The sequence below is a fragment of the Onychostoma macrolepis genome, chromosome 11 (assembly GCF_012432095.1).
Source record: "Onychostoma macrolepis isolate SWU-2019 chromosome 11, ASM1243209v1, whole genome shotgun sequence".
In the NCBI taxonomy this organism is placed as follows: domain Eukaryota; kingdom Metazoa; phylum Chordata; class Actinopteri; order Cypriniformes; family Cyprinidae; genus Onychostoma; species Onychostoma macrolepis.
Window position 1 is genome coordinate 23782376 of NC_081165.1, and position 72089 is coordinate 23854464.

Consider the following 72089-nt stretch of genomic DNA (forward strand, 5'->3'; position numbering starts at 1 on the left):
CACCCTATCTGCCCTAAATAGTATTGAAAATTACTAATATCACATAGACTTTAGGATGGATAGTGTGCACATTGGGACGCAGGCTAAGTCATCCCACACTATCAACAGGCGCGTCATGTAGGCACTTGTACTTCGTTTGGGCACCAAGGATGTCACTGTGGCCTCAAAGCTTACCCCTCGCCTACTCTGGCTCGATTGATATTCCTGAAGTAAAACACGCCCTCTTTATTACCCTACGGACAAAGAAATGTATAAATAAATAAATATGAAAATAAATAATTGTACAAATAAATAAATAAATAAATAAATAAATACGTAAATAAATACATAAATGTGAAAATAAATAAAAGTGGAAATAAATAAATGTATAAATAAATAAAATAAAAAAATAAATGTGGGGGAAAAAAAATACATAAGGAAATAAAATGATAAATAATTATTTGTTTTTGCTTTTTTACTTTTCTTTGCATATTTATTTATATATTTATTCATTTATATGATCTTTTTTACATTTCTTTGTACATTTATGTATTTATTTATTTATTTATAATTATGTCAGGGGTGGCATTCCATAAGTTTGAACGTCTCCTGCCGTGAGGATAATATACGAAGTACTTATGATGAGTAGAGATATTGAATATGTGATTACCAACAGATTTACCAAGCTATCATTCAAACAGTAATGGCAACTGGCAGCTCTCTTTTAACACAGACTTTTAAGAAGGGATGGATGTTTGCTTCAAGGGATAGGCCAGGTATGTGAAATTATATTATCTTGCTGTATGTGTGTCATTTTCTTTACATTTTCTAACTAAAAACAACCAAAAGCCATTTAAAAAGTGGTTAAGCAAATAATAATAATAATCGGCAGGGATCCCCGGACCAATACAATTAGTGCGCCTCATCTATTTTAAAACCCAGGAGCTGCCACTGATATATATATATATATATATATATATATATATATATATATATATATATATTGCTCGCATTATGTCTGCTACACCAGAGCCTGCTCACACCATGCCTGCCAAGCCAAAGCCTGCTCACGCCATGTCTGCCAAGCCAAAGCCTGCTCGCATCTCGTCTGCTACGCCAAAGCCTGCTAACGTCACGCCTACTGCTCCAGGGCCTGCTAGTCTCGCGTAGCCAGACCTTCAGACTGTCGGCTGAAGGTCTGGAATCTATGGTAGCTTTCATTGGCCAAGGCCCGTCCATGAGGCCGTTTGACTGACATATCAAACAAACAATCAAAGTTCGTTTCGTTCAGCATCACGTTTCGGGGCGTGGAAATGTTGCCACAATAACAGTGTGTAAAACTCTTGGCTTTCTTCTTTCATGAGGGGGTTTGGCGTCACGGCATCTTTGTTTCCAGGCGCCAGAATCTGCGGGGTCTGCCCACGTCATGGCTGTCGTTCTAGAGTCTCATCACATCTCAGCTGATCGAACAGAGTCTCGTCACGTCTCAGCTGATCGTCCAGAATCTCATCACGTCTCAGCTGATCGTCCAGAGTCTTGTCACATCTCAGCTGATTGTCCAGAGCCTCGTCCCGCCATGCCTGATTCCCCTGCCAAGATGGCCACCACGCCACGACTGCCAAGCAAGTTTCCCCTAAGGCTTCGGAACTCTTTGCCTGCCCTGTCATGGCCATAGAGGCCGTCCATGATCTCTCTGCCTGTCCTGTTACGGCCGCTGTTAACCTATCTGTGTTCTCTGTTTCAGTCCCGACTTATCTGCCTTGGTGGATACCTTCTCTGCTGTGGTGGTCATCTGTTCCACCATGGGGATCTTTGCTTCTGCATGCTCTGCTGACCTGGTGGTCCTCTGCCCCGCCATGGCTCCCTGCTCTGTCAGCTCCGCCATGGCCCTATGCTCCTATGGATCTGATCTGGTGGTCTCCTGCTCCATTGTCCCACTGTCTGCCACTGCCCGGCCCAAATCCTCCTGTATTTCACTGTCTGACATTACCCCACGGCCCAGGTTCTCCAATGATTCACGGTCTGTCACTATTGCCCCATGATCCAGGCCCACCTCTGCTCAATGGTTTAGACCTGCCCTTGCCAAGGTCCACCACTGTTCTATGATCCATGCCATGACTCATGTTCTTGCCTGGTGTTCCACACTCCATGCCATGACCCAGGTCCTGTTCCTCGTCACGTGTCTTTTTTTTGGGTCGTCTGGAGCCGCCCTTGGGGGGTTATGTAAAGTGGGGTTTTGTTTTATGTTCATGTTCTCATGTCTTTTATTTTGGAGTTTAGTCATGGTCCCTATTTGTGTCATGCTTCCCTTGCCCTCACATATTCATGCTATTGGTTCCTTTGTTCATTGTGTCATGTTCTGATTGGTTGTTTTAGTCATGTGTCTTGTTTCTCATTGGTTGGTTCTTGTCATGTGACCTGTATTGTTTGCTTTAAGTAGTCGTCATGTTGCCATTGTCTCCTGTCGTGTGTTGATGTTGTAACCCGCTGTCAGTGAGTCTAGTCTGTTCGTGCCATGTCAAGTCTGTTTCAAGTCACGTGTATTTCAAGTCAAGTCTTCGTTTGTTTGGATTTTGGATTATACTTTTGTAAATAAAACTGCACTTGGGTTCTTAAACTCGCCTCCAGTGGACTGCTGTTACACACACACACACACACGATCTATTATGTTTGATGATAAACTATGTAGCAAGGGTTAGGCTATATTAAAAAAATTAAATGGTAATGACCTTAACTATGAACTATCAAAATCATATGTTTTTCTTTTCTTTTCTTTTAATTTCTTTCGAAAATTGTGCATAACAATAATAATAATTCACGACATCTTTTATTTTAATTATTATCATAATATTTTGTGAATAGGTATATTCCTTCCGTATAGTTTGTCATTGCAGCTATTTGTTTGTCCCGATATGACTCCTTGGAATGTGTTTAATAAAAGAGTTGAAAACAATTTTAGATACTCTACTGAAAACTATTACTGTAATCAAGTATTTCTCTTGGAATATTTTTTTTTACTTTTATGTATATAACATATGTATATAGTATTATATAATAAATTATATAATTTATTAGGCTATAAATGTTGGGGTAGGTCAGTTGTTACTGATCTGTATTTCAATTGTTCCTTTGGATAGTATAACAATGTAATCAATAACTTTATGAAAATTTGTCAATTTTATGTAATTGTAATTTTATACTTATATAAAATTAAGCTATTTTATTCTATAAATTTTATAATATAAAATATACAATTTTTAATGACCAAAACTTGTGACACTCAGAAGGAACATCAGCTATAGCATGTCAGGAAACAAGTAAATAATGTACATTGTTGTTGTTTTATCTTTTTTTTTTTTACACTGGCTTATAGATTCAGTGTCTTTACTTGTATGCTGCCAATTAGAGAAATAATATTAAAAACATTCTAGTCAATACATAGCCTTTCTTAGTTGCCTTATTAAAGCAGAAAACCAACAGAAAAGTTCGCTTGCGCCTTCAAAAATTCATCCATGTGTACTATAGCAAAAATTGTCACGGTCAGCATATGAGCTACCAAAAAGCATATAAACTCACTTCAAAAAGTAGAAAGCATCTGATAGCACAATTTATTAATCCTGGAAACATGGAAACTCCTGCTCAAACATAAATAGCATCTTCACCGGCTTGCAATTGAACACAGAATTCTGTGATTTAGGTTAACTGCAAAATAGTAATATTATTCATACATAACCATAATGTTCCAGTGTAATTAGGCTACTGTTTATGTCAGCAGTATGTACAAAGCATTCTTGTTTGGCAAAGATCGAAATAAAGTAGAATGACAGAAGCAACTATATTATATACCGAAACATTTCGCAATGCTGTTACATGTTCATAGAGGCAGATAAATTTAGCCTACATAAAGTTCACAAAAAACAGCCCTTCGACATTCAACATTGAAAAATATTCTTCCATGCCTTCTATCCTAAGAGTAGATCTCTACAGAATTTTCTATTTGAGAAGTTGGAAGCCCCTGTACAGTAGAAGAGGTAGACAGTGTGGCTGAAGCGTACTAGCTGTATTAATTCCACCTCATAGAGAAGATTTCTTATAGTACAGTGGCAGTTTAGGTGCGATTTTCAGTAAAACCTTGCCAGGTCTTGAAGAGAGAAGAAGGGCATGGTAACCCTGAATGACATCAATTCGATTTGATGGGCGATAAACCTCCAAAGATGAGCTGGGAAAAACATAATCCGTGACTGTGGCATTACGTCATATCCTTCCATTAGTCTTTTAGAGCTTTTACAAACCATCGAAGCATTTTTTTTTGTAATGTGCTAATACAAAAAGTTTGAATTAAAACAGGGGAAAGACATATAAAGATACATTATATATATATATATATATATATATATATATATATATATATATATATATATATATATATATATATATATATTTATTTATGAATATTGTATGCAATACAAATTTTAGGGTCTTTTAGCAATCATACCTAAACAAATATATACTATCACAACATCACAGATACATGATCCTCACTACCTTTAGAGAGAGAATAGGATTGTGTTAACGGTTGCATATGATAGCAAAAGAAGAAAGAGCAAAATTAATTTCAGTTCAGATGAGAGACAATCTTATTCACGATGCTTGTGCAAAGAGAAAAACGACGATGTTCGCTGTGCTGCTAACCTAAAGTTGCCATGAAAGCCACATGCCTCCATATGAAGAGCTCATCATACGTCAGTCCAGTATCAAAATATCCCATGGTAAATATGGAAGAGGAGAAGAGGAATTTCTCAGTGTGTTGTCAAAGCATCATTTTTGTCCTCCTTTGTGTTTCGCGTGAATCCAAATCTATATATCATCCAGGCTACTGACATTCTGCCGTGCTGCCGCCAGCCTCCATGCTCATGGTGAAACCATTACTGAGGTTCTTGGGACTGGGTGGGGTGGTGCTCGCCGGCAAAGGCTCGTGTTTGCCCCCGGGATCCACTGAGCAGCTCTTCTTGGGCACCCTGGGCCGAACCACTGGAGCCTTCGGAAGGACGGAGGTCTGCCTGTGTCCCTCTGCTATCAGGGGTGGGCGAGTGGGCATGGGCCCGGAGAGCACAGAAGGTTTAGATTTATGGGTAGGTTGGAAGCGGGGACTCGAGGGACTCGGAGTCCCGTCTTCAACCTGCTCGGATCCCTCTTTAATGGGAATGGGCTCTCTTTGAGAATCCAGCGTGTTGTCCTTCTGTATGCTGCTCTGGCGTGAGGTCTTGTCGGCATTGGGCATCTCGCAGCTGTCCGTCCGCCGTCGTGAGCCCTCGTGCATCCGACTTGTGGCGACCACAGCTTTCATAGCAGCCTGTGGACGGAAGAACTCATGATTACAGTGCGCTGGTTCTGTAGAATACTCACGATTCTGCTCGTAAAAAGCACAGAAATCGCAGCATAATATGCTACACTGAACAACGTTTGATGCCAAATTGAAAATTCTGTCATCATTTACTCATTCTCAAGTTGTTCCAAACCTGTACGAGTTACTTTCTTCCGATGAACTCATAAGAAGACATCTGAAGAACGCGTGCAACCAAATAGTTTACAGTAGCCATTGACTTCCATAGTATTTTTCCCCCCATATATTGAAAGTCAATGGTTGCCAACATTCTTCAAAATATCCAATTTTATGTTCCACAGCCAGTTTGGAACAAACCGAGGGTGAGTAAATGATGACAGAATTTTCATTTTTGGGTGAAATACCCCTTTAAATATCGGTAGCATCACCATTTTTTGCCCTATGTATTAATTTATTCCAAAATACATAAAAATGCAATTCGTGTTCATAATGGCTTGAACAAAAAAATTAGCTTTGCACAACTGTCTTGATATCATAATGATGAATAAGCCTCATTAAAAGAATGAGAGAAGGAATACCTCATTCATCCAAAAATGAAAATGTCTCATATCTCATGTATGATTACTTTATATGATGATCAGATTTAATTTAGGCTCAGTTCATTTGGATTTCTGACCTTTTTGGATCTTCTAAGCTATGGTTACCTGGACTTTCAATGGAGGGATGGAAACCTCCCAGGTTTATCTTAATTTGTTTTTCAAAGATTATTTATTTAATTATTTAATAATTATACTTTTGTCCACCAAATCAAAGTCATTTGCTAACATAAAAAAACAACAACATAAAATGTCGCTTATTATACATATTCATGAATTAATAATTCGCAATACTTTTTACCTTGATAAATATATTTAAAGATTAAGATATACACTTATAAAAGTAAAAAAAAAAAAAAAAAAAAAGTTGAATTATAACTTTTATTAAAATTTAAAGTATATGCAAACATCTTGAATACAAAGAGGACATTTCTAAAATCTTGACAGGTTTTAAAAGGTTGTCTTTTTCTTTATTGTGGACATTTCTATTTATCATAGCTATTGGTGGCTGACCTTTAATTTGCGCCGAGCATTAAATTCCTGTAGTTTCCTTTGAGTTGTGTCCATGTGGGAGAATCGTGCTGCTTTTCCAAGCACCCATGGGTGTTCCAGAGCCTGTTTCACTGTGAGCCGTTTATTAGGGTCCAGCACAATGAGCTTACTAACCTACAGACAACATCAAACAAACATAACCAACAGCTAATGGTGAATAAACAAAGAGCAGGAAAGCTCAGATGATTGAATAATCAAATGAGCATCTGAGTGAGCTGTTGATATTTTGATGGAGATACTGTTCTCGCTCATCACATCTGAAATCAGTGTACAGTGCATGAACATCATCAGCATTACAAACAGGACAATAATGATATGTGAGCACACAGTACTCACCAGATCCTTTGCATTGAGAGACACTTCATCCCACCAGGGGGAGACAAACTCGTAATCGCAGTTCAGAATGCGACTGTACATGTACTGATCCCCCCTTGGATCGAAAAATGGTTCAAACCCACACAGCCTGAGGGTGGAGAAAGAACAATGAAGGGGAAACAACAAAAAGTGGGGAAAAAAACAAAGGAGGAGGAGGAGGAAAAAAACTGTAAAACAATTTAAAATAACTTTTCTATTTTAATATATTTTAAATATATTTAAGAAAATATTTCTGTGATGGCAAAGCTGGATTTTCAGCATCACTACTTCAGTCTTGATCCTTCAGAAATCATATGCTGATCAAGAAACATTTCTTATTAATTATCAATGTCGAAAACAGTTGTGCTGGTTAATGTTTTTGTGGAAACCTTGAAACATTTTTTCAGGATTCACAGATCAATAGAATGTTCAGTTTAGTTCAATCTTTTGTAACAATATAAATGTCATTACTTTCACTGATCAAATTAATGCATGCTTGCTGAATAGAAGTGCTAAATTCTTTTAAAAAATCATGTATTTTCTTCCTTTTTTCTCACTAGTTTTACAAACCTCTGCCCTTGCCTTATATTATTCTGGTATACTTGAAAAAACTGTATTGTGAAAGTTCTAATAACATTAGCACCTTAAGATTAATCAACTCAACATATATGCATATGTTGAGTTGATATGAGAATACAGGCAAATGATTGCAGATGAATTGGCTGATGAAACTTTATTAGTCATACGCCGGCATTTGCTTACATGTGGACATCTAAATGAATTTCATCTTAGATGGTACATGTAACAATAAGGAAATCCCACTATAATAACCCTAATTCAAGATACACATTTATATCAGTTCATGCATTCCCTGGGAATTGAACCCATGACCTTGGTATTGCGAGCACCACACTCTATTATTTGAGCTGCAGGAACGTTCTTTGAACTGATTCATCAAATTATGTCAATTTTCAGTCTGTTTCTCACATATTTCTGAGAAATATGGGAATACAGTCCATTTGCAAGTCAGATAAAAGCAACCACTAAATGAATAAACATGAATGCATTACTCACAAAATATAAAGGATGACTCCCACCGACCACATGTCAACCTCAGGACCATAAGCGTTTCCTCTGAGGATCTCAGGAGCTGGATGTGAGAATAGAGGCAAATGATTGCAAATGAATTGCCTGATGAAACTTTATTAGTCATTTACTGGAATTTGCTTACTTGTAGACAACTAAATGACTTTTATCTTAGTGGTACGTGTAAAAAATAAGTAAATCGGTAATAGGGTGATTAAAACAGCACAAACAATGTCTTATCTTAAATTTCGACTCACCGCAATAGCCAGGGGTTCCACATACTGTCTTCATCGTGACTTGCTCATCGATTATTTTAGAAAGACCAAAGTCCGCTGTGGACATTACAGAAAAGATTGAATGAATAAAACCCATTCATTAATGAAAGAGTTCACTGGTCAGTCTGAATTTTCCTGCAACAAAGCTGTAACTGATTCATTGTATGAGTATACAGTTTGTTACCTATCTTAAGAGGGGCATCTATTGACAAGTCAGCATAGAGAAGATTTTCTGGTTTGAGGTCTCTGTGAACAACTCCATTCTCATGTAAGTACTGCAAAATAAACAGAACAGAGGTATCAAAAGCAGGGTTATTATAGTTAACGAAAACTAAATCAAACAAAAAATGTTACTTGAAATAAGTTTTAACTTCAAAAAAAAAAAAAAAAAAAAAAATATATATATATATATATATATATATATATAGTAATAACAAACAATCAGTTCCCAAGTAAATATTTATCCTTTTCATTTAGTTTAGATGAAATAAAAATAATAATAAAAACTATATAGACTAAAAAATAAAAACAAAAATGTAAATTAAAACAGGGAATATACAAATTAAAAACTAATGCAAACTGTTAATAAAAATTACAATAATATAAAGTTACTTTTTATGGAAAGTAATGCATTACATTACTTTTGAGTTACTTTTTAAATCTGGGTAGGGCTTGCTTGTTTGTTTTTAATATAAAAAAGTTCTTCTTTTACAAATGTAAAAGCCCTTTCACAACAAAAGTGAAATGAATACGCCTCAGGCTAAAGGAAATATAAATTCATATCTGTACAGTAGAGGGCGCAGCTCAAACAAATTGCATGAAGAGTATGATGCAAGAGAAGAAAGTTCAACACTAGTCAGCAGCAATAACAAAAATGAAACACAAATGTGTCATTTTTGCTTAGTATGGTTGAATTGGATCATCGAAGGTCAGTAGCAAAAGACATTGGTAAAATAGGATTAAATATATAAATGATATTTGTCTTATTTAACATATTTAATTATTGCAAGTTTGTATAATATTCTGAGACTGCATTTAACTGTCTTTATTCATTTTGAGGAATATTGAATCTGTTTTTGTGCAGGTGAGATGAGTAAATACATGTTCATATTTAGTCTAGAACTGCAGTAAGCATCATGTTCACACAGCATGCACAAAACCTTTGCACTTAAGGTCATTGCACACCGAGTCCGAAATTCTCAACTGAAATTTTTGCACATTAAAAAATACATATGACCTCACATTGGGTCAGTCACGTTTACACACTGCCTCCAAAACTTTATAAAATATTCCTCATAAAAAATTTGGACCAGGTTCGATTTTCTGCATTTTGGCATCCGTAGCAAGCATTTTGATAGGAAAGAATGACGAATACGGAAAAAATGAAAATTTCGGACTCAGTGTGTGCAAGGACCTTTACTTTCCATTTCTCTCAACATGGCAACGCGAGAGCTGTCAGTCAAGACATGGGAATCAAAGTAACTGGTGTTACTTATTTGAAAAAGTAACTCAGATATTTCCTTATAAATTAAAAAGTAATGCGTTACTTTACTAGTTACTTAAAAAAAGTAATCTGATTACGTAACTGACCCCAACACTGATGGGGTCCAAAATAACATTTGACTCCATTGCCTTTCATTATGTGGACAAATGCAATCTTAACATTCTTCAAAATATATTTTGTGTTCCACGGAAAAAAAAGTAAGTCCTACAGGTTTATAATGACATAAGGGAGAGTAAACGATGAATTTTCAATTTTATATGAACTATCCCTTTAAGACAATGTTTCCTTGGTGAATTTCAGTGGAATCTGCAGGATTTCACTAAATCATGAAAGGAGCATCATGGATTAACTGGATCAACAGTGAAAACCTGCCAAATGTGACTGCAGCAACATTGAAAAATTTAGAGTTTTTGTTCATCTCACAGAGTAATCAGCGTTTCTGCAAAGCCCCCACCGCCCCTCATTTAGTAGAGCTGCTCTAATAGGTCATTTGTTACGTTTATTGAATTCATTAGGACTTATTATACAGCTCTAGGAACATGTTTGTGTGTCTGATTGTGTGTGAATGTAGATGACATCCTCGGTTTTCTGAAGTCCTGATGGAGTGTAGGTGGGGAAGATGAGTTCAGTGAGGCAGTCTGGAGCAGTTCTCTGTTAAAACAGCTGTCATGAAGGCAGAGACAGACTCTGTATTCAGCGTCTCCTTACTTCACAGGAATAGCTCTCTGAAAGATGAAAAATCTGTCCTCATTTATTCACCCCCATGTCATTCCAAACCTGTATGATTTTCTTTTTTCTGTGGAACATAAAAGGAACTATTTTAAGAATGTCCTTGTTGCACTTTTCCATACTTTCACAATAAATGGTGACTGAGGCTTTCAAGTTAAAAAAGAAAAAATGAAATAGCACCAGTAGTCTTTTGAAGTAGTGACAGATATTTTCTTCCATATTGCGAGGTACATCCGAGTGAAACAGATTTTGGGCGGGAACTTGGTTCTATCCAGTGGTTGTTGATTGGATGGAGACAGATCTGAATGTGAGCTTTCAGTCAATTGTAAGAAAGGGACTAGTTTCACCAGAGTTATGACATTATGAAATATCTTAAAGATGAAAAATTACGAGGTCAAAAACATGAAGCATATGCATATATATCATTCACTTCAATACTAAACAGACAAGGCAAAATTTCATTTTATGTTGGCTGGATAATCAGTGAGTTGAACTCAACAAATGGATCAGTCTGTTTTCTGAACTAATCTTTCAGACCATTTTTACATTTCTACAGTACATTTCATAATGTTTTCATCTACAATGATGTACATTGCATTCAAGACGGTGCTATTAGTATCAATGAGATACTACTGTAATTTTATTAATAATTTGAAATCATTCTTAATTTTATATTTTCTGTTTTTATTTAATTTTTTTGTTAAAGGTTTAGTAATTTGTTGTGTGTGGTTTTTTTTTTATGTTTTAATTATTTTTGTTTTATTTCTATTATTTTTTTTAAAAATATTTTATAAAGAAATAAAATAAGTTTAAGCTTGTTTATGGGTTATTTTATTTCAGGTATTTTCAGGTTTTGATTTTAGTTTTAATAAACTATAATAACCCCGTTTCAAGATATACATTTGTATCAGTTTATGCTTCATTAAAAAGATCAAGACTGACTTTAAGGGAATAACCATGTCAATTTGCAGTCTGCTCCACACAATTTTCAAAAGATCTATGGACCACTTTTATGGGGCTTTAGGTCCTTTTTTAAGCTCTAGTCCTGTAAAAGACAGAGTAGACCAGTACATTCCTCAGTAATTCTCCACTTGTTTTTCAAATACCAATTTGAAAAGACTTGACAAAATAATGACAGAATTGTCATTTTTGGCTGAACTACTTCTTTAACAAATTATCTCTGGGCTCCAGACGCTGCAGATTGCAGACTGTCTCTGGGATGAGAGATGCCTGAACCTTTCAAGCCTCCTGACTTCCCTGAAGTGGTTTTTCTAGCACTCTGTTGAGATCATGGGGTCGTTCTCCATTATCGAGGCATGGGCGTCTGTGATCTGCAGTCTGATAAGTGCGGGGATGACTCATACTGTGTCAGCCCGTGTTAATTAATTTTGTGTTCGTAGGCACAAGACAGATGTTGTTCCTTTAACACAATTCCAAAAATATAATAGTGCATCATGGTGGGCGAGGAGACAATGATTTCCTGGTAAATGTGAGCCTAGCAGAACCCTACAGAGGTACAGAAAGTGTTTGGCAGATGACGGAGTGTAAATTGAAGGCAGCAGGACATTCTTGTGTTTTAGCACATGACTAGTCTGAAAACCGGAGGTGAGTCAGTTCTACTACACACTCTGTGCTCTGTTGAAATAAGCTTCTGGAGTTTTATTACGCTGTAAACATTTAATGAAATACTCTGTAAGAAGGTTCGAACAGGGTTGGGATGGTGGTGTTTTTATTTGATGTTTAAATATCAGGCCAAATAATTTGGAAAATTATAAACAATGTTAGATTTTAACATTTGTGACTCAACTCACCACTGTAACACTAAAGTGTTTGCCAGGGTGCTGCTTTGTGGTTGCCAAGGTGTTCTGACTGGATTTATCAGGCTGCTATGCAGCTGATTCTGTGGTTGCTAGTTGGTTTGCCAAGTCAAAATAGTATTTTTCTATAGCTGAGCTAGGGCTTGATGATAAACAATATCACATCGAGATTGTAATCAAATATGTCAATAACAATGATAAGCTTTGGAATTTTTACTCGATATGGATTAATCTAACAGCCTCACAGCAGAAATAAACGTGACAGTCAGTCAGCGCATGTTCTGTGTGTCTCTGTGTAAATGAGTTACATAGTTTCATCAACACAAACTCAAACACACGTGACTGTGTTTCATAAATACTTCATCTCCAGAGCTGCTCTGAGAGTCACTTCACCTCTCATTTGAGAAAAACCACCATCAAATATAGTGAAACTCAATAATAATAACTCAAATAATTAATTATTGTATTTTTATTAAATTAAATTGTAAATGTTGCAATAATTCATTACATCCATTTTTGATGATTAATTTGTGCTAAAGAGGTCATGAATCGAGAAATCAAATCACATATAAGAGGTCATTGTACTATAAAAACATCCTCTAAGTTTCAGACCTCAACACTTTCTCATTAGTCTAAAAACAGCTTATATTGAAGCCAGTCTGCCAAAACGACAGCTTGTGGGATGTAACACTTTATGATGTAATAGTGTGGATAAAGACCTCCTCCACTGAAGAAGATCAACACCTGCTTCTACAGTACTGCCTGTTTAGCCCCGCCCACCGATTCACGCATGTAGTGAAAACGAGAGGCGAGTCTATGCAGAAATCAAGCAATAAAGATGGTGCCGAAGACAAGAAGACGCTGTGCAGTGCCAAGATGTGGAAAAACAGTCTTTGCATTACCTTCCTTCTGATCCCAACATTAGGAAAGAGTGGATGAACTTTATTTTAAATGAAGTTCCAGACCATGTCAGTAAGAACTCGGTCCTTTGTTCACTTAATTTTACCGCAGATTAGTTTACAAACAAGGCACAATTCCAAGTGGGATTTTCAGAAAGACTGAAACTAAAAGATGATGTTGTGCTGACTATATTGGATCTGACAGTAATGTCGCAACACACAAGTGTGAGTAACTGTGTTTATTACTTGGTCACTATAGTTTTGTCTGTTAAAGAGATTGTTTAATGTACTGAGTATGTATGTGTTTTTAACCTAAATCACAGCAGCGTCCATCTGGGTGTAGACTGTCAAACATAAACAACTGTCAGCCAATCATAGCAGTGGGCGTTTACTTCCGAGTCTACAATCCACCACGACTATTCGAACAGAGCGTTCTGATGAGGAGGTTAAAAACAGGACAGAAAATAGCCTATTACTTTTAAATTATGATGTTTTTTTTATGTTAAAATTTGGTAACTTTATAAGTGGACCTCAGAGAACAGTATAAAATAATACAAAAGGCAGTTCATGACCCCTTTAAATCATAAAACACAGAATCCAGAAAAAAAATAAATGTAAAACATTTAGGGAATTTAGAATTTAGGGAAAAATAAATTAAAAGTATACTACTCCGTGGAGGTTAAATGTGAACAAACTAATTTATTTTACATTCATTCTCAAAGTCTAACAAACATGTGGAAAGTAATAATGGTAAATTAATATTGCGATAAATAAATAAAAAATATTGGGAAAGTACTTTTGGACGTCCAGTTGAGCTCCTGAGGTCCTGATGAACATAGGTTAGAGACAAATACAAGGACTGCCCAAAATTGTCATATATGCACAATGCACATACATAAATCTTATGTCGCAATCAAGCCCTACAGATTATATCATAGACAACATGGATTAAGCAGATCCGATCGGCACACACTAACATTCAACATAAATGTGGCCTCTGCATTGTAGCTTCATTGTCAGATTGCTGAGCTGTTATGTAACGCCAGCCCACATTCCTCCTGCTCAGGAAGATTAAAAGCCGGGGGGAAAAAATTGCAATGTTTTTTTTTTTTTTCCCTGAGAAGATTATTTTTCACTAGCAGCTCTGCACACACATCCGCTTACTCTACCGTTCACTTTTGAGTGACGACAAGACTGACCCACATCTCCAAACCCCTCCACTGTCAGCCCATCGCTGGACATGTGTTCAGCCACGCCAACACATACAGTAATCCTCCGGCTGAGAATGCATTAAAATAACTGCTGTCCCTCATGACACGTATCATCATGTCATGCTAGTTGGTTTGATTATTTATCAATTTCACATTCATTCAATTAAATTTTTAAAGTAATCGTGTTTGAAAGCAGAATTTGTGGTGAGAAACTACATTACCCATGATGCTGCACAGAAAATTCCACCAATCAGAGAGTTGCAGCAAGCAAAGTGCATCAAAAGAGACACTCCGCCCACTTCCATTAAGCATTGCGAATTACATAATTTGAATATATATGCATATTCTGCAATGAACTTAAAGTGCTCCTTTTATGCCATTTTTAAGGTTTCTAATAATGTTTTGGGAATCTTCTACAACAGCTTTACATGCATGCAACAATGTGAGGTCGCATTTGTTTTTTAACATGCAAAAGTTTCATCTGAGAATTTCAGACTCAGTAGGCAAAGACCTTTACTGACAACTCGTTTAGGCTGTTCAGAGTCGATTCTTTCTTTTGGGAGACAAGAACTTTATTTTTCACGTACTTTCGGCTTTAAAACTTTGCAGATTGTTTACATTCACATACAGATACATGACAGCTGTTAAGTACACAGTCTTGAGACTTTGCCTTTTTGTCTCATCTTCATAAACTTTTTTGCTTCAAATCAAAGTTTGTAATGTTGTGAATTACCTCATAGCTGGTTGGTTTGGTTCATGGCTTATAATGCTTTAACAAAGCCTTTTTAAATCCCTATGGGAAAATGAATGGGAAAATACTTCCGGAACAGTGCCGCAGAAAAAGTGGACGGGCACTAATGCACAGTTGACAGCATGATAGCATATGTGGCATAATAATTTTGATACATGCCTTGTTATCTTTAAAGGGGTCATCAGATGCCCAATTTGATATGATTCTTTAGAAAAGTCTTTGGTTTGTCTTTTTAACATACTTTGGTTAAAATTTCTTAATGGTAGTGTAAAACAACACCCTTTTTACCCTGTCAAAATCGTCTCTGTTCACAGCAAGCCATTTCAGTACATGTCCCTTTAAGTGCTAATGAGCTCTGCTCACCCCGCCCCTCTCTTCCGTGGAGTGATGAGCCGTTCTCATGAGACTGTAAACTTTAGCCGCATTTGTAGCGGAACTTGCTAACTAGCATATTATAAGGAAAGGTGATTTGCAAAGATTCATTAAAAAACCTTACACTCACTTCTTCTGTAGGGGAAGCTGGATCACGAATGATTCGCGCAAACATAGACGCATTTAGGTAGATTGGGGGGCGCATTCCCTTCACGAGCAAATGTCAGGGGTAAATGACGACTGCTATGTTCATTATTACATCCAACAACAAAACACCTCGATTAGCCTTTTTCACACTTCCGCGTTTCTGACTTCCGGATTGGTGCTTGCAGGCTAAAAGTTTTTCCGGTGACAACAGTGAAAAGACTGAACAAGAATGAATTCGAGAATCAAATGCCGGTACTGTACTCTACAAAGCGCAAACATTTCACAATTAACTGTTTGGTCAGCTCGGGTCATCACAAATACAAGTTTGTTTAATTCTAAATGGTGGCAGTTCAGTTAGCTTTGCCATTCTGTCCGTTTGGTGCTGGCTGTGCATTATGACTCTCCACGTGATTTTTATTCGCTATTATTATCATTATTATTATTATTATTAAAGTAATGTTGTATTTTCTACTTGCTCCTTTGCATTAATGTGATGGAGTAAATGTACGTTGTATAATGTGCCCTGGCAAATACATGTTAAACAAGAGATGACTCAGATTCATGGATTTGTTCCTATTTTATTGGGATTATTTATTGTTGTGTTGAGTTTAATATGCTTCAACCGGACTGAGAATTGTTTAATGTATTCTTGGAAAAAACATAAATGTTGTCATTTTGAAGTAATTTATCATGATGTGGTGATTCGAGGGGAAATGACTGAGTAAATTGAGATAATACGCTCAAATGTACCGGAGATCAAAGACTATTTAAAAAAGGGACTTTGCCGGAGATGGAGAATATAAACCATCCAGCGCTATGTTAAGCGCATTATCTCACGAGTCAGCGGTCTGAGTGTCCATATAAGTTACAAACAAGTAAAATGTTATTTCTTTATAGATTATATAACAACAACTTGGAAAACAGACAAAACAGAAAAGGTAAGAAGCATTATTTGAGAAAAGGGCACACTGATATAATAGGCGCAGACCTGTAACGGAACTAACTTTACCCTGCGCTGACGTAATTTCCGATTCTTGTGAAAAAGGCTAATCGCTTAGGAGACATTCCTGTCTACACCAGCTTCAGCATCGAAACAATGGCAGAATGTTGACCGCTCACTCAGGCGGGTCTACGTTAAAACAGCTATGTCAGTCAATAGTCGTGGGAGGGGCCTGTGCAGAACTACGTCATTCTGCCAAGAATCTCAGAACAGCCTGATCTGAGAAAGTGATCATTATTATTGGGGATTTAAAAAAAGCACTGGGTGGATTTTTATCATTATAGGGTGGTTGTGTACACACACTGCCAACACACATTTATGTTCAAACAACATGTAAAAGTGAATTTTGCATCTGATGACCACTTTAAAGAAAAGCACTTGTCAAGCTTACACAAGGCACTTACAATGGAAGTGAATGGTGACAATTCTTTTCAAGAATGTAAAGGCAGAAATGTAAAGCTTATAGTTTCACAAAAGCACTATATTAGCTTTTCTGTAAAAACCTGTGTATTTGAGCTATAAAGTGGTTCTTGTCATCTGTTGTCATACCAACGAAGTTGTAAAGCTGCATATCATTTTAAAGTGATAAGGTGTCTCTCACTAAAATCATGTTAACATGCATCTTTTTTTAAAATCCTGTGGCTATAGTATTGAAACACTGAGTATTTTGAAACTTGAACCATTCACTTCCATTGTAAGTACCCGAGATTTTATTTTTTATAAAACATTTTTTAAAGAAGTTAAGCGGAAACTCATTTTTGTAGGAATCAACATTATGGGACAAATACTGTTGATTAAGTATTGCAAACAGAATATTCCTTTAATACTTCTCTATGTAAATGGTCTTTGTTATGATCATCAAATTTACACGCATAATTTACACTGTCATTCTTTAGTGCAGTCCAGGTTAACAAATATTACCTAGACACTGACTTGTAAACATGCGCATGTTAATGAGATATAGCATCAAAACCATGGCAGTTTCTGAAAGCGGTATTTTTGCACTTTTGTATTGTGAATATTAGAGTATGTCTACCCAGTACATCAGGCTCCTTTACTTCAAAGAGCCATTTTGTGTTCCTCTTTAAAGGCTAAACAATCACATTACCATTATTGCCTTTCAAACATGAATAGCAAATCTCTGTGTGGGTGAAAAGCAAATTTTTTATATCCCATGATTCATTTGGTCTTACCGCCACAGCCTCCAGGATCTGTTTGATAACGTGAGCTGCATCTCTCTCGCTGTAGTAGCCCCTCTCCACAATCCTGAAACAACACACGACAAATTCAGCATAAAAACATCACAGCACGTATATAGACTATCATATGTTTTCAGACATGAACAGCTGATGTTTAGGTGTCTGTGTGTGGATCTGGCAGCATTTAGTGCTCTGTTTAGCAGTGTGTGGATGTGTGTGGGCAAACACATCCTGCTCCTGCTCTGCACCAAACCCACTTAAACTAATTATCGGGAACTTGTTTTATTCAATTACATCTCACTGCTGGGTAGAAGAACAGACAGAAAGCCCACTGAGCTGTAAGACCTTGAGCTGGGAGGTGTTGACGATAAAGAATAAATCAGATTCCTGTGCTGGGGACCACCATAAAGATCTAAGGAGAAACATTTGGCCCTCATCGTATCATTGCATGGTGGCGGATCATCTCTTGATAATCTCCAAGCAGTAAATTGCATTGCTTAATGATGCCATCATTTACTGACCCTCATGTTGCTCCAAATCTGGATTTTCTTTTTTTCTTCTGTGCAGTGCTGTTATTGTTAACTGAAACTAAAACAATAAAAAATAATTTTGGTAAAACTTTACTTAAAACCTTTAAGTATAATGCATAGTAAAAGGTTATTAAAGGGTATAATGCATTTTAATTATAATGTATAATGTTATACATATAATGTATTAACTGTGGTTATAATTATTTATGAGATTGTACAGTGCATTATAAGGTGCAGTGCAAGGTGTACTAAAACGAACTTTATAATGCATTACACATAAAGACTTAGGGCCAGTTTTACTAACAGCTTGCACCAGCACAAACCATCTTTTGGCATAAAAATTGTACTGTCAGGTTTTACTAAATGCGCGCAGTGAAGAATTAGCGCTGAAAAAGCGTGGACACAGTTATTTTTGCACCTGACCTTATTGAATATGAATTTGTAGGAGTTTCCCTTTCAGACGCAAAAGTTATAGGAGGAGAGTATTAAAATGAATCACCCAACGCATTTTACCAACATCAGTGCTCGTCAAATTACTGGTATTTGCGCCATTATTTAACACCCAAAATAAGCATGTCTTAAACTATTTTGCGCTTTAAATGGCTGCAATTATTGTTGCTAGGAGGAGGCACCACAGAGAACAGAGAGAGCTTGGTAGAAGGGAGAGGATTTTTTCCACACATATTAATTTTATTTGGAATGCCAGAACAACACATTCGAACATATCGCTTGCCAAGCCAGGTTATTTTTTAATTTGCTTCAGGAAATAACCCTAACCTTACACTGTAAAAAAAAAAAAGTTAAGCCAACTTAGACTTTTAAGGTAACCAGCTTCTGCAGATTTTTGAGTTTTCTCAACTTTTTAAGTTTAAGTTTATAAAAGTCGTTTTAAGTTTATACAACAAAAATCAGAGAATCTCCCACAAAAATAAGTTGAGCAAACTCAAAAATCTGCTGAAGCTGGTAAAAAAAAAGTTTTTAAGTTCGCTCAACTTTTTTTTTTTTTTACAGTGTACCCTAAGACGACTTGGAACCCTCACCTAGGAGACACGCAATACCAGCTCTATCAAAACTTCTAGAAAGCCTTCATTTTTTTGGCCTCCGGTTCTTTTCAACGTACTGTGGCTTCTTTATTTCTTAATTCTTTATTTGCGACTATGCTAATTTGCGCTGTGCTTGGTATATTGCGTTGGTTGATATGTAAATGAGATGTTGCATGTGTGTTCTTTAATTTGCGTGGTTGTTAGTAAATCACCCGCAGAAATTTCCCCTCCCATCGGCGCTGTTTGGAATTACGCTCTCGCGCTAATTTGCCCTGTTAAGTAAAACTGGCCCAAAGTGTTACCATAATTTTTTTTTGCCAATTGAAATAAAGCAAAAAATTTAATTTAAATAAAAAGTAATTTTTAATAATTGTATTCTGTTAAATATTTATCCTATTTCAACTTTATGTTTAATTCCAAAAAAATGAAACATTAGATGGAAAACAAAAAGGCAAACTTAAACAATACATTAATAAATAATATGGAAATAAATATGTTGGAGTAGCCTACTAAAATTACTTAGCTGACATTAAAATAGAGCTTAAAAAGCTCAGTTAATACTCAAACAGAAAAATATAAATATTAAACATTAGAAATATTAACAAATTAATATTAAATAATAAAATATACCCTAACCCTAACACTGACAATTTTTTACAGTGAAAGTTGTTTTTTCAGTGTTGTTTTGGACCCTATTGACTTTCATTGCATGGACAAACAAAACATTCTTTAAAATATCTTCTTTCTGCAAAAGAAAGAAAGCCATACAGTTTTGGAGCAATATGAGGGTGAGTAAATGATGACAGATATCTCATTTTTCAGAGTGAACTATTTTAAGGCGATGATGAATGTCAGAAATCCTGTTTCACATTTGAACAGCCTTTCATTTATGGAGCACATCATACCTGTCAAAGAGCTCTCCACCTGTGACCAGCTCTAGGACGAGAAAGATCTCCGTCACGGTTTCAAAAATTTCCTTCAAACGAATCTGAAAGAAAACAAAGTGAGAACAGTCACGTCAGAACGAGCTCATCCATATTCCCACAGAATACAATGAATGTGAAATATTTCATAACAATGTGAACAATGTGATGGAACATAAATATCTTACAATATTTGGATGAGAGAGACGCAGCAAGACTCCGATCTCTGTCCTCACAATTTTCTTGTCAATCTGAGTTGATGACACAATGAACATAACTTCAAACAGTCATTCTGGGATAAAATGAAAATATATTTTTTAATCGCAACTCAACTTACGGTTTTCTTCAAGACCTTCACAGCATAAGGTTTCTCAGTTTGCTTCTCTTCACAGCGAAACACAACAGATGTGGCACCCCTGGTGGTTAACACAAAGCAATCTTTATATAGTAGTAATTAAATAAAGATCTTAAATTCGATAAATGTGCATTATAGCAATTACCATATGCAAACACACTGCATAAAGTGACAGATTGGAAGATGCTAATAAAACCAAGACGTCTGAAGATAGAAAAGTGTTGGCATTTCATGACTTTGACCTTCACCGCTCAACTAATCATGGAGGTTCTTACCTACATTCTTCCTCCCCCATCACCACTATTATGTCCATGGCAACTGAGTCAAAACAATCAGTGTCCTTGAGAACAGAAAATCTTCAAGAAGGGAATGCACATTTACAGGGTGTCTGTGTTTTTTTTTTAAACATTTAATTCGCCCTTGACCAAATTAAGGCCTAAAATCAGAGCAGAAAGTCTTAAATTCATAAAGTTATGACACTGGATGTTGCATGCACTGCAAAAGAAAAAAAAAAAAAAACCTTAAGTGAGTTCATGATTAAAACAACAAATATCTGTCAAAGGGGTATGAAACCTTTTTTTCTCTTTAAATTAGGTTCATTTTCTGAGCCCATTAGCAGATGTTTGTTCTGGATTTAATCAAAAACCCATTTGTAAGCATGGTTCAACCAAAAATTAACATTCTGTCATCATTTCCTCAAGTTATTCCAAACCTGTATGAGTTTAATACATGCTTGGAACATAAAATAAGATATTTTGAAGAATGTGGGTAATCAAACAGTTGCTGGTAGCCAAAAGGGAGAAAATACTATAGAAGTCAATGGCTACCAGCAACTGTTTGGTTACCCAAATTCTTCTTTTTTTATTGTCAACAGAAGGAATAAATTCATACAAGTTTGGAACAACATGAGGGTGAGTAAATGATGGCAGAATTTTCATTTTTGGGTGAACAATCCCTTTTTCTGGTGAACTTTAAGAAGATTGAAGATTCTTCAGCAATTTGCACTGCAAAACGACAGAAACACTCATAAAGAACATTACCTTTTGTGCAGTGTGATCAGAAGGTACAGAAAAGGTTATTTCTGTATTGGTTGGGAACAGAGTTATTCAAACCTTTTTTCTTGTAAAATGGTTTAAAAAATGGAGATCTATTGAACATTACATTTTCAAACTTTGACGCATTGCTAATACGGGACATTTACATTTAGAGACTTTATAGACATTATGTGTTAAATTACTTACATTTTCTTTACTTGGTCTTTAAAGCTCTTACATTTACACTTCATAAGACCTGCAGAAGGAAATTAAACTGGAAGTCCTAACTTACAGCAATTAAGACCAGAAAGACTGAAAATTTCTTTCACTGGTGCATTATGTTATACACTATTGAGTATTTGTGTGCCTTCGTGTTGTCTCTCAGAGCTTATCTTTGCTTTTCATGGTCAGTGAATGACTCAATCAGACAGACACTCAAAGAGCAGGCCATCATTTCTCCATCTGCTGCCTTGTTATCCAACACTTCAACACATCAGTGTCTGACAAACAGTCCTCAGCATAATCAGCAATAGACATCAAAGTACTTGCAGTCATACAATGCAATGAGATACATTAAAACATTTCGTTTTGTGCAAACAAGGTCCATAGAAGTCCTGAATAATATCACACCAGGCCACACGGCCACGATGCCAGACTAAAATCAGGTGACAGCATCAACTGCTCAACATTTTGCATCCCACATCCTGGGAGGTAATGATGACATTTTAGAACACTTGGTGACATTTGCAAAGATTGGGTGCTTCCTTAATGTGCTCAATTAAGTGTATTATAATTAGTTTACTAAGGGGAGATTCAATTTGAGCTGAATTAGTTTAGAAACCACCCATCCTTAACTGTGACAGTAACATACAACGACTCATTCGCAGTTCAAAATAACCTTGATTACTGCACAAAACCTGAACACTTGCTCACATATAGATATAGGCAGCACAAATGTTAATACTTGACATTAGAGCATCCATGTTACATGTAAATATAATCAACTGCAATAGTAATAATTCTAGTTGCAGCACTTTATAGCAGCTAAATATTTAGTATAGCAATAGACCAATAATTTGTGCAAACAATATTTTTTTCTCAATATTCACTGTGTTTTGGATCTCTAATGTATATATCTCAATGCCACTTCAACAGGAAACAGCTTACCCGAAAATAACTTGTAAGTTTAATTTATTCTTTATTTAATTGTTTCTTTATATAAACACATTATATATATATTATATAATTCATTTTCAGATTTTTAAAGTTATTTTATTCCTTCCACAACAATAATGACAACAAGTTCTACTTAAACATAAGAAACATAATATATCCATTTAGAATATTTTAGTAATAATACATTTTTGGCTTATTATCGGTTATCGACAGCCTCCAACAATGATGGGCTACAATTATATTTGTATTTTTTGCAGTCTGAAGATTATTTGTGCCAAAAAGCACAAATAAAATTAGACAATTAAATATTGGTTCTACATATCACTTTTTTCTTCTTCCGTTTATATGAACCAGTATTGTCATAAAAAAACAAAAAAAACAATATAGGTCGGCATGTAATTAAAAATAAAATCATAGGTAAATAGTGTGCATGTATGTATTTACACAATATCATCAAAACGAATGTAAATTGGATGCAGTAATGCACTTACCTGCCTAATTCTGGGCCCATGTTATAGAAATCCTCCACTGTCGCATCTCGGCGCGAGCCATCGACCCAGTATTCCACCGAGCACGCGCCGGACCGAGAGGTGGGCATGATGGACCCTCCGAAGACTGTTCTGCTCTTATAATGAATACAAGTAATCCCTTAAACCAGGGGAGCCCAGAAAACGCGATCGCTTTCACATCTGGGTGTCAGCTTGACCTGTGATATGGTTGCAAGTCTATGTTTATGATTCGGTTCCAAGTGATCAATGATTTAAAATGTCCAGGTTTCCATTTCCGTCTGAGTGCGCATATTAAAAGTCAGTCCAGACACTGGAGCATCACTGCGGGCTGGAGTTGATGTCCAAATTCAGTGTATTTTCAATTGATCTATCGATACTCTACGCTCACGAGAAGATATATCTTAAATATTATGGTTTTTACTCGGTTTGCTGGAATTATCTCGATCAAAACAATAAAAAAGGCTGTTTTCAAAGTGGGTCTTCAGCTTCAAACGGGCATCACAGATCCCATCCCAAACCTCCCACGACACACAACATTCAAGAAAACATCATAATCCTGCGATTCCAGATGTCACAAGCGAAATGAACGATGAACGATTCCTTGCTTTGGTCCTCGCCAGAATGAAAACCAACAGATCAGCGTCTTATTTCTCAGATGCTTTCCTAAAATCTGAATATTGTGAATTAGCAGGGTGAAGATGGAGTAAATGTCGTTTGAAATGTAAATATCACACTGCTGTTTGTGCTGGTAAGGGGTGGAGAAAGGGAGGGGGTCTGTCACACGCTAACCACACACGCACACACACACACACACACACACACGCCCTCTGTTTCTCTCTCTCCCAATCCCTGGCTTTTACTGCGGACTGCAATTGGGAAGCGCAATATTCAATCAAAATAACGACCGTGCTTCTACTATCACTAGGGTTGGGAATTGAGAATTGGTTCTTATTCAGAAATAGGCTAGCCTAATGCTTGACGAACGTGCAATTTACAGTCTGTTACCGGTGTCGACTGACGAACGATTGGCTCTAACGAACCGGTTCTTTAAAATGAATTAGTGTGACTAGTGAAGTCCCATTTTAGAACGAAGAACTCCAATGATTCGGTTCTTTTTTAGTAAATCAAAACACTCAGCTCGAACTAATAGCTTCATAAGAGCCGATTCATTTCAGTGAATACGAACATAATGGGCAGCTAAAGTAGTCTGATTCCCGTGCGAATGAGTCTTATGAGCCGATTCTTTCAAATGAATAGAAAACACCAATCGAACCAATCTGAGCGTTTACTGGATTAATTTAATTTACTTTGTTAAGGTTTTGTTTTAATCAGTGGTATTTTATAATAACAGTGTAATAATTGCATTTATTCCAAATATTCCTCGTTAAGGAATCCCCCACTAATTTCTTAAAAATCTTGTCCCTACAGGTATCACTTTTGAATCATCTTAAATATCACAGTTAAAATAGTTTCCCGTTATCAAATAAAATCCCATTTGCTCGCATTCACTTGTGCGTGGTTCATTTCAGCACCGCGGACAGCTCCATTTTTCAGTTTAGTCCTAGACGGCTTGCTAGTGTTATAAACCAAATCGGCGGGACGAATTATTGATTTCAACGCAGATGAAAACGAGGCTGTGAGGTATAGACAATGGCAAGCACTCTATAAAGGTCCCATATCACGTAATTTTTATCTCACATCTTTTACAACTGTTTTATGGAGTTTTTATCTTTTGAAAGTACAGAAAGTAGCGCCACACTAAGGACTATACCTGATTGTCCTAAATATGTCCCAATGCTTTACCCAAGCATACCAAATTACATTTTCAAGTGTAATTCCGCTATTTTAAGATCATACAACGCTGGGCAAACTGAGTTGCAAGAGAAAATGAGGTAACTTACATTGATTTAACCTATAATATTCTCAATATGCATTTTAATTATTTTAATATCCTGGCAGTATTAACAGTGTCACTAATCATGGAATTTGAACCTGCAATAATTTGATTCACATGCCAATTCTTTGACCTCTATATGACCCCAGCATTGATCATTCCATAAATCATGCTCACTTGTTTCCATGATCTTGATGTTTTCTCTTTAATAAACTTTTTAGAATCGGACAGCGGTTCCGAAAATCCATAGCAACATACAATAACCATCAATAACCAGCACACTTAATGCTGATTAAAAAAAAAAAAAATTAAGGTCCAAGTTTAAATTTGTTTTTGTTGCCTGTTGTATATTTACAGTTGCCAAGTATGGTTCACAGGTGCAGTCACCCTTAGGATTAAACTGAGCTAAATCCAGAGAAGCCATAGAATGGACAGCATGCACACCGCAGAAGGTGTGTCAAGAGACACTGCTGTTATGAGAGACAGAGCGCACACTTACTAGCACATCAACATATTTAGATTTACATTTATTCATTTAGCAGACACTTTTATCCAAAGCGACTTATAAATGAGGAATTCAACAAGCGATTCATCCTAAGCCTTACCCTAACCCTAAACACAAAAATGCTTGTAATACAAAGTTTCAGAAATTGTTTAGGTTGAGATTTGGCATTTCGGATGGGGAGATCATTCTACCAGAAAAGAGCAGTGAATGAAAATGGTTTGGAAAATGGTTTTGTGCATCTCTGTGATGGTAACACGGCATCACTCACTTACTAATCTTAAGTGGGCATGTAGATTCGTAAGAGTGAGTGGAGGTAGGAGGGTGCTGCTGAGCCTGTGACTAATCTATAAGCAAGCATCAACGTCTTGAAGTTGATGTGACCAACAAGCGGTAGCCAGAATAGGGTGATAAAGAGAAGTGTGACATGGACCCTTTTGGGCTTGTTGAAGACCAGTCATGCTGCTGCATTCTGAATCATATGTTGAGGTTTCATTGTGCATGATGGAAGTCCAGCCAGAAGAGCATTGCAATAGTCCAGCCAAAAAATTACAAGGGCCTGGACACGAAGTTGGGCAGCATGCTCCGTTAGGAAGGGTCTGATCTTTCTGATATTGTGCAGTGCAAACCTGCATGATCGAGCTGTCTTTGTAATGTGGTCTTTGAAGGTCAGTTGGTCATCAAATATTAGGATGGTGATATAGTGAACAGCTGGATGGTGATATAGTGATATAATGTATATGGAGAAGAGGAGAGGTCCAAGAACTGATCCCTGAGGAACCCCGTTACCATATTGATGTGCTTTGGATATTTCCCATATGCAGTGAAAGCAGGCCAAGGAAAAGGAGCAATTGATTAAATGAGTCAAATTTCACAGCTTTGGAAAGCTTTGGTTGTCATATTAAGATGACTGTGCTTCAGATCCAAACTTGAACAGTGCAGCTCTCACTGCTGCCCTCTAATGTTCATTTAGTGCTCTATCACAGGGATTCCCCGACTGGTTTGTCAACCTAAGCCTTTGACCTAAAGCAGGGGTCACCAGACACAGTCCTGGAGGGCCGGTGTCCTGCAGAGTTTAGCTCCAACCCTAATAAAACACACCTGAAGCAGCTAATCAATGTCTTACTAGGTATACTTGAAACTTCCAGGGAGGTGTGTTGAGGCAAGTTGGAGCTAAACTCTGCAGGACACAGGCCCTCCAGGATCAAGTTTGGTGACCCCTGACCTAAAGTATTTAAGTACCTTCTTGGATTTGAAGTGATTTTAAGTTTAATATATCAATACTGTAACAGTACATGAATATATTCATGGTTCTCTTAGTTAATGGTCTATCTATCTATCTATCTATCTATCTATCTATCTATCTATCTATCTATCTATCTATCTATCTATCTATCTATCTATCTATCTATCTATCTATCTATCTATCTATCTATCTATCTATCTATCTATCTATCTATCTATCTATCTATCTATCTATCTATCTATCTATCTATCTATCTATCTATCTATCTATCTATCTATCAAGAGTCTAAATAATCAATCGATCGATAAAGAGTCTAAATAACTCCCCAACACACTCGATCCGCTCCAGTTTGCATACCGTCCGAACCGCTCTACGGACGATGCAATTTCCTCCACTCTCCACCTGGCTCTTACCCACCTAGAAAATAAAGACTCCTACGTTAGAATGCTGTTCATTGACTTCAGCTCAGCATTCAACACAATAATCCCACAACAGCTCATAAATAAACTCAACCTGCTGGGCCTTAACAATTCCCTCTGCAATTGGATCCTGGACTTTCTAACCGGAAGACCTCAGTCAGTCCGTGTCGGCCACAACACCTCGAGCACTACCACACTGAACACAGGTGCCCCACAAGGCTGTGTGCTCAGCCCGCTGCTCTTCACGCTGCTGACCCACGACTGCACTGCCAAGTCCAGCTCCAACCACATCATCAAGTTCGCTGATGACACAACAGTGGTAGGCCTCATCAGCAACAACGATGAAACGCACTACAGAGAGGAAGTGGCACAGCTGGCTGAATGGTGTGGCACTAACAACCTGTCCCTCAATGTGAGTAAGACAAAGGAGGTTGTGATGGACTTCAGGAGAAACTCCGGTGATCACCCCCACTGACCAGCGACAGCTCGACTGTGGAGAGTCAGCAGCACTAAATTCCTGGGGTGCACATCACAGAGGATCTCACCTGGTCCACCAACACCATGTCACTCTCCAAGAAGGCACAACAGTGCCTACACTTCCTCCGCCGGCTGAAAAGAGCAAGTCTCCCTCCACCCATCCTCACCACTTTCTACAGGGGCACCATTGAGAGTGTGCTGACCAGCTGCATCACTGTCTGGTACGGGAACTGTACTGCAGCAGACCGCAAGACCCTCCAGCGGACAGTGAACACAGCTGCAAGGATCATCGGTGCCCCTCTCCCCTCCATCCTGGATATTTTCCTCACACGATGCTCCAGCAAAGCAAATAGTATCGTGAAGGACTCCACACCCTCCCACAGTCTCTTCCAGCTCCTACCATCAGGAAGACGGTGCGGAGCATCAGAGCCCGCTCTGCCAGACTGCTCAACAGCTTTTTCCCCAGGCTGTGAGAGCCCTGAACTCAAATCACCCGCCCTCTCTGAACCCCCATACAAACCCCCTACCTCCTGTAACATGTAACGTGCAATTCGAAGTGTGCTACACACAGGTGAGTGGGCCTGTACAAACCACCTGTAGTAACACACTCTCCTCCTCTATGCGCACTAGCCACTTTTCACACACACTGCTGTGTGTACACAAATCCCACAAAAAGAACTCAGTAATATATGTATGTTTACATGCTCATGCACTACAAATCATCCTGCACTGTTCCCCAGCCAGCTGCTTGAACTCAGTGTTTCTCCTTGCACATGTACAGTATTTATCTGAAGCATTCGTATAGTTTGTATTTTTTAGTTTGTATAGGTACTTTTTTATAGATAGTATATTTATATTTATAGTCAAAATCTATCAGTAGGATAGTTGTGTATAGGTTTATATTGTCTTACTCCATTGTTGTATGCCTGTATTTATGTAGCACCGTGGTCCTGTGAGGCACGACATTTCGTTCCACTGTATGCCCCCGCATGTAGCGGAATGACAATAAAGCTCAACTTGACTTGACTTGACTAAATATATTTATTTAGACTATTATATATTTCCTGTTTGCTGCTGGAAGGAGTTTTAATTTGGAAGTATTAGTCACATGGGATTTGTGATTGGCTCATAAATAAATACAAAAATACCCATGAAGCAAACGTGTCAACATCCAGGTTGTGTACATCTGGGACTTCATGGCACATGTGTCAGCCGAGCAACTGCCTTTGAGGAAATGGAAATAGTTACGTATACAGGCACATTAAAACTCCTTTGTTCAGTTGAAACCTGACAGAAGCAATAATTATTTTCAAGACATGAAATATGATTAAAAACACATTCTATTTATTGTCCATATGATATCACATGGATTTTCACCCTTTTTCTTGTCCTCTCTGCTTAGACTATGTCTATAATAGTCTAAATATTGTTAAAAGCTGGACTCTTTCTATATTATTTAATGCGATAAACATATTCATACTGTTTATGTAGACAGTGGATTTAGACAAAGGTGAAAAGAAAGGAAATGAGGAAAGGAAATTAAATGCGTCTGTAAGCAGATCAATTGCTTATCTGAATTATGGCCAGTGTTAAAAATGCACACACACACACACACACACACACATGTTCGTTTTTGTGAAAAGTTGGGACATTCCATAGGCGTAATGGTTTTTATACTGTACTTACTGTTTGTGCTATTGTTCTACACCAATCCTACACTTAAACCTACCCCTTACAGGTGACTGTGCATTTCAACTTTCCCCAAAAAAACCTCACTCTGTATGATTTATAAACGTTTTGAAAAGTGGGGACATGGGTCAATGTCATGAAAAGTCACCTTCACCTTGTAATACCTATGTCATACCTTTGTCATTATACAAATCTATGTCCTGACTTTTCACAAAACACGCACACACACACACACACACACACACACACTCACACACACACACACACACATGTTTGTGGGGACATTCCATAGGCGTAGTGTTTTTTATACTGTACAAACTGTATGTGCTATTGCCCTACACCACACCTAACCCTACCCCTCACAGGAAACTTTGTGCTATTTCAGATTTTCAATACACTCCATTCTGTGTGATTTATAAGCGTTTTGAAAAGTGGGGACATGGGGTAATGTCCTGAAAAGTCACTTTCTCCTTGTAATACCTACATCATACCCATGCCATTATACAAATTTATGTCCTCATTTGTCACAAAAACACGAGCACACACACACACACACACACACACACACACACAAAGACTTCAAGGGATAGTTCACCCAAAATTCTGTCATCATTTACAACATGAGGATGAGTCAAGTCAAGTCACCTTTATTTATATAGCGCTTTTACAATACAGATTGTGTCAAAGCACTTAACAGTATCAAATTGGAGGATAGAGTGTCAGTAATGTATAATGATAAGATTAAACACTCAATTTTCAGTTAAAGGCATTTCATTATTGAATTCAGAGATGTCATTGTCTAGCTCAGTTTAGTTTAAATAGTATCTGTGCAATCAAATCGGTGATAATCGCTAGAAATTAAGTGTCCCCAACTGAGCAAGCCAGAGGCGACAGCGGCAAGGAACCAAAACTCCCTCTGTGACAGAATGGAGAAAAAAAACCTTGGGAGAAACCAGGCTCAGTCGGTGGGCCAGTTCTCCTCTGGCCAGACGAAACCCGCAGTTCAAAAGTTTATATTTCTATTTTAATTTTGTTGCAATTTCTAACAATAGTAGTATTATGTAGTTAGGTATTTTATTATATTTTAGTTATTTTGTTATTTTTGGTTGATATATCTGGGGATATATCTCTGGGGGTCATCCGGGCGTCCTGGTCTCCGCCGACGATCAGGGCCGCAGACATCACCTCCCGGCGCCGACCCACCATCTGATCGGATACGGACTGAGAAACAGACTAGGAAAGAAACAGACAAACATTAGCGCAGATGCCATTCAACTTACGATGTAACGAGTACATCGTGTGTTATGAGGAGTGTTCCCGGTTCCGGTTGATCTAATTAATGCAGCCTAACAATCCTTTAACAGATTTGAATAATAGAAGCGTATTAATGTGTTATGTGTAAGCCAGGCTAAAGAGATGGGTCTTTAATCTAGATTTAAACTGACAGAGTGTGTCTGCCTCTCGAACAGTGTTAGGTAGACTGTTCCAGAGTTTGGGTGCTAAATAGGAATAGGATCTGCCGCCCGCAGTCGATTTTGATATTCTAGGTATTATCAAACGGCCGGAGTTTTGAGAACGCAGCGGACGTGGAGGACTATAATGCGATAAGAGCTCGCTCAAGTACTGAGGAGCTAAACCATTCAGGGCTTTATAAGTAATTAACAAGATTTTTAAATCTATCCGATGCTTGATAGGGAGCCAGTGCAGTGTTGACAGAATGAGTAAACGTTGATAAAGTTTTTTGGGTCAACTATCCCTTTCAGTGTTTTTTGCTACTGCCCTACACCACACCTAACCCTACCCCTCACAGGAAACTTTGTGCTATTTCAGATTTGCAATACACTCCATTCTGTGTGATTTATAAGGGTGAAAAAGGGTGAAAATTGTCCAGCCATTCAAGTAAAGTGATAGCCTGGTTGAAATCTTATTTAACCGGGAGAGTTCAGAGGGTAGAAATTGATGGGGTTCTCTCTGAGGAAACTTTGGTTACAAATGGAGTCCCTCAGGGAAGTGTTTTAGGCCCTCTTTTGTTTATTTTATACATAAATGACATGCAAGCAGTTTGTGATTGTAATTTGTTTTTATATGCTGATGATTCTGCTTTATTAATTTCAGACAAGGATGTTGGTTGGATACAAGTGAATTTAGTTAAGGAGCTTTGTAAGGTAAGAGACTGGCTCTCTGAAAACAAACTGATATTGCATTTAGGTAAAACGGAATCCATTTTATTTGGGTCAAAAAAAAATCTGAATAAGGTTTCTAAGTTGTCTGTTAAGGTGGGGGATTGTTTAATATCAAATAGAACTTCCGTTAATTATCTTGGATGTATCCTTGACAATGATTTAAGTGGTGTAAGCATGGCTATGAAGGTCCTGGGTAAGGTTAATGCTAGAACAAAATTTCTTGCCAGACATGTTAGTTTTCTTGATAAACAGATGATAAAATTACTTGCATCATGTTTAGTGTCATGTCATTTTGAATATGCATGTATTTCTTGGATGTCTGATTTGACTTGTGGTTGGTTGGATAAGTTACAAAAATCTCAGAATAAATTGATAAGGTTAGTTTCAGGGTTTAGTCGTTTTACACATGTGGAGGTTTCCCATTTTAAGTGTCTTGATTGGTTACCTATAGAAAGTGGACAATATTAAATTAAAAATGGTACATAAGATTATCAATAATAGAGCTCCTTTATATTTGAATGCACTTTTTTCTAGGGTAAATGAGCAACATTGTTATAAAACTAGGCAAAGTCTTATGGATATTACATTATGTCGTTTTAAAACTATGTATGGTTGTAGGTCTTTTAGATATTCTGGGGCACTTTTGTGGAATAAAATACCTCTGGATATTAAGGGTATTTCGACTATGGTTAGTTTTAGTTTAAAAGCTAAAAGTTGGCTCTTAAGTAGGGTGTTTTGTTTATGAATTTGTATTACGTACGTGGTTATTTGTGATTGTAAATTTTTGTAAATGTGGAATTTTATTGTAATTTTTGTATTTATAATGCAGTGCCAGTGTACCTGTTACCGGGAGTGGAGTTTGTGCTTTACATCAAGGACCACAATGGAAACAAGTTTTATTTTAAACTTTATTGTGTTATCCTTGACGAATTGAGTGTATTCACTACTTTTTTGTCAAATAAACAAACAAACAAACAAACAAACAAATACTGCCTCCATGTATCTTTACAGTTTTTCTCAGTTGCTTGTGCATTTCTCGAATCGCCCCTTAATATTTGCAAAGAAGTATATGCATTTCTCAAAACAATTCGTACAAACAGCACCACACAATGGATTACCTGCAAAAGCCTATAACTTACTCAAAATATTTAGTTTATCTCTCAAAAGTAAGTATTTACAGTGCCCTCCACTAATATTGGCACCCTTGATAAATATGAGCAAAGGCGGCTGTGAAAATAAATCTGCATTGTTTATCCTTTTGATCTTTCACTCAAAAAATTCACAAAATTCTAATCTATCATTGAAGTAAAACAATTGAAAGTGGGGAGAAAATCTCATGATGAAATAAATGTTTTTCTCCAATGAATGTTGGCCACAATTATTGGCACCCAGTAAAATATCTCTGAAGTATATTCCCATTCATATTTACATTTTTTAGCACACCAGGGTGACAAGGAGCATGAAATTGTCCAGCCATGACTTCCTGTTCCACAGGATTATAAATATGAGGAACACAAAAGCCAAATTCCCTTAATCATCCATCACAAGGAGTAAAACCTAAGAATGTAGTTCTGATATGCAGAACAAGATTGTTGAGCATCACATGGCTGTAAGAAAAGAGTTAAAGCATTAAAAATCCCCATTTCCACCATCAGGGTTGTAAGGATCCACCCGCTAGTCCAAACAACAGAATCCAGCAGCCTGGATTGATTTTAAAGTACTTTTACTCGTTTATAAATCTCTAAATGGCCTAGGACCTAAATACATTGGAGATATGCTCACTGAATATAAACCTAACAGACCACTCAGATCATTAGGATCGAGTCAGTTAGAAATACCAAGGGTTCACACAAAACAAGGGGAGTCTGCTTTTAGCTATTATGCCGCCCGCAGTTGGAACCAGCTTCCAGAAGAGATCAGATGTGCTAAAACATTAGCCACATTTAAATCCAGACTCAAAACTCATCTGTTTAGCTGTGCATTTGTTGAATGAGCACTGTGCTACGTCCGAACTGATTGCACTATATATAATCATTTTCTATTCTTAAATGTTTTAAATTCTTTTAAAATCAATTTTTAAATCACTTTGTTTTTATTGTTGTGATTTTTATTATTTTTAATCTCTTATTATTTTTAATGACTATTTCACTTCCTTTTATGTAAAGCACTTTGAATTACCATTGTGTATGAAATGTGCTATATAAATAAACTTGCCTTGCCTTGCCTTGGTTGAAGGTTTAATGCGTATTCGGTCTTTTACTTGTGTTTATGAATTTATTAGGATTTAGTTTCAATTTTAGTCTAACTCCGTGCTTGATCTGACTCCAATTTCAAGTGATCATTAAACTTAGACAATATTTATAATTAAACTGATCACAGATATCGATTGTACATTAACTTAGATATCTGATTATTCCGAAAATCCCATACTTTCAATTCTTCGTTCATTAGGGACTAGGTATCGCATAGGAACTACACTTCGGCCGATTTTTTAAAGTGAATCCACGACACAAACTCGTCAGTTCTGAACTTACTCAGAGGGTGCAGAGCGGTTATAATACCTTTAAGTGAGCTGCGCATGCATGCTCATAACAAAAAGTGTATTTTTCCCTATAACCACGAGAGCTACACCGTGTTAAGCCAGCGACAGTAAGAAATCCAAAGTCTCTTTCATGGTGCTCCCCATGGTTCATCCATTAGTGCTTTGGTGTGATCTGTCCTGAACGCAGATTTGCGGAAATACCCCTACCATTAATCTACTAGGAAAAATGATTTCAGAAGAGATCAGAATAAATCAAATATAACAATTTATTATTAGTCAGGTAAACGTATCGTGCCAATTACATAATAAAACAATAAGAAGCCAATTCAAAAATAAGAAAATACATAACAACAGTTGTTCAAAGATGAATCTAAGAATAAAATGTTTACCTGGCTTCGAGAAGAAGATACATAGTATGGAACATATTAAATACCCTCCACACTACGGGCTGACCTGGCTACAAATCGCCCCGACTGATTTGCAACTTTCCCTTAAATACTACCAGAACAAAAGGCCCATAAACATCTATTCTCTGCCCCAAAACAGATTAGATCTGTGTATGGGGGATGAGAAGCCTCAGTAGGAGCTGTTCTCGTGCCCCAAATGGTCACACCTGTAGAGCAATGTTTTTGAAAGGAGACCGCCCACAACAGAGGTACAGAATTCACTTCAGTTTCCAATATTTCCCATAATATAAGTGACTACTGTGAAACTGAGACCAGTTTACCTATCGCACCAAGACCTTTAAAATGATACCAAACATGAAAGGGTTAAGATCATTAATTCTTAAGATATAGTAAATATTTATGTAAGGGTAGCAACTTGAGTTCTTACAGTGACCAGTACCATGAGTCCAGGGGGGAAGGATGGGTGAGTGGACCAATGATCAAATGGTCTTTCTCTCAGATCTTCTTGTCTGATTAGAGAGTTTATTGTCTTGCGGCATGACATTTGCATTGTAAGGGTTTCTGGGTGTTTGGCTTCACAAAGAGATCAAAGCCTGATTGAAGAGTTTGTTTTGTGGCCTGACATTTGCATTGTAAGAGTTCCTAAGTTTTGGCTTCATGAGGAGTTATTTTCATAAAGGAAATAATTTCACTTCCTACAGTGTAATAATTACAGTTTTTCTCAGTCACTTTGGTGCATTTCTCAGATCAGAAATGAAATTCTCAAAACTACTTGTTCAACCTCCACATTATGACAATGGATGAGCATCCAGAAAACGATCAGGGTCAACAGCCGAGAGGAAGAAGAGAAGAGGCCAAGGACAGAGGCGCATATCAAATTAAATAAAGGCCACTGTTGTGGACTATGTTGTCAATCATAGCCTTACAATGGCTGAAGGGTGCAGCTAAATATTGGGAGATCAACCATATCCTCAATTATTCAAACATTTTGAATCAGTCTCTTTCAATCAATATCCCACATACAGTAATGTATAAATTTGTACATTTGAAAGGATATATGGCATACATAAGAAGCGCAGCCTTCTGCATTTCAATACAGAAACTGTCATCCAAACTGTTTCCATAGTTTACATCAGGTAATACTAACAGAGTGCAGTGTTATATTGACAACATGACTAAGCATTTTGACTATCTTGTTTGTGAACAATGACACAAGGACTTTTCATTCTGATGACACTGATATGTTCATTGACATAAATACTTACTTTTGAGAGATGAACTAAATATTTTGAGTAAGTTACAGGCTTTTGCAGGAAATCCATTGTGCGGTGCTGTTTGTATGAATTGTTTTGAGAAATGCATATACTTCTTTGCAAATATTAAGGATGATTCGAGAAATGCACGTCTATATCGTCCTAATGCACGGTGAGGAGGAGAGTTTGAGTGGCCAAAGACTCTCCTAGGATCACAGCTGGAGAAATGTAGAGATTAGTTGAGTCTTGGGGTCAACATCACCACATGTTGTTCGGGAGGGTTTCAAGGAGAATTCTCCTCACTCATCCAAAAACAAACTCCAGCAAATTCAGTTACCAGACACGACTGGAACTTCAAATGGTACTGGCTTCTATGGTCAGATGAAACTGAAAAAAGAGCTTTTTGGCAGCAAACCCACCAGATGAGTTTAGTACAAACAGGTATAAAAAAAAGTACCCCATGTCCACGGTTAAATATACTGCTGGATCTTTAATGTTGTTGGCCTGTTTTTCTGCCAGAGGCCCTGAACATCTTGTTCAGATGCATGGCATCATGTATTATATCAAATACCAACAGATAAAAAAATCAAAACCTGACTGCCTCTGTTAGAAAACTTATAATGGGCCATGTTTGGATCTTCCACCAGGACAACAATCCAAAACTAACATCAAAATAAACACAAAAATGGGTCACTGAGCACAAAAATGAATCTTTTACCATGGCTGCCCCTGTCCTCTGAGTGGGGTGAACTGAAGAGAAGAAGTACTAACATGGAGCTGTGAATCTGAAGGATCTGGAGAGATTCTGCATGAAGTAAATGGTCCCTGATCTCTTATCAGGTGTTCTCCGAACGCTTCAGGCATTATAGGAGAAAACTCAGAGCTGTTACCCTGGGAAAAGGACGTTGCAATAATTGGGTGCCAATAATTGTGGCCAACATGAACTAGAGAAAGCATTTATTTCACAATGAGATTTCCCCCCCACTTTCAATTGTTGTACTTCAATGATAGGTTGGAATTTTGTGAATTTTTTGTATGAAAGATAAAAAGGATAAACAATGCAGATTTATTTTCACAGCCACCTTTGCTCATATTTACCAAGGGTGCCAATATTAGTGGAGGGTAATGTATGTAAATGAACATATCAGTGCCAGCAGAATAAAAAGTCCTTGTGCCAAGTCAAATTAAGTCAAATCTAAGTCAAAATGCTTAGTCATGTTGTCAATATAACAGTGCACATGTTAGTATTACCTGATATAAATTATGGCAACAGTTTGGATGACAGTTACTCTATTGAAATGCAGAAGGCTGCACATCTTATGTATGCCATGTATGTGGGATATTGATTGAAAGAGACTATTTCGAAATGTTTGAATTATTGATGATACGGTCGATCTCCCAGTATTTGGCTGCACCCTTCGACCTGCTTCAGCCATTGTAAGGCCATGATTGACAACATATTCCACAATTGAGGCCTTTATTTAATCTGATTTGTGCCTATGTCCTTGGCCTCTTCTGCCTCTTCCTCTGTTTTGCCTCTGTACCCTTCCACCATGCATCCTTACTCCTCTTCTTCCTCTCAGCTGTTGACCCTGATTGTTTCCTGGATGTTCATCCATCGTCAGAATTTGTAACTCTTGTGTTGCCCTCTGTCTATATATGCTTTCCAATTGAAGGTTCATGAGATGCACCTTTGAGCTATTTCAGAGAACTGGTTTATCATTGATTTATCTACATTCTCTTCATTAGTGAAAGTCAAGATTCAAATGCACAATTCATGACAAATTTACAAAAAGTCTAATAGAAATGTGTAGAAAATATGCTTGACAGTTCATGACAACTACAGTAGATCAACAATTTTGCATTTAATGACTTATATGATGAACTAATGACTGTATGTTTTGAGGGGTAAGACTATTGCACAAAGAACTATATAATATATTTTGAGCAACATGACATTAGCAACTGATAATGTAGGAAACCGCAGACAAATGCACATAATCAGTTGCATGAATGTACCAAAGCACTGCTTTTATGATGTGCACAAGTGATTAGATGATGTGGAGGTTGAACAAGTAGTTTAGAGAATTTCATTTCTGATCTGAGAAATGCACCAAAGCGACCCAGAAAAAAACTGTAACCTCATGTGCAATTTATGCTTCAACCACTAGATGGAAGCAAACACCAAGACATGGAGAATGCTTTTAAGCTTCCCTTCAGGTCCAGCTTCTGGAGTGCTGTGTGAAATGCTCTTGTGTGCTTAAAGCCACATGCAGGGGATTTCATGTGTTTATGAGGCGCCATAAATCATAAAGCAAAAAAGCCACAAGTTACATCATCTCTTGAATTCACCAAACCACTGACCCTCTTGCAGCTTAAAACCTGAAATGTATACAGCTATGTTTGTTACAGACAGAAGCCTATAAAATCCTCCCATTAAGTGGCAGCTGCTGAGGATCTTGTCGTAAACTGCGTGACTGTTGCACATGGAGCGGGAAAGAGAGCAAGACATGGCCTTAATTATGACACAGACTCCTCCTGTACTTCCAAATATGCTTTGCTTAACAGGATTTTTGCTTCCTGAAGCCAGACTGGAAATACTAAGACCTTTAAATGACTGCAGTGTGTTATTAAAGACATTACCCACTGTAAGTTCACTGGCTCTAAAGGCCTATCACCCTCGGTGATTCATCTGTTTGGGATTCGGTGAAGTAAATGACCACATTTTCAGACCACTGTAAGTGCCTCAAATTGTGCAGGCTAATTTGATGCAGAAAATCCCCCCAGAGGTTTTACAAGCTTTGTAAATGAGTGTGAGGTCCATTAGAGGCGATTCATGTGTGCTTTGAGGATAGCTGTAGCTGTTTTTTGAGCTTTTAAATTGGGACTGTTTTGATGTCAGCCTGTTTGCCATGATGGAACTGGACTGGCAGAATAAAGTATGATTAAACAAAAAGCACAAAGCACAATATGATTTTGCTTAAATTAGGGACTATATCCAAGTATACAAAATATTTCACACATTTTAGCAGCACAGGCCGTAATGGCTAAAACACTGCCACCTGACTGCTCACGTGGAAGGACTCATCGCACCTGTAAATGGGACTAGGTTTTAATGTTTGATAGGTTTTAATGTTTGTTGCTGGTGATTCACAGAGCAGATTAAAGGCAACTGGGACTGTTGCCCAGAATAACTTTTAGATAGCATGTCAAAGAGAGCCACCTGGTAAACAACAGTGATTTAATTGAGATCACGATGACAATTTGATCCAAAATAAACATACACAATAATTCAAATTCACTGCTAATACAAAACGTATCCCCGAAACGCATTTGGACACTTCAAAATACTATAATAATATGTTAATAAATTACAATTGATCAGATAGATAATATTAAATTAAATTATACTATTTAATAATATTATATGTACTATTATTCCTAATTTATAAATTTTATTATCATTATCAGTATTAATAATACTGTTTTATTAATTATTAATGATCTTACGATATATATTAGTACAAGTAATATTTATGTATTGCAAAATCTAAAGTAATAATATTAACAGCACATGCATATTATTAGAATAAATTAGTAAACAAATAAATACATACAAAGTAATTATATATTTAGCATATACATTTAGCATATATATATATATATATATATATATATATATATATATTATATTTGTCACGGTTGCCAACTGTGGTGAAATGAAGAACAAGGAGACATGGGATGAACTCAAAGTAACAGTCTTTAAATTTCCAAGACAGAGTAACACAAGGCAGGCAGAGACACACAGGAAACACAACATCAACGTATAATACCGGACCCTGGACAACGGAAAACACAGGGCTTAAGTAACAGAAACTAAACGAGGTAATTAATCAAACACAGGTGGAACTGAATTAACTAGTAATGATGCAATGAGGACAGAAACAGGAACAGAACCAAATATGGGCATACAAGAGGGAAAACTAGGTCATGGGGAGCACATAGACAGAAAACACACAGATAGTCCAAAGAGTGTGACAATATTATATTATAAATGATTTTATATATATAAAATGGATTTTAAGTGCATAAAGTGTTTAAATACTTTTGGGACCAATGTATATCGTCATTATATGCCATCTAAAAACAAAACGTGTCAAAGCAAACTGTCCTCAAATGACCAATGCCAATTTGAATGTATTTATTTTTATTGTTATTAGTTATGTGCATCTTTCCAGACTTTTGTAGTACCACATAAATAATGTAAATTTCAAACAACTAACCTTGATTATGTTCTCTGAGCTCATTGTCTTACATTACACATCATTATGTCAATGATGCCACCGAGACCAGTTCAGACCAGTTCCCTCTCCTCTCCTCTCCTCTCCTCTCCTCTCGAATGATCTGTCACTTTGTACAGGAAGGTAAGTGCAAAGAGAGCTAATTAAACTCCACAAGTGTTTCATGTTTTATTTCAGCACATTTAGACTCATTGGCTGGTGAATAATGAACAGTGCAAAGCAAGGAAATCAATTTTCCAGCTACGGGAGCAGAATAAATAGATACAGAGTGGTAAACTAAATTAAACACTGGCACCTGAGGCTGACTGCAAACAGATGCTGGGGCTGTAATAGAAATGCCACCACCAAAGGAGATGCATATGAGGGGATGTATTTCATTGTCGAGTCGATTGAAAAATAAGTAGCAACAGATGCATAAAACATTGACTGAAATATTCAGTGACAATGTGTTTATATTTAGAGCTATATTTACGTTGTATGTTATTTATAGCTCTGTTTATTCCACTTCATTTTAGGAGGCTTTTCTAGATAATGGTCAAATAAGTTACAGTCTGCCCCCCAGAGGAAGATGTGTGTAACGCCAAGCGTTTTACCAATACTAACGGGATCTTTTTAGCTCTTTTATTTCATAAACAAGTTAATACATGAAGGGCTTAGACAACTTTCTTGCTGTTTGGACTAATTCTTCAAAGGCCATTATAATATTGAAAATTCTTTCTCTTCTGAGAACTAAAATATCAGACTTTTCTTGTTCTGGAAAAGTAGCTGACTGCCATTTAAAAGGAGAAGGAAATGAAATAATAAAAGAATCAATTTGGATGTTCAAATTGTTCACGAATCTCAGTGCGACAGTCAGACAGACTGAAAGGTGATGTTCAGGGAGAGGAAACACCCATCAGGCCCTGCGCCCATTTGCATTTATATAGTTCCAGCATCAAAATCACACAACACATTTTTATTTTCAATTGGACACTAATACGGATGTGCCATCAGTGCATATCTTGAATATGAAAACATTCGCACTCAAATGGCTCGCTGCATCGTGTGTTCAGAGGTGCTCTTGTAACTTTAATGAGGAAAATAGGTTTGCGAAACTTTTCTGTACATCTAAATCATCCTTCTCCTTTGGATTTACAGAAACCAGGACCAGATTATTACCCCCTAGTATTGGTAGGTTTAGGGTTAGTTGTGGGGGAGGGGTTAGGATTAAGCAATCAGGTAGTGATTTCAAGGAGAGGGGGTAATAATTTGGCAGGGGTCGAAAATGGGCACAACACCGGAAATTAACAGGGGATTGGGGCAAAAACGCCACCAAAATGAACAAAAATGCCCCCCAAAATTCAAGGTAAGAGGACCAAAATGCCCTTGCACTATTATCCTCCATCTGTTACGGCTGTTATGATTAAAGTGAAATGTGAAAAATGAGTGCCGATTGTGGCATTTACATTTACAGTAGATTTGCCCACATTACAACACACTCCTCGCTACTCAAGGGTTGCAGCGTTGACCTTTACAACCAATCACACACATTTCCGATGAGTTTAGGAACGCAACGTCCAATCAGAGGTGTTTTGTTCAGTGTGCGCGCTCACTGACTGAATTCTAAATCTGCATTCGCGAATTCTATCATCATCATAAACAACTTTGTGCAGAAAAGGTGTAAGAAAGAGGTTTATTTTGTAGTGAAGATAGCTTCAGTGATATATAATGGGAGCTTTTGCTTGCTTTATATAATTTCTTCCCAGTTTGAATAACCATCTTGTTGTCATGCTACTGAAATAACAAATGTCAAGTCTTGATTTTCTAATCCATAAAAAGCAATAAACAAATTATTAAATGGTTTTTACCTTTTTTCAATAGTCAGAACACGGCATGCCCCCCCCCCCCAAAAAAAAACTTATTAAGCAACATTAAAATCATTATTAGCATAATCAAGAGCAGTAGCTTAATTAACAATACTAATTTGTCATGATGTTACAGCGTCTTCCTGTAATTAGTTCCTGTTTTTTATTTATTTATTTATTTATTTTTATATAGGCTATTTACATTATGCAATTTCTGTGTAAGACATGTACAGGAGCAGCATTAATCAGTCTGTGTAAATAAACATAAATGCAGCTTCTGTTCCACCTTTGCAGTGTAAAGAGGACTTTGTTTGTGTTGAAAAAAATTGGATTGGTAACAGTCTAGTATTTTGATTAATTGATTAATGGTTAAATTTACGCATTTGATATAAAATCAACACAAATACATTTAAAAGCCAGTGATTAGGTTGATTTATTATTTATTTATTTTGTTATGCTGGTTGAAAGTCTCTTCACATATCAATCACTATTTCAAGTGGTCTAAATTATTTAAATGTGTTTATATCATCTGTGGAAAGCGTAAGATCATGAAATGTTTGTCCAATCATATCCCTCGGTCCGAAAGTTACCATAGGCTGTCTCACATCTCTGAAATCGCCCACCCTACCTTTAACAGCATAATTAAAAAATTACTCTTACAAAGGTTAAAAAAAAAAAGCCCCTGGAAATCAGTTCCAGAGGGCCCCTAATGGAAAAGTTAATTTCTGCCCCTGACACAAACCATTTGAGTTTAGGAGATTATTTTATTTGTGCATTCATTTATTTAGACTATTCTTCATCTGGAACAATTAGTGTTAATCATGTGGGCCTTGCAACATCTGTTCGCCAATGAACCACAAACCTTCAACAAATAGAGTACATTTCAAATAGCCAGGGTGCTTGGCTGCGCTTAAAAGCCTTTCATAATTACTGTATCCTAAAATTAGTAACAGTGAGAAACTCCCTGGGAACTGTTTGTATAAATTCCTCTGCCGTTGCGCTCATGTGGAGATCATAGGTCTGTCATACAGCCAGCTGCTGTACAGGTGCTAGACACATTTCCCTGTATGTGAATAACATAATGTTGTAACAGATTTTACTTGCGTGATATGTCACTTTGGATAAAAATGCCTGCTAAATGATGTGACAGAAAAAAAAAGAACGACTTCTTATATATTGGAGCAGTTTGACTTTTTAAAAAAATCACATCTCAGAAATATTCAGATGTGTATCAAAACAAATTAGAGTTTGTCCCGAAGGCAAAACAAGCAAGCAGGCACATATAGATGAAACAATAAAAATGTAATCTTACTATATTGAAAAGTTGGCCATCATCATTTGGCTGGGAGAATTTTATCAGCACCCAGGTCTGGAATACTAATTCAGCGAGGACACATAAGTGCATACGCAGCTCTCTTTGAGGGCCTCTTGGTATTTTTTTGACAGCTCCTGTATCTCATTGTCTTGGCCCCCAGAGGCCCACCACAAGCCAGAACTTCACTAATAGTTTTGGCAGCACAGAGTCAGGAAAAACAGTTACAGAGGCCTATTTTGATCCAACACCTCTCCGACCGCAACTATAAATAATATAAATCATATAAATATGCCAAGATTTGTCTGAAAGAAATAGTGGATCCCTTCTTAGTACAATAAAATTCAACTGTATAGGGCTGCTTAATTTTTATGAAACGGAGAGTTCAGATACAGCGTTCCAGTCATGCTAAAATGCACAATATGGTTACAGCTATGATGCGAAACATATGTTCACTATATGAAGGCCAAATGTTAACATTGCACAAGATGTCAGGGGCTTTATCTTCCAGTGGAAGATTCCCACTTGAAATTGATATTAAAATATCAATTTAATGAGAATTTGTGTCCTTTTTATTGTAGTTTCCATTGTATAAAAGCAATAAAAGCGATTGATGCTGCATTGTGAATGCATTAATGAAATTCTTACAATAAATCAATAGTTTTTTTTATTAAATTTTTGTCTTGATTTGTTTAATCAAAAACTGATTAAAATGCAAACAATACTATATATGTGACCCTGGACCACAAAACCAGTCTTAAGTCGCTGGGGTATATTTGTAGCAATAGCCAAAAATAGATTGTATGGGTCAAAATTATAATTTTTTCTTTTATGCCAAAAATCTTTAGGATATTAAGTAAAGATCATGTTCCATGAAGATATTTTGTAAATTTCTTACCGTAAATATATCAAAACCTAATTTTTGATTAGCAATATGCATTGCTAAGAACTTAATTTGGACAACTTTAAAGGTGTTTTTCTAAATATTTAGATTTTTTTGCACCCTCCGATTCCAGATTTTCAAATAGTTGTATCTCGGCCAAATATTGTCCGATCCTAACAAACCTGGAAAGCTTATTTATTCAGCTTTCAGATGATGTATACATCTCAATTTAGAAAAATTGACACTTAAGACTGGTTATGTCGTCTAGGGTCTCTCTCACACACACACACATATATATATATATATATATATATATATATATATAATGATCTGATAACTCTTTTATGATTAACATTTTCTGAATTAAAATTATTATTATAATTATTAAAAGATTAAATAATTCAGTATGATGAATTAGTATTATTTTATTATTTAGATTAAAAAAGTGAAATATATATTTTTAAATTCGCTAATTATAATGACAATGACATTATTAATAATAATTAAATAATAATAATTAAAATATTTTTTACATATAGATATGCGTTTAATACACACACACACACACACACACACACATATATATATATATATATATAATGATCTGATAACTCGTTTATGATTAACATTTTCTGAATTAAAATTATTATTATAATTATTAAAAGATTAAATAATTCAGTATGATGAATTAGTACTATTTTATTATTTAGATTAAAAAAGTGAAATATATATTTTTAAATTCGCTAATTATAATGACAATGACATTATTAATAATAATTAAATAATAATAATTAAAATAATTTTTTTACATATAGATGTGCGTTTAATACACACACACACACACACACACATACACATACATACATACATACATATATATATATATATATATATATATATATATATATATATATATATACATACATACATTTTCACATATATGTCCATATCTAGGACATTTGATGAAGTTGCAAACATAATTCAGAGCTTTTTCACATATATGTCCATATCTAGGACATTTGATGAAGTTGCAGATTGACTCTCATCGACTCTCTCTGATGGCCGTGGAGATCTGACACTGTCAATAGCAAATCAAGCTCTGTTGCAGCTAAGCCAATTGATTTGAACCCTGTGCTCCTTACAGCACACAAATACTCAAGAGCACAAGCAGGATCATGTGTTTCTGTCCGTCACTGTTCAGGTGCCACTATAGAAGCTTTGAGGTTGTTATTGACCTTTTCGACAACCATATGCAGCTTTTGACAGTTTACCCGCATGTTAATTTATTATTTATGTCCTGTAAGTGCCATCTCATCTGCCACTGTGTCACGGCTTCTACTTTCATTCATGTGTAGACATTAGCTCAATTAATTATGAACACTGCAGTCATGGTTCGATTCCCTGGAAATTTATAATTCAGATTCTGTGTAATTTGTTTCGGGTTAAAGTGTCTGCCAAACTTAGATGATACTCAATTTTCACATTATGCCACCAGGTTTCATCACAAATAACAGTAGCTTGGCAAGAACCTCTGCCTGGATGAACGCCCATCATCGGAAGCCGAAGTTATCGAGTCGTTATTCATCCCAGCCAAAAACCACCTTCTCATTTCAATAAACAACTCAAATATTTCACCCACACAGAAAACCACAATAACTTTTGTGTCACGCTGGACAATGACTTGTTGTTTGCGACCTCTAACATATTAACCACAATCAAGACTCCTTCTGCAAAACATCTTCCGACCTTTTCTTACCAGAGAAACTACTCAAATTCTGGTGCAGGCCCTGGTCTGCTCTCACTTTAACTTCTGCAATTCAGTCCTGGCGTATGCAATCAAACCTCCACGACTCATCCGGAATAGTTCTCGACCTTCCCAACCAAAATCGATTCAACATTTCCAAGTACTCCCACGTCACACCTCCGCTATACTTCCTCTGCCGTCCTAACGTACAGGGCAGTCAATGGTCAAACACCCTCCTGCATCCAGTCCAAGAAACCATCTGCAGAAACTCAAGTTACTTTAAACCAACAGCCAAACAAGATTTCTAAACAATGTTTCTTTTGTCATGAAGTTTAAATAGTGCATGCAAACTTCTCTGACTTTCATCAAGGAATGATAAACTGAGAGCTTTCACATATAATTGGCGATGTAACATGACTTTCTTGTTTTCTGGACATGTTTTACCAATAAGTTGACATTTCAAATGAATTGAAATCATTTGGATGATTTTTTATTTATTTATTTTTTATTATAAGAAAATAATACATTTATTCAGCAAAGATGCATTAAATTGATGAAAAAAGACCAAACTGGTCTCATAAAAATACGTACCTCTGCACACTTTTTGTGCGACACCGTTTTACTTACCTTGCTGCACGTTTCGCTGCAGTTTCAAATAGAAATGTCCACTGAGTGGCGCTAAAACACAGGTTCAATATGTGAATCCTGGCACGTTTTTATTATGTAGATATTGGTACGTATTGCTGTTTTTTAATTTTTTTATTACGTTGCTTCAGATACCTATTGCGGCGGTTCAGTATTCAAATATCTGGGGACTGTCGCTAAAGGTTAATGCTCTATCGTGTTGGAAATATGCCCTACACCAAATCCAGCCCTATGATACCTGATAGTGTTAAAAAATGCAAAATTGATATAAAAACATATTAGCTGATGCAACTGTGCTATTTGAACTTCCTTTTACGCAGATTTTAACTGATTTGTCGAACCGTAGTTACACGGGATTCAAACCGGTGCTTCTCGTCTCTTAAATCCGTTTCCGTACTCCGTGAGCTACCGAACAAACTTATCATCTGTGAAAACCCATAGATATGAAGCTGGATGTGTGCGATGCTAACGTTCAAAAGCATCAGTTTTCAAATCTCCCAGCATATTAATATTGTTTTGATGTCATAGCATGATATTCTTCAAGTAATTGTGCGAAAATTACGCTTTATTAATCGCAACTCTGTAAATTTGTGTGAAAGTGTTCATTTATTTTGGAAACTGCAGTGATATGTACTTATTGGTACATATTTCATGTCACGCTAAAAAGTGCACCCTGGTACGTAAATGCCATGAGACCAGGTAGCAAAAGATAGTAAAGAAATGTATTGTTACAAAAGATGGTCCAACTTCATATTAAATGGCCTTAACTACTATGTACTTACATTTAAATTAATCATTTGATACAGTGCACATATTGTATACATACATGTTTTTACATTGTACTTATATTTTGAAAAATACCTGAATGTAATTACATCTGTAATTAATTTCTGTATATACATTTATAGTTGCACTGTTGACCCATCCCTTACACCTTAACCCACCCTTTCACCTACCCATACCACCAAACCTGCCCCTAACCTTACCTGTATCCCACCTCAATAGCAGTAAATGTGTTTTGCAATGCAATATATTGTACTTATTTTTTGATGTAAGTACACAGTAGTTAAGGCAACCTAATATAGTGGGACCCAAAATGTTTCTGTTTTATATAAATGCTGTTCTTTTGAACTTTCTATTCATTAAAGAATCCTGAAAAATATATATCACAATTGTACACATTTTTCAATATTAATAAAAAATATTATATTAAAATGATTTCTTATTATTCATGCACAACAGAAGACTGGAAATTCAGATCTGCCATAACATTTTAAATTACAATAATGTAGGAAACAGTTGTTTTTACTTAAAGGAATTATACAGAGTATCACAAATTCAGCTTTGGTGAGCATTAGAGACTTGTTTCAAAAACATTCAAAATTCGACCCCACACTTGTGAATATATTCACAGAATAATTAGTGATATATTTTGTATTAGTTTAAGAAAGTATTAAATTAATATTTACTATTAATATTAGATCATTATTAAAATAATAATAAGAATTATAATTATAACATAAACCTCATGATATTCAAGATGAAAAATTCACAATATTTTTATGCTGAATAAAAAAAATTAATGTCCATCTACATTTATTCATTTAGCAGACATTAAATGAATAAATATGTTTATTGAATAAATGTGTGCATAAAATAAACTTTCTACTTTACAGCTACACAGCTTTACATTGAGCCATTTGTTCCAAACAATTGTTATAAAATGCACATCTTGCCAATTGACCCAAATAAAATGCCCCCTGCCTGATTCTCACCAACTGTTGACCAAAAAAAACACAAGCGATATTCTCAACAGAAAAGGTTGGAGGTCGTTTACCTCTCCAGCTGAAGAATTTATGAGGAGCAGTGAGAAGATTGTTTTTGTACACATTAAGTCAGATGTGCCTTTGTAATGCAATCAGTAGACATATAATCATTCCTGCTCCGCATGAGCACTTTTGGGAAAACAGTGAATCAAAGGAAGAGCTCTGGACTATAGAGCAGTTAGGTCACGTCCCTCTTTTCCGCACTCTCTCTCTCTCTCCCCCCATGTAAAGCGCTGTATTGATTGCTGCATTTAGCTGAGTTTTAGCATGCTTTTAAAATCACTCCAACTCTCAGGCCCTAGAGATGCTTTGCTCTTCTGAACACATCACACTTATTATACCACATCCGTCTGTATTTACAGGCATACTGATTTTTAAGGAAGACTAATAATGGAAGGAGAATTTTGACTAGAAGGATTCTTTTCCCATTGAATCGATTAACTGGAATTGAAGCGGCTTCTGCGTGTTTGCTAAATGTGAGTGATCTAAATGATCTCCTTTTGTTTAAAGGAATATATTTGATTAAATTCCAGTAAAATGGATTTAGCTTTGTTAAAGTGTGGTCCTCTTTGTAGCCTATTCTAGCCCTGAACAGGAAGACAGGACGAGACTGTCCGACTGACATGTAAAGCAACCAACCACAGTTTGTTTTGCTTTCAAGTTGCTCAGGGGCGGGTCATATGAAATACACATTGCATTCACAGCACACTGTACAAAATATTTTAACTTTGACAGCAAAACTGTAAAAATACTACAGTAAAAACGTTCAGTTACTTTACCATATACAGTCAGAAACTGTAACATTGCTTTACTGTAAAATTCTGTCAAATTTGTGTTAGGGATTTGAGTTTCATTTTGTGTTATTTAGTTAATTACATTTATTTAGTTTACTTTTATGTTACAGTTCACCACAAGTACTGGACATATTATGGACAGGCCACAATGAACTCTGATTCATTATGTGTTTTTTTATTTATTTTGTATTATACTATTATGGCAGTAAGTGCATTCCAATGGAAACTGTTTTTTTTTTTTTTTTACAGAATTGAACTCATAACATTAGTGTTGCTAGAGCATGCACTACTGTTTAGTTATTTTTAAAGCCAAAAGATTAAAAAAAAAAAAAAAAAAAATATCCAAAGTCCTTTTCTGCTGAAGTAGTAAGGCAATGCTGCTTCTGTAACGGGGCTGACGAGACGTGAGACGTGCGGATCCATGTGCAAGCTTTTATTTAAAGGCATGGTCATAAATACAGGCAGGGTCGAAACAATGGCAAACAGGTATGCCAGGGACAAGACAAAGAGTAATCCTAGGACAAGCGTGGGTCGACAATCGGCGAACAGTATCCAATGGGGCAAGGCAGAGAAATAATCCAGGTACATGAGCTATAACTCAAGAGAGGTGCAAACAGTGTCCAAACGGCAAGGCAAGGGTTAATCCAGGGAACACGGGCTAGAAACAAACACGGGAATACAGGCAAGACTAAGTCAATAAACTGGGCTCCGTAGAGTAGCTATCGCTGGGAGAGGGATAAACGCTATACAATACTCAACAGTGAGGGAGAAAAAATCCATGGCTTAAGTAGGGTGTGTGATCAGTGCAATCAGCAGTGTGTGCAATCAGTGCAATGGATGATGGGAAATTGATCCCAGTGTGATGTGTGCTGTGAGAGTCAATGTGGTGAGTGACCTCTGGTGGTGAGTGAACGGAAGTTCATAGACCGGATTCGTGACAGCTACTGAAATCTATTTTGTACCATTATAATACTGAAAACAAAAAACAAAAAAAAACAACATGTAGTAAAGAGAAAGCTAGATTAATTGAACAGCATTACTGATAACAAAAAACTACTGTTATCAAAAACACTATTATTAATAGAAATGCAATTAAATGTAAGCTGTCACAGGGAATTCTGGGAATGACAATTTATGTTTTGTTTTTTTCACTGCAGATTATATGATGAGTTGTTCTTTCCAAAAAATAGTAAATTTAAGAGTATTTTACAGTAAAATTTTATGTTAGATCTATTACAGTTTTTCACCACATATAGTAAAGAAACAAATTTTTACTGTAACATTGTTACAGTTAAAATAAAAAAAAAAATTAAAGTGCAGAAATGCCAATAACACAATGAAATTAAGAGTAAACCCTCAAAAATGACCCAAAATATTTAATGAATTCAAGGATCTGAAAGAAAGTAAAACTTAATGGTATATTTCACTCGAAAATTAAATAAAATTCTGTCATCATTTACTCACCCTCAAGTTGTTCCAAACCTACACAAATTTCTTTCTTCTGCAAAACCCAAAATATATTTTGAAGAAGATATATTGACTTCAATACTATTTTTCTTTCATTCTATGGAAGTCAATGGAGACAAGCAAAATATCTTTTGTGAACAACATTAAAAAGAGACCTGTACAGCTGTTCATTTTTGGGTGAACTGTCCCTTTAAGTAAAATCCAATTGCATTCCAATTTTGCAGAGTTCTGATGCATGTGTACAGATTCCATGTGGGCCTGGCAAAGATGGTGAATATCTAATGATATGATCTCATTACCAATCAGGACGGACGTTCACCGTTGTTCTTTTTTATTCTTCCCAAAACTTTATTTACAACATCTGTTGTAGTTGTTTTCTTGGAAAAAACTCTGCATTGTTGCCAGGCAGTGTCTCAGCTAAATTACCTCTAATTACCTGAGCTGGAGCCAGGACATTATCATCACCTTAACAATCAGGACAAATGGTGCTAAAAGAGGAGGAGGAGGAGAAAAAAAAAAAAAAAGAAAGAAAAAAAAAACTATCTGGCTGTGGCTTCAGCTAATGTGGGAAAATGGCCCCTGGAATGTCTCCAAATAGGCTTGGCAGTAAAATATATTGTAAAGGCATGGCTTCCTCTTAATGCCTTTGAAGGGGTCTTATGCATTCATTAGACAGTCTGCCATCCCGGGATGATCTGAGCCAAGTGAATAAAGGAAAGTGGAACGTGGAATCTGTTATGGCGAGGGTAAGGTGACTTAGAACAAGAGCGGATAGATGTTCCGGCATCTGCTTTCAGTCGTCGGCTGTCACTTGCGCACAGAGGGAATCTGCTGTCAGACCGAGAGCGCAGCAGGACGCTAGGACACATACTTTGAGGATCAATGAAAGCATGGCACGATGACAACCGGTTCTCGGGTTTCTTGAAAACATTCTGAAATGTCAACCAAGTGTCTTTGTGTTACAACAATATCAGTGTAAATCATTACTCACAGCTAAATGGACATACTGACCCAGAGGACGATTTTATTGCTCAGAAAGTGCTCCTTCATTGCACAGGAATGGTTATGATCAACCTTGTCTATTATTTTCCCTTAACATAGAGAAACTGAAACAAATGAGATCTTTTGACATACAGTAAGAGTATAGAGCTATGAAACAAATGAAACTTAATTTTAAGAGTTAAAAAAAAAAAAAAATCATACTGATATGAAAGTTATGTACAATGAGAGTTTTGTTTCTTTGCATATATAATATTTGAATTGTTAAATTTATTGATATTGGTTAAGCTTTAAAAACACTAATGATTTAATAATATAGTGAAATGTAATCATTAGCAATTCATAAAATAAATATTAATTTTTCATACTTCATATAAATTAAGCACACTTATTATGAGTGATGTATCAAACATAACCTCTCTGCTGTCTGTATGTGGGTTATGGCGGTGAGAATGTGCATTTCTACATGTGGTGGTGAGATGAGGTGAGTGAGTTTTTCCACAGAATTCCAGTCTAAAGCCTGAGCTTACATGAGATACGTGGCAAAGGTGCTACAACAAGATGATCGTTAAACAAAGCAGAGGTTTCGATTGCAAGAACATCCCATCAGCTGCTAAAGGGCACAGTTGCAGATGTCTTTCAGGTTGTGGGTCGACTTTCTCCTCCTGAAACCTTGAGTGTTACTGTTTATCCTCATGCTGTTAACCAATGTCTGTAGTGCATGACATTGCAGGCAATCTCTGCATCGGCAAAGCTTTATGGGCTGCATGAGAAAAAATGACTTCTCTTCACATTCATAATTTCTTTGAACTTTGCTGCCAGGCAGCCGACACATTTATGAGGTTCTGCTTTTGTTTGAGTAACTTTTTCACCTCTGTTCTAGCTGCTGCCGTCCATCTGATATCCTCCTCCAATAACAACATGCTGCGGATTAAAAAAGCTTCTCATCAAAAAGTGTAAAGGTGCAGATTCTCTGTCAGTTTTTTATGTTCTCGACTATTTTTCAGAGGACGGGAGGATGTTAACTACGAGGACTTGAGGACTCAGTGATTCAACACAATATCAAAACTGTTTAGTAACGAAATAGGCAATGAATTATTTTTAATATCGCCATGAACTACATAAACCCAAAAATTTGTATAATCATCAACAGGTTTTGAAATGTCTCTTGAATTTCAATGATTTTATGGTCTTATCAGCTAGTAATTTACCACAAAAAACACACTGTAATCAACTCTTAAAAATCTTTAACATCCATGGAAACTTCCTAAATGTTTTTTTTTTTTTTATAGTGGAAAAAAATGTTCTTTAGATTATTCAAATGTTCTTCACACTAATAAAATAAATGGCTCTTTTAAGAACTGATCTCTGAAAGGTCTTTTGGGGGAAAAATGGATCTTCTATGGCATCACTGCAAAAATACCTTTTTGGAAACTTTTAACTTTTTGGGAAATTTTGAAGAGTGTAGATTTGCTCATGGTTTTCAAAGTTCTTTAAAGTTTCGAAATTTACTTAAATAGTAAATTAATATTTCATAAATGTTTTAAAATGTTAGTTAAATTAAATGATATAACTTTGTTTAGAAGCAATTACTAAACTGCATTTAAAAAACAAAAACAAAAACAAACAACAGTTGCTTTTCTTAGTCCTTTTCTTTATACTAACTTTTCCTTTATAGTAACTTTGCAATTACATGTCAGCTAACTCTTATTAATTTGCAGCTACCTGCCTACACTGATAAAAATTATTTTGTGGTGAAGTAAATACTACAGAAAAACAAATGTAGTTTCTACATTAAAAATTTAGTTCAGGCAAGAATTTAAATAAAAGAGTAAATTCAATATTAGTACTCAATTTAAGCTTGTGGAATTTAAAGTTTGAACTTATAAGTATATTTTACTTACAAATATTGTTTAAGTAAATATCAACGTCATGATTCCGTTGTTCCCGTCATGCACTTGGGCATGAATAATTAATAAGGTAATTTTTTTTCTTTTTTTTTGTGCTGTTTTCGAGATGTATTTTGACTGTTTTGTGGTTGCTTTTGTTGTTAGGTTAAGTAACTTGCTGTTTTGTGACATCTGGAGTTCATTTTTTACTCAAAACGGCCCATTCATACTCAAACACTATTCACTGATTGTCACCGTCATTGTATTTCATGTGCCAAGTATTCAGGTCTCTGTGTTCATTCAATTAATAATTACACATATTACCTTAAAATGAATAACGAGCAGTCTACTTGCTTACATACGTGCTTGTAACTTAACCACATGCTTTATATGCATTTTTTTTTTTCAGTGCTATGTTGTTTGAATAAAGTTTACAAACCATGACTGAGTGAACTGTATTTGAGTATTGTAGGGTAAACTTAAAATAATTAAGTAGCAATTACTCATCAAACTCGACCTGGCCACGTTAAATTTACTTATTTCCTTTACTAATTTTAGATAACATAGTTAAGTAGATTTGACTTAATTCCATATTTAAGTTTTACTATATGCGTGCAAAAACTTGCAAAATAAAAATTAAGTAAATTTAACTTCTTATTTTTTCAGTGTACTAACTCTCATTTCTTATCAACAGAATGTCTGTTGGGGGCCGTGAAAATAAAAAGGGTCTACTAATACGCTAATGACTGCTAGTTACAAAGTTACTTATAGTTAGTCGAACGTCTAAAGTGGACTCAAAATAAAACATTAACAAAAAGGCCATTGGACAGTTCACATGTGTAGAGAACGATGACCCTTTGACTGGATTTTTCACATCTCAGAGCCTTCTTAGTTTGACATTCAGAGGCGGGTATGTCACACATATGCAGTGCATACTATTTGACCTCAACAACTGAACATATGCTGAACATTTTCAAATCTGACCATCCTATTTATTTAGCTTATGGTTGGTTAGATTTTATTATTTGCATTGAGCATTGTTTTTCTCTGTTGTTCACGACGGACCTGCAGTTCACCAGTCGAGAGCCTCGGACCCAGAGGTCCTGCTGCACAAGAGGGCGACAGATTTAAATGATCGTTCCGCCCGCTCTAGCAAAGTCAGGAGAGCGTTGAATCTGACAAACAGGATGTCACCTGCTCAGGTATCCTGTCAGAGCTCTGAAGATTCCAGCACTTCAGTTGTTCCACAGGCGTCGGCATTCTCTTCTACCTCGGTGTCCAGGGATGCTCAGAAAATGCAGGAGCTAAAATTGTATTCCATCGTAATACGTTCCATCAACCGAAACGGGACACTCGCTTGCTGGAACATATCGACCAGCAGGGCTTGTTTTTCCCCCGCAGACATCATCTTTTTTATTACATTCCGTCCCTAATGAGAGCATTGCTCTCTGCTGCCGTGTGCCATTCCTGTCCCACAATTCAATATGGCTGTATGGTTGTTCAGGTTTTAGCAGGGAGACAAATGAAAGAACTTTTCTTCATTTTTCTTCAGCTGAAGCTAAAAAAAACTTTCCTCATTTTCATATTCCTCGGGTAACTCATGCTTCGCAAAAAAAATAAAAAAAGTGGCATTACATCTTTTCATTTTACAATGATGATTAATAATGTCTATGGGAGAGATATGATTCTTGGATCATGAATATGTTTCAATCGTTTGAATTTAAAGTTTGAATACTTTTACTTGAAAATGCATTGAAATAAAAAAAAAAAAAAAACTAAGATTCAAAAAAACTCTAGCATTCCAACGTGCATTCAGTTTTAGTGTGGTATTATTTTATGAAAAGAATATCAAAGCAGCTTACCGCATTCTTTTTCTGATATGGTTCTCAAATGTCTTGAGACAAACAGTCAGAGGTGTGAATTGTGTTCAAAGTGAACTGATTCAATACGCAGTTCTTTATTTTTCAGTTTGATTCAGAAACAATGTTCAGAACAAGTTCAGTTTTATATTCTGAACAGCAGTTTGATTTAGCAATGTTTCAATATACATTTATATGAATCTTATTGACTTATTGAAAGGAGAGGTTCGCTTGCATTTCCTGATTGCAGTGCAACTTAAAACTCAACAATTTAAAAATAATAATAAAAATGAAAATTCATAAAACTATATAGACGAAAACTAATAAAAATGGCAAAAAAAATCTAATTAAAAATGAAAATGACGACGGGAAATATAAATGTGAAAACTAATTCAAAATATTAATGAAATCTATTAAAGTATCTCAACTATAATAACACTGTTATAGATCACAAATACTTGGAATGAAAGTATCAAAATATGACTACTTTAGTTACTTTTGCGAATGATTAGATTAATATATCTCAAAATAGATTTTGAAATAGTGTTTCTACTTGGAAAAAAAGTTTTAATCATTTATCAAGAAGATATTTCTAAATTAATTCAGCTACATTGCAAGGACTTCAATGCTTTTAAATGAAAATATAAATCATTATACCCCTATAGAAAAACCTGTTGTTTTGTATTTTGTGCATGATCATTGGACATTTCCTACTCTTAACACATCTCACATACGTGCATCTTAGACAACTGTCTTTTTGAAAAAAAAAAAAAAAAATCAATACATATGCCTTAATATAACCCTGTAAGCATCTTCAATAAATGTATATCTTAAGTTTGAAGTGAAGTGCCCCATTGTAAGATAATCTATTGGATATGGAGATCGGACCCTTATGTGTTGTTATTCTGACCTTGGGCATGTCTTTATAAGGTATACATATTTGCTTTCATGATAGGCAATCAAAGTGCTGGCGTCTGCCGGAAGAGAGGGAGGGAGGGAGGGAAGGAGATGGTCTCGTTGTCTGTCTGGGTTTGTGTGCATTTAAATGGAGAGGGTCAAAGAAAGTTCATAGTCAGTTCTAGGTTGGAATTAATACTGTCTGCATGTGAGTCTGCTCCCTGTGCGCTTGACATGAATTAGTGTTTGAATACCACTGGCCTTTCACTTTCCACTGTTTTCTTACACAATCAGGATCAGAACCCGTGCGGTTTCTGTCATTGCAAATGATGGATAAGTGAATGTTTTAACAGAAGCATGATTTATAAAAGACGCTGGAACACATAAAAAGGGAAATCTGAGCATGAATTCAATAACAAAAACACTTTGGATTTATATTTTGAATCTAACTTGCAAAGGCGACTTAGTAATTTTGTTGGTTTATTTTTATTATTATTATTTTTTATTAGTTTTTGTTGTCTATATAGTTTTTATTCATTTTTATTTCAGCTTTAGTTTTAGTTATTTTAGTACATCAAGTTAAACTAAATGAAACTGAGAAATGTCATGGAAATTAGCTGAAATAAAAGAAGTTTAAGTTTTTAAAAATATTTTATTTTAATGTAATTATTTATTTATTTTATTTTCAACAATTTAAGTAGTTTTATTTTTAAACTGTATTGACAAAAATGAATAAAAAGAACAGACACACAACTATAAATTACTATACATTTAACTAAAATTAAAATGACAACTAAAAATGTAAAAGTAAAAATGAATTCAAAATATTATTGAAAACTATAGTATCACACAATGATACTAATAACAGCTACAGATCACAAAAACAGCAACAGAGTTTTTGAATTTTTGGATTTCATGGCTGTTTTGTTGGTTGTTGCTATGTGGTTAAAAGATACCACCTGCAAATCTCAATAATATTCTGGTTACTCTTTCAGTAGGTCATTTTTTCCACCCATTTTATCATCTGCTGAGCCAGAAATCCAATCTTTTGGACTTACTTTCTTAAATTTTTTTAACTGAGTCTGTTGAAATCCCTACCTTTGAGCAACATCAAGCAACACCAATAAAAGCTTGAATGATTTACAGTTTGGATGCATTTTAAAAAGTTGAGATTTGCCCAACAGACTGTATGATACAATAAAGCAGCCAAGGACAACAAACAGCACGATGTGAATGGAACAAATGGAATAGAATTGCCTGGTAAATTATTGCTGTCTAGAGAAGCACTAAGTCATGTGTTGAAATATTCATTTGTTCAGATTTGGTTCACAAAACCCAAGTTCTTACAGAAACAAAAATGACAACTATAGAAATGATCTGATGGCCAGAACTGTTTCATAAATGTATGCTATATCTAATGGCTGGAGTGTAAAGCTGTACAGTGGGCATAAAACCTCTCTACAGCACAATGAGCTGTACTCACTTTAGTGCTGCAGGTCTTGTCAGGTGAGGCTTCTAAACTGGGATCTAGTGCCCATTTTGGCTGCGCTGAAAACAGCCTGCCTGCCTGCCTCCAAAGCATTGCCCCAGGTCTCCCCAGCACATGTATTTTGCATTATGCATAGTCTACATTGCATCAATAATTCAGAAAGTACATCCAGATTTCCTCAAGCCTTGGGGACCAGAGCTCCTGCTTCCATACCTGTCTGAACATCCAAGGCCGAACCTTGATCATACCTTTGCAGTGTGTGTGTATGTGTGTGTGTGTGTGTGTGTGTGTGTGTTTTATGAGCTGTCTGTCAACATGTATGTGTCAGTGTGTCACAGTCTGTGACGGTTTGGCTCAAAACACATTGAGAAGGGCCTTTTACAATCTCTGCGTCCGAATATGCGCACTTCTGTCCTAAACAGAATGAATAGCAGTACGCCAAACGAGAAGAACGTCCGAAAACTCAGTGTTCATCTTGAACAATGACATATTGGTTCTGATCAGATTCTGAAGCGTGCAACCAAGTGGACACTTTGCTATCCCAAAATGCTTTGACACCTTTTGTCCTTTAATTCATTTAGTTCATTAATTTATCTAATAGAACATTGAAATGCAATTCATACATCCACACAATTTAATATATCTCTTCTTTGATGGGCACATTTTTAATTTTTTTAATTAAAATTCATTTTGACATTTTTTGGGGGGCTTAATGTACAAAATGTCAGGGTAGAACAAATGCCTTGATATTTGAGAAGGTATGTGTTTAATTATTTACATACTATTATTTATTAATTTAAGTATTTTTATCAGCAGTAGTAGTAGTGGTAGTATTGGGAAACAAAACAAAACAAACAAAAAACTAAGAAGCAGTGAAGCATATATTATAAATACTTGAAAGTTTCCTTTTCCAAAAAGTTATGTGGTGCGACCAACATGTAGAAAAAAATGACAAATTACACCAAGATCAATGTCAATGTCAATAAAGCTCTACAAATATCAGATAATTTGGCATTTTTTTGACAAGGCAAAGTTAGTATAGCCTAAAAAATGTCAAATAATTTAGCTTGCAAAATGTCAAATGGTGTGACTCCTAAAAAAACAATGTTATTTATGAATTAATAATTTTTGATATTTGTGAAGTATACTGCACACCTGCATACTAAATTACATATTTCGTAAACAGTTGAAATGTACGTTTTTCGTCACATTTAGTACATTTTATAAGAAAGTACAGGAATCGGAATTAAAGTGCTGCTACTGTATTGGATTTTTTTTTTAAATTATAATTAATTAAAATAAAGCTGAAAACTTTAAACATAGAAACATTTCGCCTTGAAAAGGAAATTAAATCATTTAAAAGTTTAAATTAAAAAGAAAACTGTTTTTTTTTTTTTTTTCAAAGTCATATGGTGTGACCAACCTGCAAAAATAAATAAATAAATAAAAAATACAAGGTTAGCATCAATGTCAATAAGTCTCTTCACATATCAGGCAATTTGGTCCATTTATTACAATGCAAAGTTAGGTTAGCTTGTAAAATGTCAAATGGTGTGGTTCCTAAAAAACTTGATTTATGATATTTGTGAAAAATACTGCCCACCTGCATACTAAAAAATGTATTTCGGAAACAGTTTTATAAACTTTTAATTAAATTCAGTATATTCTATAAGAAAGTAGGCCTACAGAATCAGAAAGTATTACTGCATTCTAAAACATAAGCAATTAGAAATCATTATAGGTAATTGAAATAAAGCTGAAAAGTAGGCCTACTACAATTACTGAAACTAATAAAAATGACAAAACCACATAATAAAAACACTACAACTTAAATTAAAAAAATATATATATGGAAATATGGAAAATTAGGAAATTATAAAAAATAAAATGTAATTAAAACATTGATAAATACTGTAATAGTAAACAAGGCAATCAGACAAAGCCAATTAACCACAGAATCAGCAAAAGCTCACGAAAAGGATGAGGAATCAAGAGAATGTCATCTTGCGGTTTATCATTCTAAGGTGTTGTGCTCGGCTTTGCCTTTCTGTGAGCCATGCATTTTAATAATCAGCAATGCCATAATCAAAGCTCCTATCTGGATCCAGGCCTACATAAATCAGATCTTCTCCCAATTAGCGGAACAAAGAAAACAGAAGAAAACGGCTCGGTGCGATGAGATAAAATGTGTGTCCATTATAATGGCGAACACAAACAAAAACCTCGCCATCCGCAAGAGTGCACAGACTCCAGAACGCTAATGCACTTCTGCAACTAGATAAACCAATTAAACAGAGCAGCAGACATAACGGGCTACAAAACCGACGCTTTTCTGACACTGAGGAAGGTGTAGCAGCGGAGCCATGCGGGTGGGATTAGCCATGCAGGCCGAGATGCTCTGTTCTGTTTGACCGCTGCTCAGGGGACGAGACCTGATTATCAATGAGGATAGCGCTACTCCTCCCCTGCCCTGCAGGCCTGCTCCTGTGCTCAGCGCCGCGTGTCAGAGCTTGTTAGGGCAGCCGGAGCACAGACAGCAGAGCGGGACAGGTCCGAAGAGCAGGGGGGGACGAGTGGGTTTCAATCACAGTCAGTTCCTCGAGCCCCCCCACCTCTCCCACGTGTGCGTTTACCAGCGCTGATTTTTGGGCTGCCCTGGAGCTGAGCTCTAATTGACAGGTTAATGGAGGGAGGAAATGCTCTGGTGGGAAAAAAAGAGAATCATTAGTAGGTTTGTGCAGTAACTGTGCAATGCGGCAGGTCTTGGCAGTTGGCACCTGGGTTAGTGCAGAGTTAGTCTTAAAAAATACCATAGTGGAGGGGGGTCGGGTGGGGGTTGCTGCCTCCTCTGACAGGGTTTATGGAGTATCAGACAACAGCGCTGGCAGGAAAATTCAGGCAGGTTTGGCACATGAGCACTCGGATACACTTAGGGACACACACCGGAGCACTAACACACTTGTGTTTAAACTTTTTGAAAAGTTTTTTTTTTTTTTTCTCTCTGTATGGGTGGGAATTGCTAACACTAACAGAAAATAGCAGTTTTAGACATGCAGTGTAATAATTCCATAGGGTTCTTTTAGGTACTTTGGAGTTCCATATAAATACTACAGTATAGTATATACGTATTCAGTACCATAGTATTAGCCAGCTGACAGGGAACATTCTCAGATTTCTGGCCAATGTTTTGACAAGATTCTCAGCCAGTTTATGAGAAAACATTCTTGCAGTAATATTAAAGGGATAGTTCACCCCAAAATAAAAATTCTGTCATCATTTACTCTCCCTGCACTTGTTCCAGACCTGTACAAGTTTTATTCTTTTGCTAAATACAAAAGAAGATCTTTTGAAGAATGTTGCTAACCAAATAGTTGACGGTAGACTTTGGCTTCCGTAGTATTTTTTCCTTACTATGGAAGTCAATGGCTACTGGTTTAATGGTTTATTTATTTATTTATTTGTGTTTGTGTGTGTGTGTGTGTGTGTCCATCAGCTTAAAAAAATTAATACAGGTTTGGAACAAGTGGAAGGTGAGTAAATGATGACACAATCTTATTTTATTTCAACTACCGTATTGACCCGAATATAAGAAGATATTTTTTTTCTTGGAAATACATCTGAAAAAACAAGGTCGTCTTATATTCAGGGTCTAGACTTTGACATGTCAATAATACACCCACAACAATAGGTGGTGCCAAATACGCTTAAAACGAGTGTGCCATGAAATATGTAATGTACTGTGTGTTGTAAAGATCGCGAGTGAAAACAAAAGAAAAAGAAAAGCTTACAGCAGCATGATCATGACTGTATGTTAGTCTGATGGGACCAAACTTCCTCTGTAAGTGATTTTAAAACATAAGACAGTGCCAGATTTGAAGACTACAATACGATTTCACTTCTACTGTTAATAAAATTTTGGTAGGCTACGATGAGATGGATAGACTAAATGTTATATAATTCAGAGGGGCTACCTGTTATTTTTATGTTAGTCTATATCAAAAAGTGTATATTTTTCAATGTCGTTGTTGGTACATTTTACCAGTATTTACCATACTCTCAAAACAAAAATGAAAATAGGAAAAATAGGAAAATAATTTAAGAAAAAATGTGTTTTACAGAGAGAGAGGGGGAAAAAACAACACAAAGATTTGGTTTTCAAAAAGCCTTTTTCCAAAAGCTACATCTGGAAAAAGGGGGGTCATCTTATATTCGGGTCAATACGGTATTCACAGTTTCATCAAGTTTTAAATTGATGTAGTAAAATAATGAAAACTAAAAGTAAATAAAAAACTATATTAAAAAAGTACAAATCACAAAATACTAAACAAAATTACAAAAACTTGAATTAAAATTAAACACACACACACAAAATTATAGATGCATAAAAATAAATAGAACATTTTTAGAAAAGAAAAGTTTCTAAAATTACTCTAATAGTGGGTTTAAAATACAAAATAAATATTTCCAGATAATAATTTTATCCTTTGTTTTCAAGCAACTATTTTCCCCCCACACACAGTATACTTAAAGGGTCCATTAAAAAGGTTTGGGAAAGTTCCAGTTTGTTCCATCCAATAACTTTACAATTTTAAAAAGGGCAGAGACACTCCATTTGAGTAAGTGTTATTTTAGTATCATTGAGATACTACTATGGTTTTTGTTAACATGCTGAATTAGATCTTTTCTGCTTCCATGTTAAAGTAGTAATTTTCAACAAAATTCTAGTAATTGTGTTGTGTTTGTCATTTTTATAACTTTTTGTTGTTTTTAAATATGTCTATATAGTGTTTATTAATTTTATTTTAGTTTTAGTAATCTTAGTACATTTACCAAGTTAAACTAAATAAAAAAGAGATAAATATTCTTATGCCTTGGAAAGTACAAATGCGTTTTTCTTTTCTTTTTATTTAACATTTTTACAGCTTTAGTTTTAGTCAACTCTAATAAACCCAGCCATTTTGAATACGAGCAGCTGCACACAAATTAAGTAAAAACTACCAAAATTTAAAAGAGCAGCTATTTTATTTCCAATTTTATCATTTTGACTTGTCAGCACATGTGGAGAATCTAAGAAAATGGCTGGCAAGACCTTTCACTTTAAAATCAGCTTTTTTTTTAGAGGGTTTTAGACACTGAACACTTTCACAACAGATAGAACATCTTTCAAGACATCCTTCAAGACACAGCCTCAAGCAGTTCAAATTAAACAACAACCGAAGGGAGAAAAAGGCGGCAGAGATGGATAACTAGCAACGTAAGCATGAGCGAGGCAGGTGGACTTTAGAAACTTCCTCAAGTTTAGTTCTAGTGGCACATTGGTTTCTTTTGGAGAGAGTAATGCTGCAGAGAGAATGGTCGATGGCGTGCTCGGCGAGTGTGAAGACATGAAAAGCAGGAGGAGGAATACTGCATTCCAATAATGACACACACGGCTGCCTCCACCTCACGCGATCAATGGCTGCTGAGCGCTCCGCTGCTCCCCAGAGCTGTCCGAGGGCTTCCATTGTGGAGGAGAGAGTGGAGAGGTGACCGAGGCCATGAGGAGCGCTGGGATCAGGCCTCACACCTGCCCCACAAGCCGCAGATGCAGGGCCGGCCTTAATGGCCTCAGGATCTGCTTTATTTAAACAAAATCTGGACTCTTTGTTAATGCATCCTAATGAGAGGTGAGAGTGAGTGTAATTGGAAGCCTCTGGAGTGTCCCGCTGAGGTAAAGTTATCCGTGTGCGTGTGATAACAAATTCGAAGAGATTTCCTTACACCATCCAAATGAGTTTCTGCATGAAATGGGAACCGTGATTGACAGTGGTGGTTTAATGCTCTTGAAGGGAGCAACATTAGCATTACGTATATCCAGTTTTAGCCGAATGAGTTGTACAGTAGATACAGAATACGCTGTATTAGCAACTGTTGCTAATTACCTTGGCGCATGTTGAAAAGGTTGCATACGAGCGAAATGACAGATGCGGCCTGCAACAAGTGTCATGCCTGCTTCAGCATTCTCACCTGTGAAAAACGACTCGAGTCTATTTTTTTAATCTAGACAACTGGTTCACTGACTATAACATCCTATAGTCGGTGAGTGATTTGGAACGCTCTGTATAGACAGCACTGCACAAATAGTTCAAATCCTCAGTTGTGACAGTGAAGTGACAGTTCAGCCAAAAATGAAAATCATTTGCTCTCCCTCATGATATTCTTAATCTTTATGACTTTCCCTCTTTTGTGGAACACAAAAGATGATATTTTGAAATGTCTGTGTTAAAGAGTTAAACAGTAAACATAGGTAACATAGTCCAATGCTGTTTAGACCCCAGTGCTTTTCACATAATGCATAATACATAATGTCATACAGGTTTGGATAGACAATGTTACACAGTTTTTTCTTTTTTTTTTTTACCCTCAGTAACATTAATAGAACATCCGTTCAAAGTTATCTGGTCTTTAATAATGTTTTCAAAACATTAGCATAAACACATTATTTATGCATTGTTCATGGAGAGTTTTTCTTCTAAAATGTTTTAGTTTGACATTTTTTTCAATTCTTTTTTTTAATGTTACTACTTGTTACAGAAAGTCCAGAGGACATTTAATAGTAATGCCATAATATTAGCAAAATAATAAAATGAACTTTTCCCTTAACATTTGTATAACCAAGGGGAAAAAAAAACGTTTTTTTTTTTTAACTGGACATTTTTAATGCTCAGAGAACATTCAGAAATAATGTTTTTATAACTTAATGGGAATGTTAGCATAACCCTAAAGTTAGATAGTTCACCCAAAAATGACCCCAAAATTATGTCATTAATTGCTCACCCTCATGTCATTCCAAACCCATAAGACCTTCTTCGGAACACAAAATAAGATATTTTTTGATTAAATCTGAAAGCTTTCTGGCTGTGGCAACGGGACGTATGTCTCCGTTCCCTCCTTCAGGGAATGAGGGTTACCTATGTAACCGAGACGTTCCCATTCAGTTGGTCACGTTCGACGTACGTCGGACTGACTGACAAATAGGTATCCCTACCAAAGCGCCACAGGAGCTGCCCCCTTCCAGCGCTCTGTAGCAAGCCTCCTGTACCCCCTTGCTTAAGGACGGTGGGACAGGGCAAACACAGAGAGAGTGTCGATCAGTGCTGTTCCCCAAAACCCATTCAGTGAGACTATTGGATACCACTGAGAAAGCGTACCTTTTCACTGGAAAGGAATGCTGCGGAAGCCACATCCTTCCCCGAAGGAGTTATGTGGAAAGTACATATGTGACCCGTTCTGGCAAAATGAGTCGGAATGCGCAAATTTTCAAAAATGAGTTCTTATTATTTTCACATTCTCCATTAAAATACCTTCAAAATGATATATGACTTGTTGGAAAAAATGACTGAGCTAAAGCCATTTGAAGGCAATAGAGGCAGCAGATCTGTTTTTGAGAAAAATCGAGTTAAAGATTCCAAAGCAAAATCACCAAGCAACGTTGCATATTTTCCTCCAATTCTTTTCTTAATAATAATTACTATATTATTAATCACAATATAGCTATTTTTATTTTAGCTTTGTTATTACACATAAGAACAAAGATGCAAATAAACAGTAGTTTAATCAAGAGCAGCGAGTGATTCCGTCTTTTCTTTTAATGCATGATTAGCATTGAGACTGATCTATATTAAGACCTAATGTAATGCATGGATCAAATATAGCCTAATGTTACACATCAGATTTCCCCCCAACCATTAACTAAACGTTCATGTAAGACATAACAGATTATGATTGTGTGAATCTCGCCAATACATATTTCGCAATAATTTTCTTTATAAGGGAGATCGCGTGCTCGCGGAAAGGCGCGTCTTATGCACGCGCTTTGCAAATGTCAGTCAGCGCGATCGTTTTGTTTTCATCAGCATGGGTTTAAAAATAATATTTCACTGGTTTGGACTCTTGTCATGAAGGAATGCTGCGCTTTGCAACAATATACTTGTGGTGAGAAGCAGTAGCCGTCGTCCAGAAGTGTGCAGAGAAAAAGGTACTCCTCTCAGAAAACGTACAAATAAAGATCATTTTAGATGTTTAATTACTATTTGGAGCATTGGGGTCACTAGAAGAGGGCTTAATGAACTCATTTTTGTGAAAACCTCAAATTCGACCAAAATTGACATTTTTCATTTCTTTTGCCTGTAGCTCAAAATTAGCCCGTGCAACTTCCGACTCATTTCGCCAGAATGGGTCACATATGGACTAACCCCGTAGAGCTGTACTACATATGGAAGTACTGGGGTGACTCCAACCTGACGAGAGGTGGGTTCTCCCAGAGGGAAGATGCGTGCTTCGTTTAGGAGCAATCCGTGGAATAACACGTATGGAATCCCCGTAGGGTCACACATATAGAACCCAGCCTAAATCCGGTTCTCAAGGATACAACGGAGTAAAGACCTGGTGCCAGACGCTCTGCCACGTCTGGCTGCCGAAGGGTGATCGGAGGACTCAACAGGGTCTGCCTTGTAGGGACTCTCTGGAGCAATAAGCGCATGTAAGTGCAGCAAGCCAACACTAAGCCGGGACCTCTCCATGCCTCTGACCTGAGGTGAGAACACGAGAGGAGACCGGCTCGACACGAAGGCTATAGAATCTAGCGAACGTGTTAGGTGTCGCCCAGCCCGCAGCTCTACAAATATCTGTCAGTGAGGTGCCACGAGCCAGCGCCCAGGAGGATGCCACGCCTCTCATAGAGCGGGCATGCAACCTGAGCGGGCAGGGCACACCTTGTGCTTGGTAAGCCAAGGCAATGGCGTCCACTATCCAGTGGGCCATCCTCTGCTTTGAGACAGCCTTACCCTGGACAGAGCAAAGCCAGGGCTGGGTCTGCCTCCTCCGGGGGCAGCGCTCGCAGGCTCACTACCTGGTCCCTGAAGGGAGTGGTAGGAACCTTGGGCACATAGCCAGGCCGGGGTCTCAGTACCATGTGGTCGTCACCCGGCCCGAACTCTAGGCACGATTCGTCGACCGAAAATGCCTGCAGGTCCCCTACCCTCTTGATGGAGGCCAGTGCAACCAGCAACAAAGTCTTCATAGACAGAATCTTTAAGTCTGCTGACTGCAAAGGCTCAAAGGGAGCAATCTGGAGCAATCACCAGAACAAGGTCCCAAGAAGGTATGGGGGGCGGGGGGGTCGAGGAGGATTTAACCGTCTCGCTCCCTAGGAAACCTGATGACCAAGTCGTGCTTACCAACAGACTTACCATCGATGTGGTCGTGGTATGCGGCAATAGCGGCAGCATGAACCTTGAGACAGCCTACGCTCCAACCCTTGCTGCGAGAAGGAAAGCACGACACCGATCGAACATCTTCGGGGGTCTTCTCGGCGAGAAGAACACCACTCGAAGAACAGGTTCCACTTCAAGGCGTAAGCATGTCTCGTAGATGGTGCACGTGCCGAAGCGATGGTGTTAAGTACCTCAGGGGATAAGTGACCTAGAACCTCCGCGTCCCGTCCAGGGACCAAACATGGAGTTTCCAGAGGTCTGGACGCGGGAGCCAAAGGGTGCACCATCTCTGAGAAAGAAGATCCTTCCTCAGAGGAATTCGCCAGGGAGGGGCTGTCGCGAGGAGCGTGAGTTCCGGGAACCATGTCCGGTAATATAGGGAGCCTAATAGGGCGCAACTAGCAGGACCTGCTCCTTGTCCTCCCTGATTTTGCACAAGGTCTATGCAAGTAGTTTCACTGGGGGAAACACATATTTGCAAAGGCCCCAGGGCCGGCTGTGCGCCAGAACAACTGGCAGTGAGAGGTTTCTGGTGAGGCAAACAGGTCTCCCTGAGCTTTGCCGAATTCTCCCCAAATCAGCTGGACCACCTGGGGGTGGAGTCACCACTCTCCCGGCAGCGCAGCTCCTGAGAGCTCGTCGGCCACACGGTTGAGCACACCAGGGACATGAATGGCGCGAAGCGACCTCAGATGCTTCTGACTCCAAAGGAGGAGATGGCGGGTGAGTTGCGACATGCGACGGGAGCGCAGACCCCCTTGACGGTTGATGTACGCAATGGTCGCAGTGTTGTCCGTACGGACCAGCACATGCTTGCCCTGTAACGGCCCTTTCAGGCCGCTCAGGGCAAGGCGTACTGCTAGCAACTCGAGGCAGTTGATGTGCCAATGCAGTTGGGGCCCGTCCACACCCCAGACACTGCATGCCCATTGTACGTGGCACCCCAGCCGGTGGCAGAGGCATCTGTGAAGACCACAGCATGCCGGGACACCTGCTCTAGGGGCACTCCTGCCCGAAGAAACAAGGGGTCTGACCACGGGCTGAAGGCTTGGCGACATTCCGGAGTGATTGCCACTCGGTACGTGCCGCGTTGCCACGCCCATCTCGGGACTCGGCCGTGAAGCCAATGCTGAAGCAGTCTCATATGAAGCAAACCGAGCGGGGTTACCGCCGCTGCGGCTGCCATGTGCCCCAGGAGCCTCTGAAAAAGTTTCAGTGGGACCGCTGTCCTGCCCCTGAATGTATTCAGGCAGTTCAACACCGACTGAGCACGTTCCTCTGCTGACTGTTCGACCGAATCCAACTCCATACCGAGAAAAGAGATCCTCTGCACTGGGGCGAGTTTGCTCTTTTCCCAGTTGACCTGAAGACCCAACTGGCTAAGGTGACTGAGCGCCAAATACCTGTGTTCGCATAACTGCTCCCAAGACTGAGCAAGAATGAGCCAGTCATCATTGAGGATGCGAACGCCCTGTACTGTCATGGGAACAAGGGCTCCCTCCACAACTTTCACGAAGATGCGGGGAGACAGGGCCAGCCCGAAGGGCAATACCTTGTACTGATATGCTCAACCCTCGAATGCAAAGCGCAGAAACGGCCTGTGTCGAGGAAGAATCGAGACATGAAAGTACGCGTTCTTCAGGTCGATCACTGCAAACCAATCTCGGGGATGGATGCACTCGAAAATGCGTTTCTGCGTGAGCATTTTGAAAGGTAGCTTGTGAAGGCTCCGATTCAAAACTCGCAGGTCCAATATCGATCGTAACCCACTGCTTTTCTTGGGTACAATGAAGAAAGGGCTGTAAAACCCTAACCTCATATCGGCTGGAGGGACCGGCTCTATCGCGTCCTTCGCCAGTAGGACTACGATCTCCGCACGCAAGACATGGGCATCGACAGCTTTCACTGAAATGAAGTGGACACCTCTGAACTTGGGGGGACGCCGGGCAAACTGAATCGCATAGCCGAGCCTGATGGACTGAATGAGCCAGCGAAACGGACTGGGGAGCATTAACCAGGCTCGCAGAGACCGCACAAGTGGGACCAAGGGGACCGTAGACGTACCCGCAGTGGGGCAGCGAGTTGGAACACAGGAACGCGGCTCGGGGGGCTCTCCTTGCGAGGCGGCCTGTAGTGGGGTCAGAGTGTGCTGTGCAACACTTACCTGGTTCCACAGTCGGACAGGGGGTGCAGGAGAGGCTTTGGTGACCTTCTCGAACTGCGCGCTGCTGTCCGCTGGCGATAGAAGAGGTGGATGAGAGTGGAGAGATTTTGCCCCTCCCACTACTCTCAGAGCCCTTTTCAGACCCGGAGATGATAGAAACTGCTCTTTTATTGAAAATTTGGGTACAACCTTAAGGGAACAAAGGATTTACCACATGGCTCTCCTCCAGGGGAAGGAGCAGTGCAGTCACCATCTCCTGAAGAGCAGTCCCAATCATCTCCGGGTCACCCGTCCTAGGGCCTCTTGATCTTGGCTTTGCTGCCCCTCTTGGCGGGGGCCTGGACACTGGACACTTGAGTAAGCTCTTTTAGGGACTTTGCTCTTTTAATCAGTGCTGAAGCACGCAGGGGAATGGCCGCGGCAACACAGACAGGGATTGTGCAGCCTGTCGTGTGCTCTCTCTCGTAGATGACGCTCTCTTACCAGCTGTAAAAATAGCATTTATGCGCTCTTTAAAACGCACCATTTACCAGCTGTGAGAACTTTCTGCTCTTTCTGCTCAAAAACGTTAAAAGAAAGAGAAGAAAAGGAAAAACAGAGAGAATTCGACCCCACTGCTGTGCTGTACGCCCGCACTTTACACACTCAAGAGATCATCCTGCAGAGACTCTTTTAGACCACTTCCAGCAGAAAACAACTGTTCGGCTCCGAAGCGAAAAGCTGAAGATGCAACACACCTGCTGCTCATTATATACCCGTGCTGTGAGGTGAGCAGCTGCTGCATATGATTGCATGCCAATGTGCATTGGCTCGTTTTAGTTACACTTGAAGCAGATTGGCCTCTCTAGCGAGATTCCTATTCGTCGGTCAGTCGAACGTGACCGACTGAATGGGAACAAAAAATAACAACTTTATTCAAAAAGTATTCTTGTAGCTTCATAAAATTTCAGTCAATTTCAACGACATGAGGGTGAGTAATTGATGACAGATTTTCCATTTTTGGTGAACTAACCCTTTAATAGAGCGTGATGTCAGCATGTTGCTAGCTTAGGACATAATATTCTAACAAGCATAAAATTACATAGTACACACAAATATTGGGTAAAATTGTATATTTTGAATACATAAAGGATAAGTGAAGCATGCTGTGTACCTGCTTGTTAAGTCTGATGTCACGTGTCATTGTTTCTGGGTCTAAACAGATGCTAAAAAGCAAACAACGAACAATGCTTGTAGTGTATTTAAGTCTGGGAAGTTTGTATTTACAAATTAGGAAATTGTAATTAAAAGGTCAGGTGCGTTCAAATCATTTGGTTGGAGCAAGATGGTGATGCACCTCTTCTAGAAAAAATTCTGCAAGATTTTTAAAGTCTACTTCTATAAAACAGTGAATAAAGAATGGCCATCAGTGTGTTTTTGCTTTTTTATGTTTTTATTCAATTTATGAAGTAAATCTGGGGTAAGGCATGGCTGTTTGTATAGGTGAATAACAGGAAATAACCATAGAAGAAAGAGTTCATAGTTAGTATTTGGCAGAAGGCTCCCTCTGGTGGTTGGCTGAATGGATACCAGCCTCATTCAATCAAATGCAATAAATATACAAATACTAATAAGCTCAAAACATTAAAGTAGGCTATCATATCATACAAGAAAAAGTATAAAATGAAATAATTAAAATTTGTTGTTGCCATCTTGAAATTATGTGTAACATGGCATGGCAGTGCTGCTGATATATTCAATTCAGGTGTTTTATATTGATACACGTGATCTGAGGCAGTGCAGTTTAGGGAGAAACAGCATTGTGGGCCCATGTTAAGTGTGTGGGCAGGTCACACGTAACATAGCTTCATAAAAATGTCTTTAGTCTGAAGGATGCTGGCACACTGCTGGCATATGGCTCTTCATGCATCAGGAAATGCTTCTCTGTCAATCACTTGGAGATTTCTACACTTCCTGTTTGTGTCTACTATTGCTGTCCCCAAGGCAACAAACTTTGCATTGGCTAACAAAATATGAGCTCAAGTCAAACCAAAACTACTTTTTAATAATTCTCAAAGTTTTGCATTTACTTCCCTCCTTCTCTCTCAGGAACAGTATTCAATTTACTAAAAATAATTCATCATTTTTTTAAATTTATAAATTATATTAATTTGATTTTATTTACACCAAGCAGCGTTTTATGCTACAGTAGCTTTTGAAAAATATAATTTCTGAAATAATTTTATGGTGTAGCTTTTGTTCTCTGTGGTCATGAAAGCTGTTGTTATGTTGTTAATGTTTGTGGTTATGCAAGCTGTGTTCACTTTTCTTTTCTTTTAATGCACAATAACCTGCATTTCACTTTTAAAAGCCTTTGAAAAAAGATATTATGATTTGCATTCATTTTTAATCTAATAAATATGTGTATTTGTCATCGGACAGTCTTTTTGCTTTCAGAGAAGACACAAAAATATTGGCACATCAAAATTCCTTGCTGGCAATACTGTGCTGAAAATAAGAAGCCAATACACTGCCTTTGTTTTAACATTAGCATTAACATTAGCACTACACACAAATCCTAGGAGACAGGAAGCGACCTGTGGGGCAAAACAGACAGCTGATTGACAGCTCGAAGCATCTGAGAGCGAAGGGGCCCTACCAGCTGTCAGTCAAATTTGGGGGAGAGACAGCAGTGGAGAACTGGCACATTCCACGGCCTGTTTTAATAGGATCACTTCCCAATGCC

General features: G+C 37.3%; 1 protein-coding gene across 1 annotated transcript; it reads right to left on the reverse strand.

Annotated features, from left to right (window-relative positions):
* Positions 1-4459: 4459 nt before the first annotated feature.
* On the reverse strand, positions 4460-24145 carry si:ch73-60h1.1 (calcium/calmodulin-dependent protein kinase type IV). Its single transcript, XM_058790599.1, has 11 exons — positions 23368-24145; positions 20649-20727; positions 20500-20562; positions 20294-20376; positions 17810-17882; positions 8371-8461; positions 8169-8243; positions 7900-7975; positions 6808-6934; positions 6433-6585; positions 4460-5332 (listed from the first exon to the last, which is right to left on the reverse strand). The coding sequence occupies exons 1-11, from the start codon at positions 23472-23474 to the stop codon at positions 4853-4855; spliced, it is 1407 nt and encodes a 468-aa protein (XP_058646582.1). The 5' UTR covers positions 23475-24145; the 3' UTR covers positions 4460-4852.
* Between the last annotated feature and the right edge of the window lie 47944 nt (positions 24146-72089).

What these genes read in the sequence shown, in the direction of transcription:
- si:ch73-60h1.1 (XM_058790599.1), bottom strand. Translation starts at nt 23,474, where the DNA reads ATGCCCACCTCTCGGTCCGGCGCGTGCTCGGTGGAATACTGGGTCGAT. An exon ending in AGATGCCCCTCTTAAGATAG is followed by an intron (nt 8,244 to 8,370) that starts GTAACAAACTGT and finishes TAATGTCCACAG; the next exon opens with CGGACTTTGGTCTTTCTAAA. An exon ending in TGGAACCCCTGGCTATTGCG is followed by an intron (nt 7,976 to 8,168) that starts GTGAGTCGAAAT and finishes TCTCACATCCAG; the next exon opens with CTCCTGAGATCCTCAGAGGA.